The sequence below is a fragment of the Lepisma saccharinum genome, chromosome 28 (genome assembly GCF_977018435.1).
Source record: "Lepisma saccharinum chromosome 28, izLepSacc3.1, whole genome shotgun sequence".
NCBI lineage: Eukaryota > Metazoa > Arthropoda > Insecta > Zygentoma > Lepismatidae > Lepisma > Lepisma saccharinum.
Genome location: NC_139256.1, coordinates 20,460,215 through 20,532,303, shown reverse-complemented (window position 1 = coordinate 20,532,303; position 72,089 = coordinate 20,460,215). Strand labels below are relative to the sequence as shown.

At 40.4% G+C, this 72,089-nt stretch overlaps 1 protein-coding gene and 2 pseudogenes across 2 annotated transcripts; 2 read left to right on the top strand and 1 right to left on the bottom strand.

Moving 5' to 3' along the window:
* Positions 1-4,584: 4,584 nt before the first annotated feature.
* Positions 4,585-22,466, top strand: LOC145980599 (glucose dehydrogenase [FAD, quinone] pseudogene; annotated as a pseudogene). Its single transcript, XR_014440859.1, has 2 exons — positions 4,585-4,641; positions 20,454-22,466. The product of XR_014440859.1 is annotated as a glucose dehydrogenase [FAD, quinone] pseudogene (transcript).
* A 14,487-nt stretch (positions 22,467-36,953) lies between these two features.
* On the top strand, positions 36,954-38,801 carry LOC145980840 (glucose dehydrogenase [FAD, quinone] pseudogene; annotated as a pseudogene).
* Positions 38,802-63,700: 24,899 nt separating this feature from the next.
* On the bottom strand, positions 63,701-66,226 carry LOC145980839 (uncharacterized). Its single transcript, XM_083113926.1, has one exon. The coding sequence runs from the start codon at positions 66,224-66,226 to the stop codon at positions 63,701-63,703; it is 2,526 nt and encodes an 841-aa protein (XP_082970052.1).
* Between the last annotated feature and the right edge of the window lie 5,863 nt (positions 66,227-72,089).

Here is a 72,089-nt window from a genome sequence, read left to right as displayed (position 1 = left end):
TCTATATAGAGCTGGCTGCGTCGTAGGTAAATGGCCTATTCATCCGTTTTTTTTTGTTTTTTGGAGTCCAGGACAGATTTTGGCCTTTGTCCAGGGGTGCAATAATTTGAGCAGCAAAATTGCCCCATCTTTATGTGATCCTTTCGCTTGTTTCAACATGTGCATTTTCGCGTATGAGCAATTTGATCTAAATATACAAGTGTAGTGTTCCTAAATCGCCTCTTGAAACCAAGTAGCAATTGCTCGAATTGAAACCACAATGTAAACATGTATACTAAAAAAAATGTGCTGTTTACTAAAGAGTAACCTGTCCTTAGAGTCTGGCCGCTAACGGTAGCCTATGTGAAATTTGGAAAGCGTTTCACATTTTTGCGACACAGAAATATGCTTTCGAAAAGAAATAGCGAATGTTTGAATTTCTTAACAAAAAATTTGGTTGGTTGGTTGATTTCGTGTTTTAAGTCCACTTTATGCACAGTAAGGCTAATCGGGACTGGACCTACAGTTTAAAGTGGGATCTGAGCACTATGTGCCTCCACCGGGTATCGAACCGGGGGCCGCTTGATTTCAAGGCGGCCCCGGGGAGGCCCTCTCTAAACAATAGACAATTGCTTTTCCTGAAGAAGCAAATGCGTTAAAATTCAACAGAGCTCCAAATATGAAAGACATAGGGGAAACAGTGATACTCCAAAGAGGGGGGACTCCTACACACCCCTTTGACAAAAAAAAAAACTAAAAGAAGAGAACGTCCAACGCAGGGAAAGATGACAAAATTATGGGACTTACTACTACTAAAAAAATAAGCAAATATTCTGAGATTACGGCAGAAGGGGGGGGGGGGAAAGATTCAATTTTGATTCAATTCATTTTTAAATAAAGTATTATGTGGAGGGAAGTCATTACAAAATACCTCGAAAAACGGAAAAAATGCGCAAATTCTAACAGACACAAGACTGTTGTGCAAATCTTTGATACTTGTAAAGTGCATTTAGATATGAAATTAATTATAGGTAATGGAGTGCACTTCTCTAACTGGTACTATGAAAACATAGAACACCACCATCGCAGACATTGGTAGAGAAGGCATGGCGCTGAGATTTCAAATGCGGTCCTGTATGGCACGCAATGAGCCAAAGACGCAGAATGCAACTTCTACTTTAGCATGCGTACAGAGGATGTAAGATTACCCATTTGGTTACTATGCCACCAATCTGATTGATTGATTGATTGATTTAGTTTATTTTACTTCGCGTTTTGTGCTAATTTGCGAAAATGGGGATGAGTGATGAAATGATGAAATTGATGAATCGACATTCAAAACCAAGCCCGTGTGGGATTCGAACACGGGACCCTTGGCGTCGCAGCACAATGTGCTAACCACTAGGCCACAGGGTCCGGCTGTACATAAACGATTCTGAACGCCCGGCTATAACCATGGTGAATGGGTATTTAGATGCTGTTCTCAACAGAATACGTATTCACTACAAACGGCAATGAAACAATTGTTATAACACTTGTAACGACTTCTCAAGAATATAACGTTCCAATTTGCTAATGACATGTTATGTCACTTCATGGTATGTCGGCTACTCATGGCATGACACACTTTTTATGGTTGAGAGGAATTCGATTTCAGGCATTACTCCAAAGCTTTTTCTCATCAACAATTGTCACGGTGGGTAGAAAAGACAGCGTAGCCATAGAAACGCGGTGCAGTATTGACTCTTTACTCAATATTAAACATCTGTAAACAATATAACTACGTTTACAGTAATTAAGAAACAATAGAACCGTATTTATTTCTACAAAATTGCTTTTAGGGATCAGTGGAACGACTCACAATCATCAAAATAGTTTGCGGAAATTTCAGCAAAATGTGCAGGTTCGATCAGGATTTGAATCCTGGTCCTGGCCGCTGAAATTTCTACATGGTACGTACATCTCCTGAATGAGCCAAATTGTAAGGTAATCACAGTGAACGCTATTAATATATTTAAGACTTCTCTTCTCATACTTAATATGTAATTAAATTATTGCCTTTTGTACACAAACATTTATCAAATGTTTGTTTTTGGTATGACTACTTTAGGAACTATAAAACTATAATTAAAATAACTAACTAACTCTCTAGCCTTTTTAAACCCGAAGGTTTAAAGCTGCAGCAACACAAGCCTTCCATCTGTCATTTTCCTGGGCAAGATCAATCCAATCTTTTCCATCCTTGCCGATTTTCTTTAGGTCCATCTCACCGTTATCCCTCCATCTTCGTCTTGGCCTTCCTACAGATCTTTTACCATCAGGTTTCCGAACAAGAACCCTGTAAACTCATCTCTCCTCTCCCAGTTTTTCCACATGGCCTGCCCAACTTAGTCTTCTTGATGTAAGCATATGAGCTATTAACATATTTACGGCTTCCTTTCTTACACTTATACTTAAAAAGTAACCTAAGCATATTTATTGTATTTTCAGATAAACATATGGTTATTATATACAAATGTGTCACACGTAATGCTTTGTTTTTGGTATACCAGCTTAGGAACTACAAAATCGTCATTAAAATGGATTAATTATTTGTTCTGCAGATCATATTCATCGCTTTCCTGGCGTATGCAGCCTGTGAAGACGAGATTGAGCCAGTGGAAGCAGAAGGTCGCATTCTCCCCGGTTTCGGCTCGTTTCTCGACCGGTTGGTACGCTTTGGACCAGGTCTGCTCGGATATGGAAACAGATTCCAGCACCCCAGCACCCTGCACCATCGTCCGGAGATATTCCCACCCGGTTTCCACCACCACGAACCCGGTTTCTTCAACGGATACGCACCAGGCTATCAGCACGGGCATCACCACGAGTTCGAACACTTGCACCGTCCTGGCTTTAACCAACATAACGATTTTCATCACCACCACCAGTACCACGACAGGTACCATTCTGGGTACCCGTTCTACGGCAATGATCATGTCACATTCCCTCTGTGAATATGTCCCTTGCACTGTGTATAAAGGCTGAACTTTGAAACAATCTGTACATAAAAGTATGTGCATTTCCGCATAATACACTGCAAAATTAGCATTGAAAGAACACAGACATGGTTCAAAAAGTTCGACATTTTTGCACGCAAAAATAACACAGACAAGTGGTTTGTAATGAACACCGTTTACACATCACCGAAGTTAAACGCTGGCCCAATGGAATTACTGTCCCAATATATTGTAATGATATTTATTTTATACAAATAATTGATATTGTTGAATCCTTGTAACACAATTTTCTTCTGTTATAAAACAGACATATCACAGCTGGAAAAATTATAAACCAAATCAGTACTAACAATATTTAAGTTAAGTGTAGCAATTTATAATGAACATGTTTCAAAATGTTACTAAACAGTGATTCAGTAATCATGACATAATGTGATACTTTATGATTGTGTGAAATATATTATGATTTTTGTACAAACAGCATCTGACCAGTTTATATCTATACACTTCCCAACAGTGATAATAAAAAAATATATATTTTTTTTCTGTTGTAAAATCGGTTGAACATGGCGATGGATAATTTGGCTGGTAATATTTAAACATCCCACTGTACAGAGTTAATAGTAGCATGACCAGGAAAAGGGGGGGGGGGGTTGTAGCTTGTAAATGCTACTGTTTCCAAATTGTTATTATTTCAACTTTCATTTTGTTGTCAACATGATTCATTGTGTATATAAAACCATCTAGTTATAACATTGCTTGAAAACAATGAAATTATCAAAACGAGTTTATAAATAACAAAATAAAACCAAACGTATCTCGATCAACGAAAATTGTATTCTTATGAAAAGCTTGTGAAATGTAGACCACGTCGTGCAACTATGTGTACATGTGCGAACACAAATTGGTTTTCTGAAATTGCATTTGAGCACAATCTAGATCAAATGCGTATATATCTCAGGCGTCGAAACAAATCACTTTAGATAATCAGAATGAAAGAAAATGGAAAACATCGGCGTTACAAAATTATTCTTAATTGACAAATTTCTCTTTCCTTGGCCGCAAAGTCGCATAATTATTGACCAATAGATATTGCAGCACTATATTCATAATATTACGTCACAACGGCAACTTCTAGAAAACAGATTTCACATGAAACAGTGTCACTGCGGGGCGTTCACGTAAAAACAAATCATTTTTCTTATATTCTACAAATCTTACGACCACACGGTAAAGAAATTATTTCTTATTTTCTTTGTTGGTTCTCAAGAGATCAAGTTCGCATATCTACCGACCTTTCTATACAACCTTTGGTACTTGGAGACTGGTGGAACAGCAATGGGTTGCGGTTTTATGGTGGCCACAGCTAGACGCACAAGAAAGTAGGGTTGCGGAACTCGAGAGGGGGGAAGAAGGGTAACGTTTCGTTCAAGAGAGGGGAAAAAAGTGTGATTAAAGTACCGCGAAGTGACAGCGTATCGGGTTTCTTTCTTTTCGCACGCCTTCGTAATGAAAATCGCATTGCTACCAAAGCGGAATTCCCCCTCCGCCTGCTTCGATAAAATTCGACACGCTCTCTATTCGCTCCAAATGCAGTGAGGGATAGTTCTTTTTCGCCTCTGCTGCGGTGCGGGCACGCCGTTGTCCTCGAGGAATTTTCTGGGTGAGTAGCAGGGGAGGTTACCGCTAAAAAGTTCAAAATTGTGGGGGCTTCAGTTTGTAACGAGCAAGGATTCTTGTTTCAGGCTTTTAACACTAACTGCCAGACCGAATTTTGCATTTTCTTGTGGGAGCCGAAGCTATTTTGATGTTATAATCATTATAAACATGGCCTGTATGGTTTCAAAATGCGACTCCAACGCCACCTGAGAGAAAACTCAGAAACCAAGACTACACGGCCTTTCTGAGAAGCCAGGGAACACACACACATTTGTCTTCAATGGTGCTGTGTATAAGAACTACGCACGCCGCCTGCAAGATGTGTATATGTTTGATACACAGGAGACATCCTATGTACCAGTTTGATGCACATTGCATTTCAAGTGTTAACTTGCTTTTCTGTGGATACGAGGAATACTGACTGCGCTTTCAGTAACCTTAAAACAAAATGTATTGTGATGAGATCGCTTTTGATGTAAAGTCCTATTCGTCATATTTTGTCACTTCTTTCATTTTGGTAATATTCTTGAGACTTTTCACCAAGGTGAACATAGGCCTATATATATATCTCGCAGGATTTATTTTTATTTACAGTGCCACAGAAATACCACACTACATCACCAGGGAAAGATGCGGGAAATTAATGCACTTTACACCAATTCATTCAGTATATAAGACATTTTTTATAAAATTGTTTTAAAATTATTCGGTTGTTTCCATTGGAAATCCTCATTGCATATTTTAATTGAATGTCCATGTGGTATCATTTGGTGCCTTTTTTTTTAAAGCAAGATTGAATTTTGTTTAATTTCCTTTTCATTTCACTTTTTAGCCTGAAACTAACAAATGTAATGGTCATTTTTTGCATTTTTTACGTAATTTTTTCAATTTTTTATGGCATTCTATAGGTCATATATCTATATTATTTAGGTTATGAACTTCCGCTCCCTATACATTATACTCTTTGCACAGTTTGCATATTCAGTAGGGGAGTCTACAGGGCTTGAAATCTCCCAACAGTGGCGGCGATTGGGTTCAAATTCTAAGGGGGCAAGGACAGTTTGTTTACTTTCTCTTGGTAGATAAAGTTTAGCATAGCGCGGGGGTAAAATTAGTGAAAATTGGGATGGCAACTGCCCCTCTAATTGCCGCCACTGCCCCAAAATTACTTGATTTGATTGATTTTGTTATTTAGTGTCATATTTCTTTCACTTTTGCCGCGACGATGAAATTGATGAACACCCATTCAGGGATTCGAATCCGGGACCCCTGCCTTTTCAGGAGACATCCAAAAGTCCACCTCACTTCCACATAGTACACTCAGGTAACTGTAGTCTTGTTGGCCAGCCAGGCTCTGGGGTCTCGACCTAGGGCCATTAGAATCCTCTGTAGGATTGTGTGTTATCCTGTGTTTTGTCCATGTATGTGCTGAGTGGCCCCTTACAGCCTCAGCTTTTAACGTGGGTAAGGAGTTGAATTTAGTTACGGTAAGTGGCTGAACGGGTGCCAACAACCCAAGTGTTGACGCACCCAAAAATTTTATTTCGCTCAATCAATCAAAACTTGTGAACTGTAAACCACATACATTTAGTTGTGAAAAAATATAAACATTCTAATTTTTTTCATTTTAAAGCTAACAAAACATAATGCCTAACTATTGGTGCACCAAAACAACGAATCTTCCCCCGTTGACTGTCTTTATTTATTCTACGCCGCTTCCCTGTTTCTTCAGGCTAATCGGGACGATGATGATAAATGATGAAAGGACGCTCACAAATAAAAATCACATCCAGGTCACGACTCAAGAGTCCGGAACCTTTTGGTGGTGCTTCAATTGAAAATATAAGTACAGTGGGATCCATGAGTATTGCCGTGCAAATTGTCCATCACCATGTTCGTGCACTTTATTTGACCCAATAAGAGCTTCAAGAATTAAAATAAATCAAAAACAAGCTGTTGACAACTTCTGCACCAGCATACATACAAATCCATCGCTTAAAAACACACATGTAAGAGAAAAATTAATGAAAATACTCATGGACAATTTGCACGATAATACTCATGGATCCCTCTGTACAAAGAATAAGAATGAGTAGGTTTTAGTAATAGCGATGAAGTTCACCGTGAGTAAGCATTGTAAATTCAGGCAAAATGGAAAATTCAGAATAAGAAAGCTTCATTAAGCAAGATGACAATCCACTGTCACATTGTAAGAAAGTTTCCATTCAGCTTTCTCACATAAAAACTAAACTGATTCTTTGATATTCCTCGTACAATCACCCACTTCTGTACTGCTCTTGAACTCCAAAACTAAAGAATGTATTTAAATTGTTTATATCATAATTAACCAAATATGATACTCATCGCAGCATGTTACGGATATCTCGTGTGACCAGTCTCCATGAAAATGAAAGAGAAATCTGAGTATAAGTTTCGAGCAGCAAGGAAGTACAATTTTCTTGTGTCCACACCTGTAGAGGCGATGGATTTGGGGTGAGTACTAGAAATGTACTTTGTGAAGCTTCCATTGATTGTGCAAAAGTTGTTGTTGGTGACAAACAGAGACCTCCGTTCAAAATTCAAGATGACACCAGACCACAGGGTGTCTACAATTTTGTAAAAACAAAATTTCTCGACTTTTCCAGACCAAGACCCAAAATTATCCAGACCAGAAAACAATTACAATTCATGTATGTAAACACGATCAGTGGCGGCGATTGGGTTCCAAAACCGAGGGGGGGGGGGGGGGAAGGACAGTATATTGCCCTTTGTAGATAAAGTTTAGCATAGTGCGTAGGCAAAAGTGGTGAAATTGGGGGACAACTGCCCCCTCGCCCCCCCTATTCGCCGCCACCCCACTTAACGAGATTTTACAACAATCACTAAACATGTTAAGAGCAGTCGCGGTGATTGTCCAGCCCCATTTTTTCTGCTGCTTTTGTCCCCAAACTATGCTAAATTTTATCTACAAAGGGAAATAAACTGTCCTTGCCCCCCCCCCTTTGGTACCTTGCCCTCCCCTCGGTTTAGGAACACAATCGCCACCACTGGCTAAAAGTAATAACGAGAAGAGAAACTAACAAGGTAGGTTATCTAAGTGTCCCCCTCCAATTTCCATGAAACGTGGCAGGTGTATAGAGGGGCCCAAAGGAAGAAATACGTACGTGTTTTTTTGTTTCGACTAAAAAACGGTTTTAGGGGCAACCACCCCACGGTCAAATGTCAAGATGAGGAGAAATTGAAGTGGGGATCTGACCCCGAAACCACATAAATATGGCATAGGAAGAAACAGGGGGCATAGGGTCCCTCTATACGCCTGCCAAATTTCATAGAAATCGGAGGGGAAGACAGGGGTCAGATCCCCACGTCAATTTGTCCTCATCTTGACATTTGAGGCGGGTTTTGCCCCCTAAAACAGTTTTTTTAGCCGAAGCAAAAAAAACACGTATGTCTTCCTTTGGGCCCCTCTATACACCTGCCAAGTTTCATGAAAATCAGAGGGGGCACAGGAGTCAAATGCCCACTTCAATTTGTCCTCATTTTGACATTTGAGGGGGTTTTTGCCCCCTAAAACAGTTTTTTTAGCTGAAACAAAAAACACGTTTTTCTTCCTTTGGGCCCCTCTATACACCTGCCAAGCTTCATGGAAATCGCAGGGGGAAACAGGGGTCAGATCCCCACATCAATTTGTCCTCATCTTAACATTTGAGGGGGGGTTGCCCCCTAGAACAGTTTTTTTAGTCGAAACAAAAAAAACACTTATTTCCCACTTTGGACCCCTTTATACACCTGCCAAGTTTTATGGAAATCGGATGGGGATACAGGGGTCAGATCCTCACTTCAATTTGTCCTCATCTTGACATTTGAGAGGGGTTTTGCCCATTAAAGCAGTTTTTTAGCTGAAACAAAATAACACATATTTCTTCCTTTGGGCCCCTCTATACACCTGCCAAGTTTCATGCAAATCGGAGGGGGACACTTAGATAACCTCCCTTGTAAGCAGAAATTGACCGTTGGATTGGGACATTAAGGGTGATCTCTTACGAAGTACTTACCACGTATTGACTAATAGCACAGAAATAACTCATCATAACAATTATATCATAAACAATACATTATTACAGTAAAACCAGCGGCGGTGATTGGGTTCCAAAACCAAGGGGGGCAAGGTCACAAATTTGGCTGGGAGGGGGCAAGGACTAAAGAATGTATTTTAATTGTTTCCCTTGGTAGATAAGGTTTAGCATAGTGCGGTCGTTCCGATCTGTTTATCATTCGAAAATCTTCTCTCATCCCTTGGTAACACATACTGTCAGCTAAAATCTGAATGCAAAGTACGTGCTCGGAAACGAGTCTGAATGATACCGAATGCATTGTAGAGCATGTTCTGCTGGTTTAATTCCCATAAGTAGAGATCACGGAATACTTTCAGTTCTAAACAGTGGCGGCGATTGGGTTGCAAAACTGGGGGGCAAGAACAGTTTAATTTCATTTGATACAGTTTAGCATAGTTGTGGAGCAAAAGTGGCAAAAGGTTGGGGCCAACTGCCCTCGCCCCTCCTAATCGCCGCCAATGAATCCTAATATCAAACAAACATAATCCAAAACTTACATCAAGAAAGTGATAAGAGGAAATAGCAATTATTTTCTATTTGAAAATAGTTAAAAACATAGCTACTTTTCATCGGGTGTGTAACATTTAACTGAAGTATAGTTTGTTCACAACAAATTAAATTTCTTGCTTGACCTATTTCTCTTTGGTAGTCCAAAAACAATATGCACTACTTCACAAAAATGCAGATTTTTCCAGAGAGACAGTAAATTTCCGAAATTTCAATGACTTTCCAGTCAATTCCCTGACTTCTCCAGGATTTCCACCTTATCCAGACTGGTAGACATTCTGCTTCGAGATTTAGAACCGTGAACAAGGCAGACGTCTGTAAAATCAAGACTAGATCAAGGCATATTTTCCAAGCGTCTCCTCTTGTTCGAAACCAGTAAATTAGAACGTACAGTCAACGGCAAAAGAAACAGTAGGCGAATTAATTGTCCATCACAATTTTCATTCGATTTGTTTTCTACACCTTGGTGATAAAAAAGTGAAATAATCACGTCAAATATTTGGACCTAAAAGGGATGAGGAGACAGGTGAGTGGAGAAGGTTACATAATTTAGAACTACATAATCTGTATTCATGTCCAGATATTATTAGAATAATTAAATCAAGAAGACTTAGGTGGGCAGGCCATGTGGCACGAATGGGAAAAGAAAGAGGCGTTCACAGGATTCTTGTTGGGAAACCTGATGGTAAGATACCTATAGGAAGGCCAAGACGAAGATGGAGGGACAACATTGAGATGGACCTAAAGGAAATCGGTAGAGATGGAAAAGAGTATACAAGGTTAGTCAAAAGTATCGGGACAGGCCAGTAATAACGAGACCCGTGGACAGAGGAATATCACATGTTGCAAGTGGGTATTGGTGCGGAAACTGCATTGAATGGGGGTGTGGATATCATGGCAGCCATCTTGGATTCCGCCATATTGGATATCATACAATATTTTCAAATGGAAAGGGGTATGTATGACACATCAATTTAGGCTAGAATCGTCCCACAAATGACAATCCGAACTCATTTTGGACCTATTGCCATTCATGGAAGAGATAGGGTGTGCTACGTTTGACGGCAAAAAATGAGATTTGTCTGAAAGAATTGTTTACTGTATTCTTGTGGGTAACTGTACACTGCAACTAAACAGAGAGCATGAACAGTAAAACATGACATTGACTTACATAATACCTCAAAGCAAGTGCTCACACTGCTTCCCGTCGACTGTGTGACACTACTATGTCAACCGATCGTAAAAACTGCGAAGTGCACGTTGTAGCACATCCCGAGAAAGTCCTCTTGTTTCATCAACAATGCGATTCTGTAGATCATTCAGGGAGTGTAGTTTGGTGAGATACATTTTGTCCTTCATGTGCCCCCATAGAAAGTAAACAATTCTTTCAGACAAATCTCATTTCTTGCAGTCTAACGTAGTACACCTTATCTCTTCCACGAATGGCGATAGGTCCAAAATGAGTTCGGATTGCCATCGGATTCTAACCTAAATTGATGTGTCATACATACCCCTTTCCATTTGAAAATATTGTATGATATCCAATATGGCGGAATCCAAAATGGCTGCCATGATATCCATACCCCCATTCAATGCAGTTTTCGCACCAATACCCACTTGCAACATGTGATTTTCCTCCGTCCACGGGTCTCTTTATCACTGGCCTGTCCCGATACTTTTGAATAACCCTGTATAGATCTTGCTCAAGATAGGGACAGATGGAAGGCCTGTGTTGCTGCAGCCATGAACTTTCGGGTTTAAGAAGGCTAGAGAGTTAGTTAGTTAGTTAGTTACAGTATGTTGAATAAAAACTACTGAAAATAGATATGAGCAATTTGCCCTTGACTGTACGATACATGAAAATTTATCTTAAATCTAAAGTGATTTGCTGTGCAGCTTATTAACGCATACCAAGAAGGCTTGTTAGAGGTCGCATTTGTTGTTTAACGGAATTCTGTTAAGTTGATAAGTGATATGTTTTGAAGACCGAAAGTAGGACGAGACCGCAAATTGACTGGGCACCTTCAATTTCCGATTCGCGATATTCTCACAGAAAATTCCAGGTCATTTGATAAGTACAAGGTGCCGCAATAACGTTTCCGGATTGATTTCCTTATTCAGGTCACGTCGATAACAAAAAGCTGGGTAGGATACTGGCCTGTGGACTATCCTCTGCCTGAGCGCAAACTTTTACGCACATGCGTGTAACAGTCTGGCTGTAGCATTTTTTAGAAGCGGACCGTGCTCCGTCGGAATCATGATAAGTTCGAAAGTGGAACAACGTGTTAATGTCACAAAACTTGGGAAATCCGCCACGGAAACTTACAATTAGTTGAAAGAAATTTGTGGGGATCAGTGTTTATTTCACAGACGAGTTTTCGAGTACTTTTGGAAGTTTAAAGAGGGTAGAGAAGACGTCGGGGACGATCCACGATCAGGCCGCCCTTGCTCTTCGAAAACTCAAGTCAGTATCGAGAAGGTCGTTGATTGGATGCCTGAAGGTCAGACTGTCAATCAGTTGTATCATAAGTAGGGACATTGAATTTTCGCGATGCGCGAAATATCAGTTCGAAAACTTCGCTCCCTGTCAAGCTGCATTCCTTTCTTCCCCCGAATGTCTACGCAACTTCCAGTTTCATTGAACTTGCTAGCTGTAGCAGCGATAAGATTAGTCTGTTCTTGCACATCAAGGGAAACAATGGTGTCATTTGTGTTCAGTCATGAATGAATTTTGTTTATCATCATGTGATTTTCAACATGTGTTTGTGTATGTGCAGTAGTGATTATTTTATTTGTTGGACATCAAGGATATCCTTTAAATACATACAATGAATAAGTCACTTGAGATATGCAATTTAGAAATGAAGTGATTTTTTGTTGATGTTTTCTTTTTGGTTGGACAGCTAAGTACTTGTGTATGTGTACAGTATATAAAAATGAAGAAGTTTATGAATTTATAGCTCTTTTGTATGTTGTTTCCTCTCATAATGAAAAAGTGTGTGCAATTTTTTTTCCACCGCTGGTATATACCGCTGATCTATCATTTTATTTACCGCTCTCCTTAGTTTTTATTTACCATAAATTTGTCTCCCTAATCATAAGAATGTTTTGGGGATCCTTTGTGGACGGATGAGAAGGAGACAAGACATGTGGAAGAAAGGCTCATGGATTGTTCATCAGGACAACGTGCCAATTCACAACGCGATATCTGTCAAACGTTTTTGGTGAAACGCAACATTCTAGTGTTGGAATATCCACCGTACTCGCCGGACCTAGCCTCGTGCGACCTTTTCTCTTCCCAAAAGTCAAGTCTGCACCAAAAGGAACCCGGTTCGAGTCTGTGGACGCGGTAAAAGCCAAAGCGACGCGACTCTTGAACAGCATATCAGAAAATGACCTGCAATACTGCTTCTAACAGTGGAAGATCTTCGTGGAACGGGGTAGGGATCGGGGAGGGGACTACATTGAAGGGTACAATATTTCGATTGTCTGATTTTTTCAATAAAGAGTCACAGGTCACAGCATGAGTCCGGAAACTTTATTGCCACACCTCGTATGTTGTTTAAGCCCCTCCGTATTCGTCATGAACACACTCACTCTTTCTACCTCCCTCTATCTCTTTCTCCCCTCTCCTATCTTTCACTCTCTCTCTCTCGCCCCACTATTTCTCTTTGTTTTTCTCGGTTTTCAGATTTGCGTTGTGACTTACTATACTAAATTTGAACGTTCTCAATTTGCTGTTTATTACTCTGAAAGAAAATTCACCAGGACGCTCTTTTTATTACTGAAAAAAAGGGCATGTCTGCGAAAAAGTGGACGTAAGCTAAACCTTTTTTCTCATTCTCTTTATTTCCTAACTATATTCCTTTCTTTCACTTTCTGTGCTCTCTCTCTCTCTCGATCTTCCTATCTTCCCCATTTATTTCGTACTCTACTATGTTTTCTGTACCTTCTCTCTTTATTTCCTATCTTCTTTTGTCATTCTCTTTATTTCTTAACTTTATTTTTCTCCATCTTCCTCTTCTCTTTCATTCCTTTCGCTCTTCCTATTTTCCCTTTCTATTTCTTTCTCTCCTTCCTTCTCTGTATCCTCTCCTTTTATTTCCTATCTTGTTTTGTCATTCTCTCCATTTTCGTTCATTCTATTTATTTCCTAACTTTATTTCTTTCCCTCTTTCTCTTGCTCTTCCTATCTTCCTGTTCTATTTCTTTATCTCCTTCCTTCTCTGTATCCTCTCTCTTTATTTCCTATCTTTCAACTTTCTCTCTCTCTCTTTTTCAATGTCTTTCTTGAACAGATAATTATGTATAGAAACGAGATCTACATTTTAAAATGGGTTTCTAACCACTGACATGTGGCCCCGCCAGTTATCAAACATGTCACGCCATTTATCAGAACGCGACACCTTTTGGCCACAACACCATTAGGGAGCCCCGACCGACTCATATTCTCGAGGACTAAGGACAAGAGGAAGTCTTTCCTGGTGGGAAAACAGCCCCGATTACGCAGGCAAATGAGAAACCGCCCGAGCGAAGAGTGCAGACAAGCCATCTCTTGCAAGGTGTCGCGTTTGGTTTCACGGGACGTCCACCGTTTCTCCAGGAAGTGATGACAAAGGACATTCCTCTGCTTCAGGCAATTATTCGCTTCAGTTGTTTATGCCTCCCTACAAACTCCATGCTATTTTCCTTTAAGCGGTTATGTCCCTTAGCCTGCTATTTTAAGGTGCATATTTCAAACGCCTCCACCGTCATTTACATATTACTATATACGTAACTTGCCGTCCCACGAATTCCAGTCATTTTTCCGAAGATATAGCATGCCAGTACAAGTATCGATTTTCCAACGTAATATTAGCTTCCAATACTTAAAAATCATTGAATTGTTGTTTTAAGTCAACTTTATGCACAGGAAGGCTAATCGGGACTGGACCTACAGTTCAAAGTGGGTTCCGAACCACTATGTGCCTTCACCCGTTATCGAACCCGGGACATCTTGATTACAAGGAGGCCACTACGCCATCGGGGAGATCCAGTGAAAAATAGTTCATGAATAATAATGACATTAGTGTGATAGTTCATATATTTCTTAGGAAGTGAGGGGGGTATATTTGCATGGTTTGGAACAGAAACGTAGATCCAGGGAAATAAAATCAAAGCTCCTTCAATTTGAACGCTGAACTTTTACTAAATTAAACAATCTCTGCTCTCAGCACATATTACAAATATATCGTCTCACCGACAGTACACGTTTTACGTTCATGAGCTTTTCCTTCAAATCTAGCTAGACCAAATCTCTTTCCAAATATCTTCTTGGTCATTTTCCGTCACCGAATTCTGTCTGCCGAACCATTGTAAATGTATATTATATATCACTATGTACAATTGCTAATGCCAGCATAAAAAGGAAGCGCCTACTGCAGAAAATTCACTTCTTACTGCCTTTTCCGCGGATTACCCAGTCAGTGCAATAAAATACTAAATCGAATAGACATTTTTGAAAATCAGGCACTTTTTCTATGTGTCATTTTCTCTTGGCAGTACGCCGACCCCCGTGGCGGAGTCCCGGGTTCGAATCCCTGCCTGGGCATGGATGTTTGTGAGTGTCCATTCATCAATTTCATCATATCATCACTCATCCCCATCTTCGCAAATTAGCCAAAAGTGGCACAAAAAGCGAAGTAAAATGAAGCAAATCAATCTCTTGTTAGTACAATCATAGACAGTTATGGGTTGTAATAAAGTCATTGACTTTCAATGCAAGGGTTGCAGTCCAGAAATGTCCATGACTGTACATTGCAATGTCGAAGCGATGCATTTGAAACATCGTTAAACCCGAAAGGTGACGATCCTGGCTGTGAACCAAGGTGATATAGCAGCCTTGTCAGTAATGCAGTTTGATTTTATTTCTGTTATTTAGCGTCGCTTTTCTTCCACTTCTTCCCAATGATGAGGATGAGTGATGATATGATGAAATTGACAAATGGACACTCACAAAGAACAATTATGTCGAAGTCGGGATTCGAATCAGAATCCCCTGGCGTCTTAGCGTGCGATTCATTCCCGTTTCGCCCAGTACCTAAGAACTTGTTTTATTGGCCCAAGTGATAACCCGCGCCAGAACGGAAGTACCGTTTCGCCCGTTACCCTTTCGCCCAGAGTGAAATGTGAAAGTAAAAATTCCCAATCGCGTAGAGCCACGTGTCCTTAACCAACGAGGGGTATGCGAGAATGCCTAACTTCAATGGCGTTAAACACAGCCTTTATAATGTGCGAGGAAGACATCAACCTGCAATACCTAAAACAGTAGGAGAAATGCCTAACCTAACCTAACCTTACTGGCTAATACTATTGTTGATATTGTGTTTGTACTGTGTATTGTTATGTACATGTATCTGTATTTATCTTATTAATGCATTAAACAATACGACAAGGCTCCCCTTTGGAAGCCACACCTGATTATTTGGCTTCTTGCTTTCACATTTCCGTTCACATTCAAACCACCTTTTAAAAATTCCCTCTAGGCGAAACGGTGCTTCCGTTCTGTCGCGAGTTATCACTTGGGTCAATAAAACAAGTTTTTCGGTACCGGGCGAAACGGGAATGGGCGAAACGGGAAGACACTCCGCCACAGAGGTCGGTTCGGAGGTAAGACACTCGAGTGCCGCTTTGAATCGCCTAAACATAATTGCAAGCAAGTAAATGCCACTGTTATCGCTTTAGATGCGTAACGATGGTTGCAGGAAAGAAATGGTATAATGGACTATAAAAAAATAATTGCATGGTGCAGTAAGTGCAGCCGAATGTTGCTAAGGAAGTTCTCACTAAAACGGAACGACGTCATTCATTCTCAGTTGCATGAGAATGCAAATATTTTCGATGAAAAATGCACCTGCGTTCTCAGCAGCTTTATTATCTTGATATTGCACTGATTGCATATAACTCTTGCTTTCAAATTATCATCGCACTCTGGAAATATTCCCATCGCCAATTTATTTTCTCCGATGAAAGCTGTTTCTTCACAGGGAATTCTATATGTGTGATCATAATCAGGCAAAAAAATGTGGTGCTGTTTGCATTTCGGTTATTTGCCTTTTTCTACATATCTAGGTCAGTGGCGCTGCCAGAAAATTTTGTTGTCATGGATTCACCGGTGCATGTAATACTTCCACTTGGTTTTGATTCTGTGATCGTAACTGTATAACGGAAAATCACGCCTTACAGATTAACAAATCTGATTAAAATAATTATAGATTAAATTATTCCAATTAAGACACGTATTCAGTATAATTCTATACTTAGTATAATTTGAACTAAGGCAAGGTGCAAGTGGATAATGTTTAATGTTGCATTTGGCCACAACAAATCGTCTCTGAAACAGTATTTGTATAGGTTCTTATGGACATTAACGAAAAAAAAGAAACTTTTGATCTAGTGGACCGATTGAGCAGAAATTCAAGACCATGGTAAAACACATTCTAAAAGTCAAGATTCCGAAGTTTAATAAAAATCGAGTGAAGGATAAAGCCGTAATTGAGGATCAAAAATCACAGAAGATAACAAAAGGGCGCTTGAGAAGATAGCATTCACGCTGAGCTGTCCTACTTTCCATGCTGATGGACAATGAACGGGTCAATCACCTAATCTCGTCAAGGGTGCATTTCATCAATACAGGGGTAGATGGTGGATAACAAGTTTTTCTGGAGGGAAAGTAGAAAAGGACTTAAGCATAGAGGCTAGACATGGAAGTCTTCGCGCGAAGCTGAAAGAAAACACAGTACTAGTGGAATATTTGTTCGGATCGCATCCGTGCTAGCTGATTTCGCAAAAGAGTCTTTGTTAGTTTTCGAAACGTTGAACAGCCACATCATGGGTGAGTAGAACGCTACAGAGCCGCAAGGGGCTTTTCCCCTTCCGATCGCGCCTACGTCTGCGACAAAATTCCATCTGTCGTCGCGAGAATTTGATTACCGCCGTGATAAATTATAGCCCGATAATTTCATAACATCGTTGAAACGCCGCCCGAACTATATTTAAAGATAACCGCCGCATTCGTAGCCCTGTGAACTCTGATTTCAATGTGTGAGAGATCGTGAACTGTTGATATGCTGAACCATTGTTGATGTGCCAATCCACTGTTGAGATGCCGAACCATTGTTGAGATGCTGAACCATTGTTGATGTGCCAATCCACTGTTGAGATGCCGAACCATTGTTGAGATGCTGAACCATTGTTGAAGTGCCAATCCACTGTTGAGATGCCGAACCATTGTTGAGATGCTGAACCATTGATGAGATGTCGATCCATTGTTGAGCGAACTTAAGATCCTGGCTTCAACGAAGATTACTCCAGAGAAAGGAAGAGAGGAATACGGGTTGACAATCGTAAGTTAAGTACTGGAAGTGAAAGTGATTCCGTTAATCGAGTGTCCATCTGAGATGTCATCCCAGGTAGCTATGACCCAAGTCCAGCCGTAAGGTAAGAAAGCATTTTATGAACGTCGGAGATCATTCCAGAATATCGGCGCGTTATTCTAAATATTGGATTACACAAGATTCCGTAGCCAAATTGACATAAACATTATCTACTTCGCATATTAACAAGTAATAATCATTTGAGTATAATTATTAGTCTAAAAACCACATTGCGTTGAGTAAAAAAAAATTGCTAACAACCGTCTTTAACTGAAAGCCAGACAATGATATTATTCCAGAAAAAATGAAAGTATTTGTAGTAGAATTAGTATTGTGTAATCTGCCGATGAATGTGTGAGTGAGTGTGTGGTTTGTGCGTAAGAGGGCAGCCTGTATAATATAAATTGATTTATTTAATTATATAGATTTCACACCCATTTTGTCGTGTTACGTAATTTACAGAATAGAATAATATAACGGTATAAACAAAGTTACCTCGCTTTAAAGGTCCAACTGCGTAAACACGATCCCTGAGACCATATTTATTATGATATTATTATATTCCTTATGGCTTAAATTACAGTTATACTTGACATTATTGAATTAATTAATTAGTGTACATTTTACTTTAATTGATTACCACCGAACCCGTCGCGCATCTTTACAACTGAAGATCATTCTCTCCCTCTCTTTCAATTTCTTCTCTTTCCTTCTCTCTCGCTAACTAGTTTTCTCTATGTCACCTCTTTCCTCCTTGCTTAGTTATCACCTATTCCCTTTTCTTCTGTCTTTATTCTCTCTCTTTATCTTTCACTGTCTTTAGCTCTCTATCTCGTCTTATCTCTTACTCGTTTGCTCTCTTCTTATGGCTTTCTCTCAATACCATTAACGTCTAATATTCTTATTTACTTACTCGGATTCTCTACCCAAAGGTGTCGAGGTTTTTCCGAGAGTTCTCCATTGGTTACGATCCATTGCTATCTTCCTTGCTTCATCCCATTTAATGCCTCTTCTGTTCAAGGTCTGCTCAATGTTCTTGTTCCATGTTTGCCGTGGTCTTCCTTGGGGCCTCTTCTTTCCTATTCCTCTTGATCTTGCCTCTTATATTTCTTTCGGTATTCTTCCATCCTTCATTCTATTAACATGGCCAAACCATCTCAGTTGTGCCTCGATGCCATTTTGTTCAACTGGTTTAGAATTTAGTGTTATCCTGATCGTTTGATTCCTAATACTGTATCTTCTTGTTTTTTCCCAAAATGTCTAATTTTCTCCAATCTCAATCTATCTACCTCTTTCTCGTTCTGTAGTTCTCATTCTTTGTCTCTGTAGCTCTCTCTCTCTCTCTCTCTCTCTCGTTATTTCTTCATATCACTTTCCCTCTATGTCTCTAATTATCTCTATTCTCTCTAGGTCTATAGTTATCTCTCTCTCTCTATATATATATATATATATATATATATATATATATATATATATATCCCGCTCGCTCACTCTGTTCCAAACAAGCGTGGTATTGAAATGTACGTTACAGTGCTCAAGATTTCTTATCTAGTGAATTTGGGTGTACACAAAGATGAAGAGTTAATATTTCACGGAGGGTTTGAGTCAACCAAATGTCGACGCCTCTCTTTTAGATAAATCGCGACGATGAAGGTGAGCGACTACATATGACGGAACATATCCAAGGTTCGTACTGAGAACCCCTAACCTCGTACTACTGGTGGTGATGACTAAAAATGTAATTAAAGCATCTCCCATAAGCTCAAGCCGATAACCACAATTTCAGAGAATTGTAAAAGTGATCCAAGATTATTCTTAAATCATGCTGAGGATTACGCAACAATTTATTTGTCATGATCAAGTGTACCACTGGAGAGAAAAACAAACGAGAGGCAATTTTAGTATCCATGACAACTAAAACAGACCCCTTTTGGCCCACCCAAACAAACGTTTCTGTTGATGCCACTGGTTCCATCCTGTAAGCTACCAAACTGGTTACTAGAGGAAATATATTCCCCGTTGTTTGACATTAAAGGGTTCTTCTTGTACAACTTCAAAATACTTTTTTTTGGGTGTGTCATGTATTCACACACAAAAACACAATTTAATCAATACATGATAGAAACCACCCCCACAGGTATGAATATGTATTGCTTATGTTTTATTGAAGTTGGCGTGAAGATTTGTTTGCTTGTTTCTTGAGATATAAAAAAAACATCGTCCTTCTGTCGTATTCTACGAGGAGCAACTTCATTCAGATTATCTACTAAACGAATAGACAAATAGGAATGGAAAACTTAAAAATATATATATTAAAAAGATTGGCCGAGGGTGGATATTTGGCCTAGCACTCTGTCCATCTTTTGGGATATTGAGGAGGGGGAGAACGAAAGTGTCTTCCTCACCTCCCCAACAAAAGTAAGTGGTAATGAAAGCTTCAAGGTAAATTTTCAGCTTTCGCTTGTTTTACTACCTATTGGATATTTACATGTTTCAAGTGTTGGTAGGTACAGTCAACGGCAATGAAAAATGGGACAGCTATAACCTGAAATACTGTCTTTCCTGCATGAGTTATGTGGTTTGCCTAACTCTACGGTACAGTAGAACTTACAATTGAAAAGTTGCTATTGAAGTTTACTCACTGCCGCAGAGTTAGGCAACACCCGCATTTCAGTATTTAGGTGTCCCAATTTTATTGCCGGTGAGTGTACAATCTTGTATTTGTAATTGAATTCACAAAGGTGGATGAGTAATATTGTTGCGCTTGTTGATTCTTTCAGAAATCCAGAGTCCACGGATGCCATTGCAACAATGGGCTGGGATTTCCACAACGTCTTCGCGAACCAGGACTGCAACCCGAATTCCCACGAGGGCTCATGCTGCGCGTCACCCGCTCTTCTGTTCCTGACCATCATCCACAGCCTCAATTCGAACTTCCACCAGCTGTCGGTCTCCAACACCAGGTTCATTGACGACGAATACGACTTCATAGTCATCGGCGCCGGGAGCGCTGGCTGCGTCGTCACCAACCGCCTCACGGAGATCGAGCACTGGAAAGTACTCCTGCTGGAAGCCGGAGGGGAGGAGCCGCAGATTGCGGAGATTCCGACCAACATGAGGTTTCTCCAGAACACAGAGGTCGACTGGCAGTACACGACGGAGTTCCAGCACAACGCGTGCTTGTCGCGGTTCAACAAGACCTGCCCCTGGCCTCGGGGGAAGGTCCTCGGTGGTAGCAGCACCATCAACGCCATGATGTACGTCAGGGGGAACAGGAAGGACTACGACACGTGGGCCTCTATGGGGAACCACGGGTGGAGCTACGAGGAGGTTCTGCCGTACTTTCTCAAGTCGGAGAACAACAAGGACCACGACATGATGCACTCGCGCTACCACTCCAAAGGTGGGGAGCAGTCGGTCCAACGCTTTCCCTACGCCGACTACAATGTCCAAGCTCTGCTGAGGGCCTTCGAAGAGATCGGCATCCCGCATAGGGACGTCAACGGGGAACACCAGACGGGGGTCATGAGGGGGCAGGCGACTTCGTGGAAGGGAGAACGGTACAGCACTAACCGGGCCTTCCTGAGACCGATCAGGGACCGGTTCAACTTCCACGTGTCCGATTATTCGCACGTTACGAGGATACTCATCGACGGGCACTCGAAGAAGGCGTACGGGGTGGAGTTCGACAGAAAGGGAAGGAAGCACAAGGTTCGAGCCCGGAAAGAGGTGATCCTGTCCGCCGGAACAGTGAACTCGCCACAGATCCTGATGCTTTCCGGTGTAGGTCCTCCGGAACACTTGTCCCACTTTGGTATCCCAATCATCAAGAATCTTCGAGTTGGCGACAACTTGCAAGATCATGTCTCCACAGGTGGCGTCGTGTATGCAGTCAACCACACAGCCACGTACCCGGTGTCCGCGAAGAAACGTGCCTGCGACGCGTACAAGTATCACGTTCACCGAAAGGGACCATTGTCTGCAACGGGTCCTGCTCAGGTCATCGCCTTCGCACAGTCCAAGTACTCGGCACCCTTTGAAGATTTCCCGGATATCGAGTTCATGTTCGATCCCAACGTCCAGCAAAACTTCTTTGACACCTCTCCCAAAGCTAAACCGACCGAACCGTTCTCCTATTACGACCGAATCATTGCACGTCCCATGGTCCTGCATCCCCGAAGCCGAGGAGCCATCCGACTAAGATCAAAGAACCCTTTCGACGACCCCCTCATCTTCGCAAACTACCTCGACAGTCCTCACGATGCCGACGTGCTACTGGAAGGCATCAATATAGCGCTCAGGCTACCCGAAACGGAGGCATTCAAGAAAATCGGAGCACAGCTTGTGACTGAACCCCTTCCAGGGTGCGATTACTACCATTTCGGGACGTATCCATACTGGGAATGCATAATTCGGCACTACACGCAGACATTCTACCACCCCGTAGGGACATGCAAGATGGGACCACACCATGACAACACTGCAGTAGTGGACCCTCGTCTCAGAGTGTACGGTATTCAAGGTTTGAGAGTCATAGATGCATCCATCATGCCGCTTGTTGTAGGGGGTAACACAAACGCTCCTACGATAATGATAGCGGAAAAGGGGTCGGATATGATCAAGGAAGACTGGTTGGAAAACAATAATTACTGATGTGATTGTGAAACCCAGATAGCACAAAAGCTTCTGGCAAGCTTGAGGCAGCTTGTTTGTAGCTTGTCAAAGCCAGTTGGATACGACAAGCTAAGCATTTTACAAGCTTGTTTCAAGCCTGCAGCTTTCTGTGACAAGCTTGGTGCAAGCTAGTCTTGTCAAGTTTTCAGCGATTTTGACACGACAAGCTTGGTACAAGCTAGTCTTGTCAAGATTACTGCAAGTTTGACACGCGATAACTAGTTGGCTTGATTCAAGCCTGATACAAGCGTACAGCGTGCCATGTTATGCTTGCAGAAAGCTTACTGTGCTATCTGGGAAGTGTGTTGTTACTGTCTGCCAGCAAGCAACATGCTATTAGTTCATATCTGCGTATAATAGTGTTGCCACTGAAAATGTACATAGACAGATCTTTCTTCTAATGCAAAAAAGTGCCATACAATGTATATTAAGCGTTAACTGAATGCTAACATTTATAATTTAATCTTGGTTTTGAATTTATAGTAAACTTATAGATCTTGGAATCAAAGTAAATGATTTCAAACAGTATCAAATAACTTCATACTATCAAAGATAGTGGACAAGTTGTCTTACCTAAGCCTAAAGGTCTACTACTAACGGTGAATAAACTTGGAACTAAAAAGGTAATTTACATTCAGATGCATTCGTAGCATATCCCTAATTTATTTTGTTAACTAAGTTGTATTTTCATGTTATTATACTGTATATGTCCAATGAGAAAATATGCGTTCAAATGTGAATCAAAAAACGTTTTCACACATATTTTTTTAAAATTTTATCCAGTATACAATAAGTGCTACTACTGCCAGTGAATATTTCTCGTATTTAACTCTACCTCACTATTCACTTAATACTTGACTCGCACGATGAGCTATCATTTACCAAGGTTGGTTATAATCTTAAGATTATTTTACAACATATGTAAAAATCAGCATGGAATATCGTTCCGGGATATTCAAAACCACAAATAGATTACGTTAAGTAAGGCCTCCAAGCTACGTCATATAAAAATTCTAAATAAGAATAAAAGTATAAACTACTGTTTGATAACTTCTTGTTTCAAGTGAACTTAATGTTCTATGCACAATTATTACAACTACGGAGGTTGGGTCAATTGTATGTTTTGTTTCGATCATGTAATTGTGGTACTGAGTGAACTCATCCATGTAGCCTGATGTGGAAATCTGTGCGGAAGAGTTACATTCTATGAAAATTGTCAGACAATTGAGAACACTAGTTTGAAAATAAGAACGCGTAAACTATTTTTCCGTGGACATACAACATACAGATATTATTTTGCTATAACAGCCTGCAGAGATTAAATATTTACGTGGATGAAACGCAAAGTGGAAAACGGATTTCCTATTGTATCTATGTCTTGGATAAAGCATATTGTAGTAGTAATAGTAAATGAATGTGTCATATACACATAAATTGGAGATATTTCATTCGGAGAGAGTGTTGGCAAAAGTATGTTGAATTAATGCACCATGAATTTATAGTGCAGAGGTATAGTAAACGTTCTGGTAATGATTTTACACTAACAGAGACCATACAGAATAAGTTCAGGTGACGTTTAATCTACAGATGTAATAACTGTTAAAATTGAAGTGATATATTAATAATGAAAGCAAATATCTAGTATTTCTTTAAAAAAAATCCTAACGAACTATAAGGTGTCTCACATAAAATTGAACCCCAAGTGAACATCAATAGCTATTCAAATACAGCAAATAAATACTTACAAAATTGACATAGAACAAATTATCACAGGGAAACAACATTTTTGTTGTAATAAAAGCAGCACTTGTTCTAACCTAATTTGAGTGCGCTGATTTCAAATCTGAGGTTAGTTTTTCTCTGTAAGCTACAGTTTTTACGCAATTCAACTTTTTAATTTTCACCTTAACGTTCCTTTCTCAAACTTCAATTCTTCATTTCAAAGTTGGATGCCACCTTGGATACTATCATGGCGAAGATATCCTTCATGTATCCTCAAAAACGTGTAGGTACGTGTATCACCACATGCATTACAGTTTGAAAATGAGGCAAGATAAAATCACTTTTTGGAGTATTAAACATGTATTCAATACAGTAAAACATGTGTATGAATTTAAGGCTTTCTTTTATAATAACACGTATGTCTACATATAGACGGAAGGAAATGTAAGAAATTTGATATGGATGGCATGCAAAGTCAAATAGGTTCTATTCAGGCAAGAATTTGTGCCTGTAGCTCTTGCTACGTGGGCTTGCACAGGGCAATCTCGCTGGCAGCAGTAGTCTGCCATCATATTCTTGTCCTATCACATTTGATATGTTCTATAATGCCATTATGTTCTCACAAATCCACTGAGTGACCAACTGGAACTGATCCATAAACATTCCCCTTGTACAAAAGAACACAAATAAGACTGTACTTAGAGCTATCAAGACATAATCACCATTCTGTGGACTATATGAGGTAACACCTAATTGGACAAGAAGATCTGGGATATCATGGCAGTAAACAAAGTGCTTGTCTTCTGAAAAGAAGTGCACAAAAAAAAAACTGGTCCCACTTTCGGAAACATGACACTTTCGTTGATCAGTGCAGAATAGTATTTTCTTGGAGCCTTAAAGCTAATATCTCAGCTGCTTTCACATTTCTAAGTATAGAAGCCATGATGTGATGTGAAAAACAGAAAAAGAGGTGTTTCAGGTTCTCCCCGATGACATAGTGGTAACGTCATCGTCTTGTAATCAAGGGGTACCGGGTTTGATACCCGGTGGATGCACATAGTGGTTCGGATCCCACTTTAAACTGTATGTCCAATCCCAATTCGCCTTACTGTGCATGAGTACACTTAAAAAAACATTCATTCAATCAATCAGAGCGTGTTTTAATGCATGGTTAGGGTAGTTCTAAGCATCGTTGTCCACCTATCCCCAGCGTAAATACCAAGTGGTGTCCTTTTCCGCAAAATAAAAACTTTCAAATTGCATGATAACTATAGCAATAACGGGTTTCATATTTGAAATCAGCGTTGAAAAATTACATAGAAACAGTTGAAAAATCTAATGCAACAGAAAATGAGAAACAAATTGTTCCCCTGTGTTATTTTTACTTAGAGTTAAGCTTTTCAGGGCTTTACACACGTCCATGTTTGCAGCAAGTGGTGAAAGTAACCGCAAGCAGAAGTTATGTAGGGGCTTACGCGACGCTATATGATCAGCATCACAGACTACAGTTCATTACGAGAAGTACTACGAAGCACATTGCTTATGGAATCTTTGAACTCTTCTACGGTTTTATGTTTATTTATATACACTCATTGCCGCGGTGGCTCAGTCGGTAACGCGTCTGACTACCATGCTAAAGGTCCCGGGTTCGATCCCCGGCCGGTTCAAATCCGGGAACTTTTCTAACGGTGAAAGCGGCCCCGGCGCCCACCCAGCGTCGAATAACATGGGTACCTGGGGGAAACCCTGGGGGGTAAAGGCGGTCAGGGGCGTGATGCTGATCACATCACCCCCACTCACGACCGGATCAAGAAAGTGTGGGGCGTTACCCCCACACCCCCTATACGCCTTCATGGCGTGGTGCTATGCACAGGGGTACACTTTACCTTTACCTTTTTTACACTCATTGCCTTTAATGATCTACGAAGATAAAAAAATCAGATGGTGACAAAATCAGGTGACCGGGCTTGCCACAATCCTCTGGTGAGAATTCTCTCACCAAAAGCACATTGAACACGTGTTGCTCCATCTCTCTTGACGAGTTGTTTGTAGATCAAACTCGTCAAATGAAAGAATAACTTACTCCCAAAAGTCACCTCAAAATTTCGTCAACATCTCCCTTAAATGTTTCACAAAGACCCAATTTATGTCATCTTTTGCTCTATATTTACCCCTACACAGCCAGATGGAAACTTCTGGATATATGCCTACAATAAGTTACGTATAAGAACGCGAAGACTTTTATGTTAGACGCCCTCTATAATGTATTTTAATTCAATAAAGGTTACTTATGAATTAAAACTATTTTAATTTGTTGTACTCAGTTTTCGTCCTTATGTAAAAGTATTATTAGCCTATATTTGAGCACGGGAGCACCTTCAGTGTGTGGTTTATCGGAGCTGTCTCTTCAACTCGTCCAGTCAATGCCGGGTTCCTTAAGGCTTCAGCCGAAACCCATTTTACTCAGGCCCCATACGCAGACGACACTGCATTCTTAGCTTCTTAGAGGAACTGAAAAGCTGTGCTTGCCTAGCTCAAAGGCTGGAGTGGAAGATGGCGAATCAATGTTGACGAGGAGCAAAGTGCAGCAATGATCTCCTATAATCATCATAGGCCTCACAGTGACCGCTAAATGTCTCGGAGGTCATTTGGACTACCGTTTGTGTTTCAAGTGGCACATCGCCAACGCGATACATAATACTCCTCGGCAGGTGACTTATCAAATCTTCGGTGACTTACCGCATGGATGAAATTGCAAGTTTACTCCAATATGATATGCACACCAATCCAGTGTTGAGTTGCTGGGCCACGTACTTCAGGGACAAACTACAGATCGTCCACAACTGGGCTCTTAAGAGTCATACGGGAACACGAACACACAGCGCACATCATACAACTAAAAGAAGACTTGGATTTCCCATATGAATGAATGAGTTCGGTCAGGGGTTCCCAAACGTTTTCGTTTCACGGCGGCCTTACCGTTTCCAGATCTTTCCGCGGCGCCAAAGTCAGAATAGTTTGGTTAGGCTGTTTGCCTTAACTTAAAAAATGAACACTTATTTCAAATCCAGAAATATCTTACATGTTAAAAGTACTAAATAAGCACATATCTGGAAGAATCGTGTCATTGACTAACACGTAAGTGTCATTTTAGTGAAAATATTTCGCGGCGGCGCTGTAAACTAGCCACGGCGCGGCGGTGCACACTTTGGAAACCGCTGAGTTAGGTTATTTTACGTTGCTGTTCTGCCACATTTTGCTAATCTCCAGGATGAAGATGAGTGATGTTATGATGAAATTCATGAAGGGACAGTAACAAAGAAAACACAGCCTGGTGCCAACATGCACAATGACCGGAATGGAGAATGTGCAGAGAGCCTTGCATCCACATTCCTTAGGTTCTAGCACGAGAGGGACACATATGTATGGTGAATAAAATATCAGAATTTGGGCACCAAAAAGGGGACACCTTTCAAAAACAAAGATGGCATATAAAATTGTATTTTTGTATTAAAAATATAACCCTAAATTTAATTTCAATTTAAAAGTTATTACACAAAATAAATATTTCCTCTCTACAGCACATTTACGTTGTTATCATGGTGTTAATTTATCCCTGTGTAAATGAGTCTATTTTTGCTTCTTAAATATTCACAGAGAGTGTTGGGTAGGTAAATTAACTCGTGTTTAAGAGTTTATTTAGCATTTTGCAGTCAATTTTGCATCACTTCGTGACTAAACATAGGAAAACGTACCTCACACCTTTCCAAAACATGAAACATTAACATAACAGCATGTAACCTCACATATCATGTTTCTGCCAAAAACGAAATATGCATGTCTTCAAGCATGATACAACACAAGCTTCAAGTAACAATTATATTTTACCCAAGGTTGCAGTAAGTAAGGCGTTAGCCTGTTTAAATAAATATGTGTACCACTGACAAGGGAAAACTAATTTTCAGAAAAAATGGCTCAAACAATGCATTTCACTTACCAGAAATATATTTGCCCTTAGTAGTCCACTTGATTTGAAGCCAAAAGTACATTTTAGTTAGCACTTACCTGTAAAAAATACAATAAAAAGGTGTAAGAAAAATACATTTAATTTATTGTTAATATATAAAGTGCATGAACGCATAAAATATTATTCGAGTTTAGACATTCTTATCATAAGAAATTGTCAAACTCTTCAACTTCAACATTGATACAGAATTTGCTCGGATATTCAAGGACTCTACTATTTGATGTGTATACGTGTTTGAAAGTCACTATTTTCTTAATTGAAAGGAATGCGCCTACAGGAGATATTGGACACAGCAAGTCCCCCCCCCCCCCACCACCACCACCACCAATTTTCGCCACTTTTGACTCCGCACTATGATCTACCTAGGGAAAGTAAACTGTCCTTGCCCCCCGGCCCCCACACTAGTTTTGGAACCCAATCGCCCCATTGGGCACAACCAAAGGTAAATTCTTTCGCGTGGTGAGCACCATGAACACAGACCAAAGGAGAACACACAACCCCACAGAGGATTATTTTGGTTGCCGGTCCAAGCGCCAGAGACTCGTTAGACCGTAATGCAGTTTCCTGTTTTCTTCTTGAACGAAAGGTTGACACTTGAATGCCAAAGAGATCACCTAGAATAAATCAGAGCGTAAAGCAGGTAACGTTCTTCATTAAGTGGTAAGCGTGAAGTGAGGTTGACAACTATAGCCCTGTGAAAAATTTCGACCTCTGTGTGTTAGCAAAGAATTAATTTCTGTAAATGCCAATAGGACAAAAGGTGGTTATTGATTTAGCCCAATAAATAAGTTAACATGTCTAACAGGAGAGGTGGCCACTTGTAACGAAATTAATGCATTTGTTATTAATTGTTGACTGTTACTCCTGTTTGTACCAGGTGGTTATAATTAAAGTGACGGTGTTCAGAGTGGTACAGCACGGGCTGTAATGAGAGTAGCAGTCTGAAACTTCGTAGATACGCTAAGGAAGCAATGCGCTCCGGAATTATGCAAAAAAAAAAAAAAAAAAAAAAAAAAAATAGTTCCAATTCTCGCCACCAGGGTAAAAAATGGCGCTGTAAGTAGTCAAAACGTGGAACTCTGGCGTCAAAGTCGGTGACATTGCCTAACCATTGTGTGAGCTCCCTGGTTGTGGTTGGTGACGCTTGTTGCTTTTTCCTTTAGTAATGTTCATGTAATTCGAATAGTGAAATTGTAGCGATATTTTATTACAAAGAGTATTGTTTTCTGCGATTTATAGTGTTTTCCTGTAACTATACCAAGTTTTGACTGCTTACAGCGCCATATTTACCCTGGTGGCGAGAATTGGAACTATTTTTTTTTTTTTTTTTTGCATAATTCGCGAGCGCATTGCTTCATTAGCATATCTACGAAGTTTCAGACTGCTACTCTCATTACAGCCCGTGCTGTACCACTCTGAACACCGTCACTTTAATTATAACCACCTGGTATAATTTAATATCATAATTACTGTAATATTCTCAGTGAGATTTTTTGAGTTATATTATATCCTTAATAGACACGTAATTAATAGTTTGTTAATAAACTCTCTCATTTATTATCCAGAGCTTTTTCATAAGTTCTGATTTAATATCACAAACCTTAGGAAGGTCCAGTTATGCAGGTTAATAGCCATCGTTTCTATGTGTTCCGGAAGGCAGATTGTTGTACAGTGTCTCTCAAAAGTTTTAGGACAACGACATTTTAAAGTAGGCAACCCACGTGTAGAGTTAGGCTAATTTTCAGGGTTGCCATATGCACAATAGATATTTATGAAATACAAGAAAGGAATAAAACCAAGTATTATTGTATAAAACTCTAGAAAAGTATCAGGATTACATTTGTAGCAAATAAGAAATACTTTCTGTAAGAGAGAAAATCGATTTTCTAGTATTTCATTGCTGTGATGAGTCCACACAAAGGAAAAGAGGACAAAGGAAACGAAAAGGGACAACAAATGAGAGGAGAAAAGAGAGAGCGAAAGGGGAAGAGGAAAAATAGACGAGGGAACAAAAGATAGGACAGATGTGAATAGGAGAAGTAATGAGGAGAAAGGGAAAACATGCGAGGAGAGATGAGGAAAATGGAGCAAAGAGGAGAAGAGAAGAGGGAAAGAGATGAGAGGAGAGGACAAGAAGAGGTTTGAGAGAAGAAGAGGAGACGAGAAGAGGGGTGTTGAGAGTAGAGTAAAACATAGAACATGAGAAGAACGAAAAGAAGAGGAGAAGAGTGCAGTGGAGTCGGAAATCTAAGACAGGAGAGGAGGTAAGAGGAGTGGAGAAGAATGGGATGGAGACAAGAGGCGAGAACAGGAGGGAAGGCGATATGACATATAAGCAGAGGAGAAGAAGGGGAGAGAAGAAGGAGAAGGAGAGGAGCGAAAGAGACGAGAGGAGAGATGAGGTATTTGTAGAAAATATTGTCTCAGCGTCAAGAATTGATGCATTGATCAAAACATCGACATGAAACATTCAATAATATTTTAAAATGAATTGGAGAATGTATTAGATCGGTGCGAAATACATTTTGGCTGAGTTCAGAGCGAGATAAATCTGCCACGTAAGATCTTTGATTCTACTTGCGATTATACCACTAAAAACATGAATGTAATTTTCATATTTAAAAGAATTATTTATTTTTTCTCCACTTCGCGGTTCGATGGAATGGAGGTTTTGTTATTTAACATTTCTCCTCCCCCCGTCGTTAATTCTAAACAGAATCATTCCGTTTCACATTGTGCGGACAATGAAAACATTGGGATATATCTAAAACTTACGAAAATCTTCTGCCACCGGAGGGGTTTGAACCTACGACCATCAGGTTGAAAATCTACAACGGTAACCACTACCCTACAAACTTCTTTCTTAAGAATAGCTAGGAGGAGCTGACCACAATAATAAATAAGAAGAAATAACTCGCATTTTCACAACAGCTACCAATATTCTCGTTTTTCTTCATCACTTCGATTTTTTTTCTCGAAGATAGCTGCTAATACAAGAAAAGCAACTCAAAATTAAAGAAAAAGTTCAACTACATGAATATCCAACGACGTTTACAATATTGGAGTGACTGAATATATAAAAATTCTTGTTTGAACGGAAGGTAAAGGCGTGGTGTAGTATTTAGAGTTCTCGACTGGGCATCTAGCGGTCCCAGGTTCGAGTCGCATTAGGACGGGTTCTTTTTTTTCTTTAATTCTCCTTTTATGAAACAAAAGAGCATTGTAACACTATTTGTACGTAATGGCAGTGTAGGGTGGCTACATTGTTCTGTATCTGGAATTTACTATAAAAAAATTAAACAAATAAATGAATTTACACATGTTCAATAGATATTATTACAGTAAAGATCGTGAATTATGATACTCTAACGATAATTGTGTACGACTTCAAAGACATTGACAAATATTAATGAAATAACTATTTATGTTTGTGCTAATTAAGGAGATACTAATTTTACCCCTTTACACACTCCACTTAAATGCAAGGATACCTCCGCAAATATCGAATGAAAAGTTTTCACCATGTGCAATTCTCCATTAAATGTTTGCGCCGATTCGTACTACCTTCGTTTTCTTTGTTACAAACAAGTATTCTCTGCACACTACATTTTACACTGGTCAGCTCCTCCTAGCTATTCTTAAGAAAGAAGTTCGTAAGGTAGTGGTTACCGTTGTAGATTGTCAACCTGATGGTAGTAGGTTCAAACCCCTCCGGTGGCAGAAGATTTTCGTAAGTTTTAGATATATCCCATTATGTTCATTGTCCACGCAGTGTGAAACGGAATGATTCTGTTTGACATTAACGTCGGGGGGAGGAGAAATGTTCAATAACAAAACCTCCATTCCATCGAACCGCGAAGTGGAGAAAAAATAAATAATTCTTTTAAATATGAAAATTACATTCATGTTTTTAGTGGTATAATCGCAAGTAGAATCAAAGATCTTACGTGGCAGATTTATCTCGCTCTGAACTCAGCCAAAATGTATTTCGCACCGATCTAATACATTCTCCAATTCATTTTAAAATATTATTGAATGTTTCATGTCGATGTTTTGATCAATGCATCAATTCTTGACGCTGAGACAATATTTTCTACAAATACCTCATCTCTCCTCTCGTCTCTTTCGCTCCTCTCCTTCTCCTTCTTCTCTCCCCTTCTTCTCCTCTGCTTATATGTCATATCGCCTTCCCTCCTGTTCTCGCCTCTTGTCTCCATCCCATTCTTCTCCACTCCTCTTACCTCCTCTCCTGTCTTAGATTTCCGACTTCACTGCACTCTTCTCCTCTTCTTTTTTTTCTTCTCATGTTCTCTGTTTTACTCTACTCTCAACACCCCTCTTCTCGTCTCCTCTTCTTCTCTAAAACCTCCTCTTCTCCTCTCCTCTCATCCCTTTCCCTCCTCTCTTCTCCTCTTTGCTCAATTTTCCTCTTCTCTCCTCGCATTTTTTCCTTTCTCCTCATTACTTCTCCTATTTACATCTGTCCTATATTTTGTTCCATCGTCTACTTTTCCTCTTCCCCTTTCGTTCTCTCTTTTCTCCTCTCATTTGTTGTCCCTTTCCGTTTCCTCTCTCCTCTTTCCTTTCTGTGGACTCATCACAGCAATGAAATACTAGAAAATCGATTTTTCTCTCTTTCAGAAAGTATTTCTTATTTGCTACAAATGTAATCCTGATACTTTTCTAGAGTTTTATACAATAATACTTGGTCTTATTCCTTTCTTGTATTTCATAAATATCTATTGTGCATATGGCAACCCTGAAATTGAGCCTAACTCTACACGCAACCCACCAGCGCCTTACGTAATTTGGGTTGCCTACTTTAAAATGTCGTTGTCCTAAAACTTCTGAGAGACATTGTACAGCCCAATTGAAATCTTGTAATGTAATCCGAGCCTGAGATAAGAACAAAGGGGTATACAACTCACTTCTGTTTTAAAATTGGTCTCTGACAGTATTTTAAATAAAAAACGAAATCAAAAGTCCCTTCGTGGCTTTTGTACCATAAATAGGCTACATTGTTTTGCTGGAAATTTCGTGTCCACGAAAATGCAATGTGATATCATAGGTTCTGAAAACTTCTTTAAAGTGTGTCCGTAGTTCTCGGTTAGACTCAAGGTAGACTAACACAGAATATTAGAACTTATAGCTTCTACGAAGTGAAATCAACATGACGCAAAATGTCCACGACTTTGATGATCATTAACTCCTTGCTTGACTGCCTTTTCTCTCAATGGAAGCTTTAACAGGCAGGAAGTATTATCAAAAATAACTGCATTTCCTTGAAAACATGTCACCATATAGACAAATGTCATTATTATTACCCTGATAGTAGCTTATTTTCAAAAGTCCGGATATTATCTTATCCAGGAAATGGCTAACGAAAGTGCGTAAAATAAAATGACAGTCACTTGAAAGTTTATAAAACAATTAGCATGCAAGTACAAGGCAAGGTTTAAAGCGACTACGTTTATACGGACGATTTTGTGTGCAAGTTTCTCCAAGTAAGTAACTAAAATAGATGTTCCCGTATTTGTGTATTTAACATCTGTTATTATATGTCCTGTTTAAACTTGATGATGAAATCATTTGTCTACTTTGAAAGTCACTAGTGATATACGTAGGTTTCGTGTATTTAGATGGTTTTGAATAGTGTTTTGGTAGCGTGAATAAAACTTAATATAATTCCAATCATGGGAGAATCATTTTAATCCATAAGATGTACAGTCATGGACATTTCTGGGTTGTAACATCCCAAATACGTCTACCTCTGTCTCTCTCCCTCGACATCAATCTGAGAAACACATAGCACGCAGCTGCCAACTACTGATAACTGACGACGCATTGCACCCTACATATAAATCCTTTCTCGCGTTTATTGGTCAAGTCTCCTCAAGTCTAATTATTAAAACAGTTGGGTGTACAACTGAATGCATGCTAATACTGTATGATAGGATATTATCATAAGAGTGCAAAAGTGCATTCTATTCGAAGCGCATGTGTAGTGAAAGTTACAGTTTAAGAAGAGCCTTGAATTTTGTTTCGATTCACCTTTCGATTCTGTGTTTGGAGTAAATATCAGTTTCATTTTCGCATCAGATGTATGACATGTACATAAGTAAAGCCATGAATATTATACAATTAACTGTAAAGAAAACCAATTGGCCACTCCAATTCATGGTTAAGTGGAACATCTTGACTTCGCCATGTAAACAAAGTCGTAAATAAAAAAAAATATTAAAATTTATGTAAAGTATCAGCAAGGACATCCGTGAACAGTCAGAGCGAGGGGTATTGAGGAGTCATTATTCATTTTGGTATAGCTCTATTTTAAGAAAACGTCAGATATATCAAGATATGGTAAAATGTAGCAACCGCTACTAAAGGAGCGTCAACCCCCCCCCCCCCCCGTCGCGTTTTCGTGTGTTTACATCACAAGGCTTGGAAGTATTGTATTGTATAGTTGGTACATCGCATGTTAAATCGCTAGCTGCATTAGAACTGAAATAATGAGGGCAGTGGGTGTGGACAAATTAATGCATTTATTCCTAATTATTACAACACACAAAATGCAAAAGTAATATTAATTTATATAGTTTTTCTTGTTTATTGGGAGCGAACTGGTCGACAGGGGGGAGGGGTTATTTGCCCCTCCCTATCCCCTTCCGGCGCCGTCACTGAATTAGCGTAAACAATAATTAAGAGTTTATTGTATGAAGAATTTAGATTTCCCTGAACGTGGAGCTGATTTTCGGTCTAACCCCTCCCCCACACCATTGAATTCGAAAGCTACTGTTCGATTTCTGATAATTTGTCAGATTATGACCCCCAAGAACACCCCATTGGGCACACCCTCAGTATAACCAACTTTGTCTGTGGTATAACTGGAAGCATTGGAAGAAGAAAATTTAAATGAGTTCATATTCAATGCCTATTTCTATGTTCTTTTTTAAATTTTGGGTTGCCTTTTAAGTGCCTTATTAATCATTTTTAGTGCCTTTTTGCCTTCGTATTTGAGATGGTTTTTTTAGTATCTATAAATCCGCACCCTACTGATAAGGTTATATTTCGGTGAGTCGTGTACAACTCAAGATCCAGTCCCTATTAGGCCCTGAAGTAAGCTTATGACAATACTACAAAGCTGAAACACTCTTTAAAAACAATGCTTTTCTTACAATAAAATATTTTAGTTTGGCGTACAAAAGGAATATCTTTTTTCTCTTTGCTTCGTTTTTATCGTACTATGGAAAAGAACACAATGGAGGGTTATTCAAAAAGAATGGTACAAAAGTAAAGTTAATTTATTTTTAAATGAAAAGATATACAAAAGGAATTCTGGTGGGAAAAAAGAAAGGAAGGTTGTAAATTTACCTGGGCAATTACAAATGTTGGATATGGGCACCCTGGGTGACACGGCAGATGTCAAAACGATAATCCATTTGTTGCCAGACGCGTTCCAACATATCCTCGATTATCAACTCCACTGCATGAGAGATCCGCTGCTTCACATTATCCAGATCTTGTGGCAATGGAGGAACGTACACAGCGTCTTTCATAAATCCCCATAAAAAGAAGTCGCATGGAGTAAGATCGTGGAGGTCAGGTCAGGAATGCCAAATCTTGATTCCCGGTACGGCCAATCCAACGACCTGGTCTGGTGGCATTGAGGTACGCACGAACAAGGTTGTGGAAGTGGGGAGGAGAACCATCCTGTTGAAAGATGGAATTCGGAATATCTTCCTCCAGTTGTGGCATGAGCCATTCCGATAACATGTCCAGGTAGGTGTGGCCAGTAACAGTGGCTTCGGCAAAAAAAAAAAAAGATCCACACACTTTCCGTTTGCTTAATGCACAAAACACCTTCAATTTTGGTGAGTCTCTTTCCTGCTGCACTATTGTATGAGGGTGTTCTGTACCCCAGATCCTAACGTTATGCCGATTCACTCCCGCTAACATGAAATGTCGCTTCATCACTAAACACTAACCTGTCAGCGAATCCATCCTCTTCTTCGAACAGATTCTGCATTTCAATGCAGAAGATCTGGCGTTTTGGCATATCTGCGTTTTTCGGCGCCTGCATGAGTTCAATTTGTATGATTTAAAGCATAGACACTTTCTTAGAATATGCCATACAGTGGATTGTGGCACATTAAGTTATTTACTTGATTGTTTGTCGATTTTCTGGGATTCGTTTGAAAAGCAGCACGAATTCTATCCACTGTCTCCCTCAACGTTCCTGGTCGACCGGGAATTTTTCTGCTGCACGGACATGCAGTTGATTCAAACTTCTGCACACAGCGTGTAATGCAGTGTCTATGTGGTGGTGTTTCTTGAATTTCGCACGAAAGTGTCTCTGAACTGTAACAACTGCCCCTGTTCGTGCAAATTCCATTACGCAATATGCTTGCTCTACCTTAGTTTTTGCCATTTCACCTATCAACAAGTAGCGCCTCTAGCAGATTTTACGTCAACTACAACCACAGGCTATAAATTTACAACCTTCCTTTCTTCTTACCCACCAGAATTGCTTTTGTATCTCTTCTCACTTAAAAATAAATTAATCTTACCTTTGTACCATTCTTTTTTTTATTAACGCTGTACTTTAGAAATTTTTGATTACTTCTTGTATGTATTAATATGGACTTGAGCGCCATTTGCTTCCTTTTTTTTAGCTACTACGAACTAATTTAGCTTAATCACCTTCTGGTTGCCTTTGTATATGGATAAAAGTGGACTTAACAATATTTTGCTTGCTTTTCTTGCAGGTACTATATTCGACTTGATCACTTGGTTACTTTTGTACAGCTACTAAGATGACTTATACAGTTTTGCTTACTCTTTCGCAGGTAGCTATTAAATGGATCTGAGCACAAGAGTCTACAATGGATTCACACAGTGTGACCCAAATTCCAATCTACAATTCTGCTATGCTTCTACGCTGCTAATCTTCATGAGAATAATAAAAAATCTAAAAGCCAAGTCACAAGAAACTTCCGTTAAGAACACCAAGTCAACAGATGAAGAATACGACTTCATAGTGGTCGGTGCTGGGTCCGCAGGTTGCGTGGTTGCCAACAGGCTGACTGAAGTATCGGGCTGGAAGGTGCTGCTGCTGGAAGCTGGAGGGGAGGAGCCTCCATTGACCGCAATTCCAGCGGCTATGAAGTACCTGCTTAATGGAGAACTGGACTGGCAATACAGGACCGAGTTCCAGGCCAATGCGTGTTTGTCCAGAGGTAACAGGACATGTATGGTGCCTCGGGGAAAAGTAATGGGTGGCACCAGCGCCGTCAACAACATGGTGTACACAAGAGGAAACAAGAGGGACTACGACACGTGGTCGGAATTAGGTAACGATGGGTGGAGTTATCGGGAAGTTCTGCCGTACTTTCTCAAGTCTGAAGACAACCAAGATCCAGACATTGCAGCGTCGCCTTACCACTCGACAGGAGGATACCAGCCAGTACAACAATTTCCATACGCAGATGACAATGTTCGTGCCATAATGAAAGCAGTGCAAGAAGAACTGGGGATTCCCAGGGTTGATGTGAATGGGGAAGAACAGATTGGTGTCATGAGATCCCAAACCACATCCTCACACGGCGAACGATACAGCACCAACAGAGCTTTCATTAGACCAATCAGAGAACGTGACAATCTCCATGTATCTAAGAACTCTCTCGTAACTAGAGTGCTCATCGACGATACGACCAAGAAGGCTTACGGTGTGGAATATACTAAAGATGGTAAGACGTACATAACAAGGGCACGGAAGGAAGTCATATTATCAGCAGGCACCATCAACACTCCGCAAATCCTCATGCTTTCTGGTGTTGGCCCTAAGGAACATCTTCAAGGCCTCGGGATACCAGTCGTCCAGGACCTCAGAGTGGGGGACAACTTGCAAGACCACGTGACAACAGGTGGCGTTGTGTTTTCTCTCACCGACACTGCATCGTATCCTGTGTCACCACAAAAGCGCGAGGGCGACTTGGAAGAATACCACGAACACAGGAGAGGACCCTTATCAGCTACGGGACCTGGAAGTGTGCTTGCCTTTCTGCAGTCATCCAGTTCGGAACCATCAGACTTTCCAGACATAGAACTCAGGTTCGATCCCAACTTGCAGAGTAACGTTGCCGACACGTTCGTGGGGGCCAAACCAAAGGAACCACTATGCTACTACGATCACATCATCGTCAGGCCAATAGTTCTTCACCCCCGCAGCCGAGGAAGAATCCGACTTCGCTACATCGATCCGTCCGATCATCCGCTGATCTTTGCCAACTACCTGGACGATAAGTATGATGTGGATACCTTACTAAAAGGAATTGAAGTTGCTACAAATCTCTCTCACTCAAAGTCCTTTCGGCAAATCAGAGCCCGGTTGGTAACCGAAACGCTTCCTGGGTGCGAAGGTCATGTGTTCGGATCACAGGAATACTGGTTGTGTATCATAAAGCACTACACCTACTCCTTCTTTCATGCAGTGGGAACTTGCAAAATGGGACCTTCTGGAGACAACACAGCTGTTGTGGATCCAAAACTGCGAGTTGAAGGAATCAAGGGACTGAGAGTTATCGACGCTTCCATAATCCCTTTTGCAATCAGCGGTCACACCAATGGGCCGACAATCATGATTGCCGAAATGGGATCGGATATGATTAGGGATCGGAAGTTGAAGAAAAATCCTTTCTTTTCCTAGTGTCCGAAGACGAGGACTACATAATATATCTTCATTTTGGGTCATTGTAGGCCAGAAAAAGGTGGGTTTTATTTGTCCTTTTTTGCCTTTTCGGCGTTTTTGGGCTTATTGGTCCTTTTTTAGCCTTTTTTTAGGTCTTAACGGCTTCTTTTTTACAACTTCAACTTCTTTCGACTACGTTTTTACTGCCCATTCTCAATTCGAATCATCATCAGTTCATCACCTCTTAACATCCTTTCTGTTGTAAAGAAATAAAAGAAAAAAGAAAGAAAGAAATATATTTGAACCATCCCTGAAACGAGAGAAAAACATTTTTGGACTGAAATGAGATGCATTTCATTCATATAGTTTTTTTCGCACTGTGTGTTCCATACCACCAGAATTTTGTATTTTTTTCATTAAATATGTAATTAAAACTGAAGTTATTAAATAATTTGGATCACATCTATACGTCCTTTTTTCCGTTTTTAGGTCCTTTCTTTATATTTTTAGGCCTTTTTATAGGTCTTTTTTTGGAAATTTATAGGTCCTCAACTTCCGAGACCTAGATATGATAAAACAGGACTGGCCGAAAAGTCAGTCCAGTAATTTTCTCAACACCATTTCAAAGCCCTTCCAGACTCTTTTCTGCAGACTGCGAAATATCTTTAGAAGTAAAAATATGAATTGCATTTCACAGCAAACCTAAAGTAGCTCAGCCCCAACTTTATTGCCATATAAATATCATTTATTTGAACAATTCGTTGAGCATTGTATTTGCATTTTCAACTGTGTCCTGCAGTATTTAACGGTAATCATTTCTATTATATGGTTAACCAAAGCTGAGAAAAGTTAAGTCTTAACAGATTTTAGAAGCAAATGCATCAAGAAAATATGGAAAACGCATTCCATGCCAAATCAACACAGATATGTGCAACTTTTAACCTGACCATCTCCGATTTTCATGAAATTTGGGGAGTTGAAACTATGCATAGAACTTAGTAACTATGAAAATTTTTAGTCTCGTGCGTCTTGTAATTGTTAAATTATTCAAGGTCAAAGTTTGCAGAAATTGCCTTTTTTGAGCCCGCTTAGCTATACTAAATGTGCTGTAACTCCGTCACTATTTTGCCTAGGAAGCTCAAATAAAGCTTATTGTACAGGGAATTGAATAAGCTTTCCAGTCATATATAACAAGAATACCTTCGGATAAAAATATAATTTTGTCACGTGATCTTGACTTTTGACCTTGAATATCTTAAAACATGTCATCACCAAAAGTCGTGAAAACAAATATATTTGGTCCCTCATACCATACTCTAAAACATACCAAAAAATCATTCTGGGACTGCAATGGGATCAGAAGATACAAAGTAATATGTGTAACTATGTGACTGATAAAAGCCCCATTACATGAACTATGAAGAGTCAAATGTCCCTTAACACCCCCTACAAAATGTGAAGGAGTTATCCTGGGTATAATTGGTCATGAAAGAAATAGGTTAGGCACAGGGAGATCCCTAGTCGTGTGTGTCAAGCGCAGGTCCGGCATATTGTTGACCGCCATATTGAATTCATGCAAAAGTTTCAAAGGAAAGGGGGTGATGTGTTTATCAAATGACGCTAGAATTTCACAAGAAATGAAGTGACGAAGGTTTATCCAACATATATTTAACCAGCAAAAATTTATTACTGCATGCTTGTAACCATTTTCTCCTTTTCGAGGTGTTAAAAACAAAGCATTGGAATGCTCCTAACGTGTTAGGAACTCATCGAGATAACGCTGACATCTTGGGAGAGAAAGAAGTATACGCACCATTGCATATGATTTTAATCAGCTACATTCACCAAATAGTTGAATAGTGAAGAATATTGGGAAAAGTATCTCAAATAATTACGTGACACTTCCTTTGGAATGAAAAAATCTTCAGTGACGAGCTAATTTTTATGTTCACGGTGAAGTTAATAAAAATAATATGCAATACCTGTAATTTGCTCAGTCGAGTGGTTGTTGCTGGTAAGCTAATTATGTGGTATAATGTATGGCGAGCGGAAATGGTTGGTCCATATTCAACAACGGAACCTTAAATGGTGAGGGCTTCTTGGATTTGTTAAGTGAACAGGTTTTTTCACCCTTGCTTACGGGATATGGCACTTTTCGAGAGTTTTGAAACAGGACAGAGTGTGACCACACTATGTGGACATTTTTGCAATTTCTTCGTGGTAATTTTCTAGGTAGATTGATGGGCACACGGGGATCTATTAAAAGGCCTGCACATTCCCCAGATCTAACATCTTAGGAGGACTTTTACCTTCAGAAACATTTGAAGAGAATGGTGCATGCACTAAAAGTCCCTGATATTTACCATCTAAGAGAAGGCATAGTTGCTGCTTGCGATTTTGCACATGCTACATTGCCAAATGTTCTATGCGAGTGTGAGAGACATCAACGAGTGTACTCACAGGAACATTGACAACATTATAATGTGCATATATCGTAAGTAAAAGATATGTGTATAACTTTTTGCTGGCGTAATACGTTGTAAAATCCTTCGTCACTTCATTTCTCGTGAAATTCTAGCCTCATTTGATATATCACATCACCCCCTTTCCTTTGAAATTTTTGCGTTGAATTCAATATGGCGGTCAACAATATGCCGGACCTGCGCTTGACACACACGGCTAGGGATCTCCCTGTGCCTAACCTATTTCTTTCATGACCAATTATACCCAGGATAACTCCTTCACATTTTGTAGGGGGTGTTAAGGGACATTTGACTCTTCATAGTTCATGTAATGAGGCTTTTATCAGTCACATAGTTACACATATTATTTTGTATCTTCTGATCCCATTGCAGTCCCAGAATGATTTTTTGACATGTTTTGAGATATTCAAGGTCAAAAGTCAAGGTCACGTGACAAAATTATATTTTTATCCAAAGGTATTCTTGTTATATATGACTGGAAAGCTTATTCAATTCCCTGTACAATAAGCTTTATTTGAGATTCCTAGGCAAAATAGGGGCGGAGTTACAGTAGATTTAGTATAGCTAAACGGGCTCAAAAAGGGCAATTTATGCTAACTTTGACCTTGAATAATTTAACAATTACAAGACGCACGAGACTAAAAATTTTCATAGTTACCAAGTTCCATGCATAGTTTCAACTCGCCAAATTTCATGAAAATCGGAGATGGTCAGGTCATAGGCTGTGTTGATTTCGCATGGAATGACTCGAAAGCTATATCGCAAAACATTGCATCGGCGTTCGAGCTCTCCAGTCTGAATATATTGTCTTAATTGACACCATCATTGTCTATGATGGTGCAGTACATCAGAAGCATAAAATAACGTAACGTACTGCAAAAAATGTTTAGTTTCATTCCTCTTCCAGTTCATGAATTCACCCTATGTACCGATCAACTATAAGAGAGACGGAAATGACATAAAAATACAAAATACACAGATGAATAAAATGAATACATGTGTTATCATTCAGGGAAAATAATGAAGTTTTATGTATCTGTATGCATGTATACGAGTGCGTAAAATACAGAAATTCATGTTGAAGAAAGTCTTCACATTTTACATGTTTCTGCTGGAAGTAAATAACATGAAATCTCTAATAATACATGTTGTTTATGTGTATATTAAAAAAATGATAAGGCAGTATCAAAACTATTATCTACTGGTCGACTTCCAGAACCAATATTGTTAATAAAAAAATACCAGAGCTATACCAGAGAATACCGATATTTTTTCTGAGATAGCAGTAAAACAATGTACACTAAATGATTTTTATTTACATTATTTCACCACGTTTTGCTAGTACAGGTATAGTACTCTTTCATAAGCATTGTACGTTATGATATACTACAAATAGAGTTAACCTAACTGTACAGTGTGAAATATTAAAGCATATATACGGTCAGTGACATGTTAAAGGAAGGAGCTATCGGTAATTAGCTTTTCCCACAAATAAAATATTTCGAAACCATATTCCCAATATGTTGAGCAGTGGTACAGGAACAAGGAAGTACGGGGTAGATTGTGTTCCCTATGGATATGTGAAACACAATAACCCTTAACCACTGAATCCAAATTATATCCGGTATGCTCCCTAAAATTAATCCAGTTGCAATTTCTGAAACCACGCCATAATATGAATACAGGATGAGCAATTCGTAAGTACTATATTAAGAAGTGACAAGAATAGTACAATCCGAAATTTTAAGGTAATGAAACAGTCAATGGCATATAATAGAAAAGGCTAACTGGAATTAGCGACTCCTTGAAGAGAGTTCGAAAAACATCACAATATGTTGAACTGTGGGTGGCGTGTTATTTGTTATATTGTTGCTACGTCAGCACAATACATTTCATTGACGAGTATTTGTCTTTGGGTAGGTGTTGTGGTTCGGTAGACAAAGAATAGTGATGATGATGATGTATTTGATTTCTTCTACCCTTATTTAGTACACAAAAATTACTTGAAACTGTTCAGCAATTCAAGTTAAACTTAAACTGAGTGCATTAATAACTGTCGATAAAGAATTAAGAAGTTATTCATAAATTCCCAATACGTATTGAACACAATAAGATCAAATTTATCAAAATACTTTTGTTCTAATACGAGAAAATAATCATGTAACCAGTTTACATAAAATAAAATCTAACTTAACGATTTTGATATTAATTAATGAAAATTAAGTTAAATCTGTGGACCTCAAGGGAAACACAAAGAGACAAAGTTTCGTTAACGCTTCCGTATCGAACCCCCGAAAAAATGTAATACGTCATTGGTTATACTCAATTAAACAACAAATAAAATATGATCTCCCATTATAAAAAGAATAATTGTGAGCTCACTGATCAGCCTTTGATGTTAGGCCTACGCTAAAGTTGATGAATGCTAGAACTGTTCTCCCCAACTCACCCCACCAACTCTATGTAATGTAAACTCCTACCAACAAGATAGACGTCGTTGTTGAAACAAGTAAGCAAGATTTTTCATTTGTTCACATATAGTTCAGGATTGAGCAAACCCGCTCAACGGGAGTGGTTGTACAGTCACGGACACTTCTGAATTGTGAGGATGCATTTGGCTTTCAACCCAAAATTGTCCGTAACTGTATACTAGGTTAGTCAAACAGTGAAACAGTGTTTCTATGACACTAGATTAAAAATTCCATCGACAATTTTTAGCATGAAATAATCTCAAATCTAGATGTAATTTTAGTGTCGTAAAGGAACTGTTGAAACGTTACTTTCATTGAAAAAAGTAACTCTCTTACAGTTACATTTAGTTGATTTTAAAAGTAACTAGTTAGTTAGTTACAGTTCTTCAAAAACGTAACTGTTACTTGTAACTAGTTACTTCCAAACACTGGAGTAAAGAAGTGAAATAAATTAAAAAAGAACAGGAGTAGTAAATGTAGAAAACATGCTACAATTGTAAATACCTTTTAGTAGCATAATTTTGTTCTCTCTAAATCCTTTTCATCAAACTTATGTAAAATTATATTTCTTTCATAGATTAGATTGGATTAGATAATTAAATTGTATTCTTACAATAATAAAAATGAATAAAAACAAGAACAATAACCAGTGGCGGCGATTGGAGGAGGCGAGAGGGGCGCCCCACTTTTTTCCACTTTCGCTCCCACACTATGCTAAACTTTATCTACAAAAGGGAAATAAGCTATCTTTGCCCCCAGTTGAATCACTGTCAATTATTGTAACCTAAGTATACTACTCAGAACTGTGAAGTATGGGTACAGTGGGATCCATGAGTAGTACCGTGCAAATTAATTGTCCATCACTTTGTTCGTGCACTTTATTTGACGCAATAAGAGCTTCAAGAATTAAAAGAAAACTCAAAACAACTTCTGCACCAGCATACATAAAATCCATCGCTTAAAAACATATAGGATGTAAGAGAAAAAATAATGAAAATGGTCGTGGACAATTTGCCGAGCAATACTTGTGGATCCCACTGTACGTCAGATCAGCCACTCAAATGTAATCGAATCACTATATATGGGAAGAAGAATTCAAGAAGAATTCGAACAAAACTTTGATATCATAACAAAATTCATCACCCGTATGCAAGAAATTCTATCAATACACACAATTCACTTTTTGCATCATGAAATATAACAGAATGTTCTTCCTCTTTCTATTTCTTCATCCACTTCTCTATCTGTATTTCTTTCTCTTTCATTATTTCCAACTGTTTCCTTACATGTTTCTTCCTACCATTCCCTTCTCTTTCTCTGTATCTCTTTCTCTCGTTCTGTCTCCTTCCTTCCATGTTTCCTTATAGTTCTCTATCTCTAGCTTTTCATGTTTCTTTATTTATATCTTCCTTCATCCTTTGCTCTCTATGTTTCTGTCCCTTTCTTTCTCACTCTCTTTCCAAAATTCTTACTTCACCTGTTTCTGGATCACTTTCTATTATTTATGTATGTCATTCTTTATATCTCTATATTTTCTAACCATCAGTGTATCTGTGTGCATGTTCTGAGAATTTATATTGTAAGGTATTCGGATGGACAGAAATGTGGGCAAAAGTAGATTTGGCCTTAGTAGTCCACTTGATTTGAAGTCAAAAGTACATTTCAGTCAGCACTTACCTGTAAAAAATACAATAGAAAGGTGTAAGAAAAATACATTTAATTTGTTGTTAATATATAAAGTGCATGTACGCATAAAATATTATTCGAGTTTAGACATTCTTATCATAAGAAATTGTCAAACTCTTCAACTTCAACATTGATACAGAATTTGCTCGGATATTAAAGGACTCTAATATTTGATGTGTATACGTGTTTCAAAGTCACTATTTTCTTAATTGAAAGGAATGCGCCTACAGGAGACATTGGACACAGCCAGTTCCCCCCCCCCCCCCCACCACCACCACCAATTTTCGCCACTTTTGACTCCGCACTATGATCTACCTAGGGAAAGTAAACTGTCCTTGCCCCCCCGCCCCCCGCACCAGTTTTGGAACCCAATCGCCCCACTGGGCACAACCAAAGGTAAATTCTTTCGCGTGGTGAGCACCATGAACACAGACCACAGGAGAACACACAACCCCACAGAGGATTATTTTGGTTGCCGCTCCAGGCGCTAGAGACTCGTTAGACCGTAATGCAGTTTCCTGTTTTCTTCTTGAACGAAAGGTTGACAGTTGAATGCCAAAGAGATCACCTAGGATAAATCAGAGAGTAAAGCAGATAACGATACCCAACTCCCCATTACTTTCAATTGATAAACCCCACCTCCCCATTACATTCAAATAATAATCCCCACCTCCCCATTACTTTCAATTGTTTTTCCCACCTCCCCATTACTTTCAATTGTCTATCCCACCTATTACTTTCAATTGGTAATCCCCCTACCTCACTATTACTTCAAATAACTAATCCCTACCTCCATGTTATATGTAATTACAATTGCTCACAGCACCATTATTTGAACTTACTAAATTTCGTGTTTCATTATTTTCAACTTTAACACCCTATTATTTATTATTTGAATTTACTAAATTCAAATGAAATTCGGTTAATTTATATGTATAGAGCTCTTAAAATATTAAAAATTTAAATAATGGAACAAAACATTTGTGGTGGTTGTGCAAAATGCAGCAAACGTATGACGAAGATTAATATGTACACATTCATAATTAACAAAATTCACAAATTAACAATTCAATAAGTTTCATTCGAAGGCAGAACTTGCACACACATCATCAAACGAAAAGGGAGCAGAGCAGAACAAGAATATTGCCCTTCGCACCCTCTGAAGTCTTGAAACCTGTTTCCAAATTCATCACGTAGCATTTTTACTGTGGACAAATATTCCTGCCGTTCCTGGTATTCCTGAGAAGTTGGGAAGGGCAAATTATAATTTTATTAAAAAGTTTTAATATAACGGAAGACTGTAACTTTGAAAAATGGCCTCCACTTCTTTAAAATATCAGCCCTTGTGTCACGGGGAGGAATCATTCAAGTAGTTTTACTGTCATATCGAGATGAGAATCGCATCCACGAATGAAGGGAGCTAACCGAGCTAGCTCACAGACGTCCTTAATTTCACGTATTGTGAGCGAAAAGGCAACAACACGAACAATTTTCGCTTTCAATTGTTCGTTGACTAAGTCATCAATCCTCTCCTCAACTGTATTTCTGATTTTTTAATATTTTTTATTAGCGTTGCTTTTCTGCCACGTTTGGCTAATGGCGACGATGAGGATGAGTAATGATATGATGAAATTGATGAAAGGACACATACAAAGAACACCCATGCTCAGGCTAGGATTCGAAGCTGCAACCTCTGGTGTCGCAACGGGCTGTGCTAACTACTCTGACACAGAGGTTGGCAAATTTATTTCGTGATAAAGAAATACTTCTGAATGAATTAACTTTATCAGGGTAAGAAATTTATACGCTTTTCACTATTCACTTCACAACAAAAGGAGGCATTTCACTTAAAAAATCTACATTCCTTTTCTTACTCCCACGAAGTTTGAGCAGCGATATGGTTCTCTGAAACTTTTACAGAAACTGGCATTTCTTCCAGGTAAATACTTGAAAATCAAGAAACAGACTCGTAGGCGACAGAAAGTACGCACGCTGCTTTCCCCCAGCTCGCAAGAAATGTTTGTACTTCAGAAGAAACTTGTCCATCAGCTTGCTTAGTTGACACAACACCTACTCTATAATGGAATGTACGAGGGTCACTATTTATATTTTGAGCCTTGGCAACACTGATTGAAGTATAACTGTGTAGGGAAAATTGGTCAATGTGTTGAAGTTTGGATGAGACTGGTATTGTATCACGAGAAAAGAGAAAACGGGATAACTACAAATGTATAGATAATTTCAAGCATGAAGTGTTAAGTGGGGCCAAGGCGGGTAGCATTAAAGGATGCTGGGGCCCACATGCGGCCCGCGAGTTTGACTGGCTGAAATCTCAGGAGAAAAGTTGTTACGCTTCTCCTAGGAGACTCGAACCTGCGCGCATCCCGTAGCTGGAGCCCAAAGCATGACGCCTTAGACCGCACGGTCATGATGCAGAACAGCATCATCTAAGGGCGAAAAAGTGGGGAACACCTGAAGATGAGTTTTTGTTTCCTAATTTTGATTTGGCAAAGTGGAGCTCTCTCACTGCCCCAAGCGCCGTCAACCCTATGCCGGTCGTTTGAGAATCTTGAGTTTGAGTTTCTGTAAGTCTACTTTATGTAAAGATAGGCTAATCGGGACTGGACCTACATTTATAGTGGGATTGAACTATTGGGCGTGCACCAGGTACCAAACTCGGGACCTTTTGACATTACGAGGGTCGTCTTTACCATTACGCAAAAGGGGAGGCAAAATATATTCGAAACTAAGAAGACATTTTGAACGAACATGTAGAATGTAGGAGGCAGGGTTCGAGCTGAAGAGGAAGAAGACAGGGAATTCTCCCTCCCCTTTCCTAACCTGTACATCTCTAATGTAATTCTCAACCAAGCCAAGAATCTTTTCCTTCTACATTTTATATCACTTTTGTTATTGTTAATGAAGAATTAGAATTAATAATTTGTCTTTAAATCTCAAGTTCGCAAGTCAGCCAAAATTATGTTTTTATACTAAATTTTACATTAATTGAAGATTTGCAAAGAAATAGTAGACGTATTCATGATCGTTCCACTCCAAAAACAAACGTTTTGTAAGAGTCACATCAAGTTTATGCTTGGAAGTAGTGAAGTTCTAAGAAACACACACACACATATATGTAAGCAACAACAATAGTATTGTAATTTGGAGAGGGTGTGATTTGTGAGCGGAACAAGCATGGGAATTTAACGAAGTTCCTTTGCGAATCATCAATTATGTATGCATGTGTGTGTGTGTGTGTGTGTACACATATTTTCTATCTGCACCGTTGACTCACAAAGTACTACATGTGAGGTAAAACTATCGAAATGTAAAAAGAGGAAGCGCTACCACCCTCCCCGCCTTTTCTACATTTTATTCAAATCGAACACGAGCCACGTATCTAGATATATATTTCGGAGGGGCGTCCTAGCGTAATGTCTCAAAATAAAAATATTAATAATGTTAAATTAAAGTAAGTATAATTATATTAAATTAATTAATATATTGTTATTACATGAATAGGTAAGAAGGCGGTATAACAACAGTGATACAGTATAACATCACGTATTCATTATCTAGCTTACGTGTAGTTAAGGTCGGCAAAATTTGTAAATAAATAGAAACTGCCCTGGCAAGGAAATTAATGTCAAATAGATAAAAAATATAATATTTATTGAGTATAAAAAAATGATGTTAGATCCAGTTAACGAAAGTAAAATTCCTGGTAATATTTTGCATGTTAGCCCTATTATAAGTAGTAATAATTCTTGCATAAATCTTCTTTGGTACTGTCATTCAAAGTCGTATTGCTTTCCAATATTTTTGCGGAAATAAACAAATTTCGATTAAACAACAAATCTATTTTCATTACTTAATTGAAGTTATTTTATGATCTCATTATTTTCATTATTTAATTTTTGTACTTGGTAAGTCCAGGTTGGGACTCCTGGACCCCTCTGAATACGTTCTTCGCGGTAGGGGCCAAGATAAAGTTACTGTCTCACTGGTTCCAATTCACGGTAAATATGCTCTGCTTCTCTACACTCAAACATACACAAACTCATGGCCTTCCTCCTTTCTTGGTTTCTTGCCTGGGAAAGAGGCAATAATTCAAGCTGTGACAGCTACGGGACCTTCTGACGAGGAGACGGAACCCAGCTGTGCAGAGGATTCAAACACCCGCGCGAACTAGCCCTAACCGTTACCCTGGGGCAATTTTCGAACAGAGACATCTAGTGGCCAAGTGGCGAACTATGATGGATGAAATTCGGCTGAAGCGGCCGTATCTTTCGCCGTCGATAATACATGACATTTTTAAACAATCATTTTGGGCTGTGCAAGTGACTTTTGAGAGAAAAGCCCTCCCCAAGGTACCTTTATAAGGTATGCCATTCCCGAGGTTCCGAGATTTATTCCCATGATGCTGTGCGCGCTATGACGTCATTAAGCGGACAGAATGGAACTTACTTCGTTATCGTATACGGAAGCTTGAGATAAATGGGTCTATTATTTACTTATACACACTTTTTCTTGAATGCCGGTAGAATGAGAACAAATCATCCTGTTTGTGCTCTTGCCACGTGCAATAATAATAGAAGAAAATCGCCTGGAATAAAGTCATCATCGCTTCCCAAAAAGTTGCTGTAGCAGGATTGATTCAATTTGTTCCTCCAAATTTCGGACTTACTCAGTGGTGTAACCACAGGGGAGGGCAGGGGCATTGTCCCCCAACCTTCGACGGAAGTCAATTCTAGGGGGGGGGGAACATTGATGGCCAAAGGCACCTGCAGGGGGCACAGAGGAGAAATTGCCCCCTTCTATTTCAAATTTTATACAAATAAAAATACATTTCGTAAAATTTTCTTGCTCGCTTCGCTTGCAGTGCCAGCTTTTCTGAGTCTCGTCAAGTTCAGAGACGTAGCTAGGGGGCGTCGGGAGTCGGCCATGGGCGCCAAATAATCTAATTTTAAAAAAAATGTGAAAGAGAGAATGCCTTAGCGCCATGTGATATTATTTGTCCCTTATTAAATCAATATTGTTTTAAATTGCAAAAATTGGATCAAAAAATTTTCTTTCTCGCTTCGCTCGTAATATAATTGTTTTTTGTAATGTGATGTATGTAAATAATATGTTTTGTATATAATATATGTAATGAAAAAACTTTGAATACGTACATAATTTAGTGTTAGAATCTTGCATATGTATTTTCTTATTTTATGTCGCTCCATGTTGCATATGTGTAAAACATATGAAAGTTATACATGTTATATGTACAAACAAATATCTTCGGCATGCATTTATCATTCATTTTCTGCCATTCAAAAATACAGTTTGTGTGCTTGTTTTCAATTATTAGCTAATGTAAAATTCCTGGTGTTGAAAAAATATTTCAAATCGTTTGTTCCAAATAAATGCTTTAGCACAGACATCTACCTCCCTTTTGCGTAATTTATGAGGATAATAACGTATTTGATACTACTACTACTACTACCGCTAGTAATAATAATGCCATTATTAATGTCATTATTATTACTATTATTATTATTGGTACGTTTATCCTGGTACTTTCTCCCTCCAGATAAAAATTCGTGGTTGCGCCTGTCACGGTATCTAGTGACATGTGAAACGCTGTTCGATAAATTATTTTCGTTTATTGATTCATTTTATGTTCAAATATAAAAGTGTGAGGTATTTTATTTTGTGGATAAACTTGTATCCGAGCCAAACGTCGGGAGTTGGAGCCGGGTCTTTCCTGAGTGACAGCCGCCGCTTAGAACATGACATATTTGCACCAACGCGGAGATAAGGAAAGATTGTTTTCGCCGCTACCGAGCTTGAGTCGCGGCAGGCGTTCGAACCCGTGTTCACGGATGACCAGAGAAACCAGCTGGAGCTCAAGCTTGCAAGGATCGACGACGCGCACTTGACCGCGTTTCAAGACAATGGAGGGAGGTCATTTTCCACCCCTCAGAAAGAGAAGCGAAGCCACCTTAGCGTCATTCCCAACGGACGAATTTGAATCTCTCTTAAATACGCGGTGCTACCATCCCAGACGCAGTTTTTACCCGGATTTCACAGAGAGAGCATCTCCGCGCTACACTCTCGCGTGGTTATTGTTTTGTGTCCGTGAACTTTGTTTCCTTACGTACCGTGAGTGAATCGCAGATAGAGCGTTACCAGTGTGCGCCTTAGTTTGGTGAAGATTACGCGGTGATTTGTTTTTGCCAAGCGTGGACTACATAAGGATGGAGGGCTAGAGAAGATAGAGAAGGGGGGACGTTGCTTCCCCTGACGCCCGCAACGATGCATCGCCATCTTCCGATGAAGCCAGTCAGCCAACGCCAAAGACGACACCAAAACCAAACACTGCCCAAAGCCCGAAGGACGCTTTCAGACCGACGTCCCACCCAAAGCCCGAAGGACGCTTTCAGACCGACGTCCCAACCAAAGCCCGAAGGACGTTTCCAGAGAGAGAGATGATTGCAGAACGACGCCGATCGAAGCCAGGGGGAGAGATTGAGGGACGACTCCAGAACGACGCTTCCAGAACGACGCCGAAATCGAAGCCCGTCACCAGAGAGATTCCGAACCGGCGCGTGACCACGTACATCCGACGCTAGTGGCAAGAGGAACGCCCGAAGTTCTAAGGAGGTGCAAGTACAACAGATCGTCGCAATTATTCTTCGTCGCGATCGACCTCGGAGGACAATTTCGCCACAAAGGAACCGTGTGCAAGTCCCGCGTCCAGGAGAGATGTATGACCACGCCATGTAGCAGAGTCTGGTACAGTATACTTCAGAGGGTCTCATGTACATGTAAACGTGCGTCGTCAGTATCAACACCGTACAGTTAACGCCGAAGTCTCACTTATTCGCAAAGTTACTCAGGAAAAACCTAAACCTAACCCCGCGTCTGATAATTTTTGGTATTATTGTAGAAAAGGGTTATTTCATGTTCAGATATTCTAATTTAATTGTCTGCATTCAGCGTTACAAGCTCCATTTCATTTCTTTAATGTTTAGTGTAAATTGTCAAAAGGTGTGCTCCAATTTTTGTGTAACCAACCGCCCCGTCGCGCCATTTAATTTGTCAATACTTGACTGATGAGTCCTTTTTTTTAATTGTGGAAAGCGTAGTTGTTTTTATCGCAAGGTCGTGTGCGTGAAATAGTATTTATTTGTTGCATGGTGGTTTTTAAGGTAATTTTTGCTCGCGCCGACGATTGATTAGTGTATTCCGGCAGCTGGAGCCAATTAAGTTTTTGCATCACTATGTAATTGAGTAGTTGTTCTCATTGGACGAGAGAGGCTTGTGTGTAAGACCCCCGTCCGAGAAACTTGTAATATGCCGTGCTTACGACTCGATGCACACGTTCATTCGAACGAAAGATTTAACCACGCCGACCCATTGTCTTTGTTAACCGCTTTCCGAGGGCTGGCACTTAAGTTAATTTAAAAGAGCACAGGAGCTGGCAGACAAATGCCCTAAATTCACATAAAGGTTTAAAAATTAAAAGGAATGATATGTTAATGAGATCCATGATTTGTATCCATACTTCACATGTAAAAATACCTCATGTGTGTGAAAGAGAGATAGCGTGAATGTTGTGAGAGTGAGGAGGTTTTGTAAACAGTGGTTGATTGCAATATTTTTTTGTTGTTACAATACATATTCACTTTTTTACCGTTCGTCAGTGTTGTTATTTGACGTTTTTCAGGTACCGGATATTATGCTATTAGTGTTTTATGATTGTTCGAATCTACATCTCAAAGGTAAACCAAACAGTGTAACATTTCAAGGTATTAATCTCCGCCTCGCAATAGTATGACAATAAACGACCGTCTCAGTACCGAACTTGATAACTGGACCGTGAGTCACGACCGGTTTCCCGTACACATAACGACGTTTGGCCCCGTGCGGGGGTATGATTGACACGTCATTTCGGGGGCCGTGAGTGCACTCGTTACATTTGGCGCCGCGAACATGGGACGGCAACTTTTGTCATGTCTTTCCAGGAAAGCCAGGTTGCCAGAGCGGTAGAAATTTCATTGTTGTATACGTCATGCATAAAATTCTTGTGTTAGGTTCCTGATGGTGTGTGATTTTCGTTTTGTAATTTCGAGGGTTATTTTCATGTAAGTAGGTAGAAAGGGGCGGAGCTGGATCTAGCTGTTCTTTTTTAACAACATAAAAATGGCGAGGTTGGCAACACTGCAACACTATGTTTTTTCCCACTTTCGAGAAGAGGCTAACTTAACCTATGGTATTTCCCTGTAAGGCACCAACTTTTGGGCCCTCAGCGTAATCTGCTACGACAAAAAAAATTCCCTCGCCCCAAGTATGAGTCCACCTCGCCCCAAGTATGAGGCCACCTCGCCCCAAGTATGAGCTCACCTCACTCTCGAGAAGGGCCTAACTTAACCTAATTTTTCTATGAATATGCTTAGAAAATGCTATAATATAGGTAAAAAATGCATGAAATTGGCTTATTTTGGACTCGCGCCCCAAGTATGAGTCCACCTCGCCCCAAGTATGAGTCCACCTCGCCCCAAGTATGAGGCCACCTCGCCCCAAGTATGAGCTCACCTCACTCTCGAGAAGGGCCTAACTTAACCTAATTTTTCTATGAATATGCTTAGAAAATGCTATAATATAGGTAAAAAATGCATGAAATTGGCTTATTTTGGACTCGCGCCCCAAGTATGAGTCCACCTCGCCCCAAGTATGAGGCGAGAAAAAATTTCTTCACTCCCAAGTACGGGGTGCTTTTTTTTTTGCTCTCCTCTTAAAAATACAAGTTACTCTCTTGAAGGACCTAACTTAACTTATACCTGTGGCCCTACAAGTACGAGGGCTCTTTGCCCTCCTGCCCCTACCCCATATTTACAAATTACTCTCGGGGAGAACCTAACTTAACCTATATTTCACCCCCCTCTCCCCTGTGCAGTGTAGCCTAGTATAGCAATATTTGCTCATAATCTATTGCATTGGGAGGAGGCGTATATAGGCTCTTGCACCTCTGAAAAGATTCACGAGAACCAAAAAGTAATTTTATATATGCCTGGTATATAAAATAACCATGCCTATGAACCTGTTTGGCTTTAGGAAGCAGGCTATGGAGGCATTCGCCCAAAGTGCACCGTTGCCACCTGCGGGCTTGGACCTGTTGCCCTCTTTATTATCTAAACTCAACGGTTTGTTGATTATACACTTGAATAGCATACTGACCCAGTACGACGAGGATGTGGGTAAGATTTTCTACATATTCAACAACAACTTGAATTATTACCAGTTCCCCATCTCTGGCAAACTGCAGTTTGACATGAATCCCGAGAATAAAGGAGAGGCCAAAATTTCCTCTGGCAAGAACATCTATCGCATCAAGCACGATAGGATGAACAGTACTACCACGTACGATGTATCTGCTGGCGATCGCCTGTACATAGAGCTCTTGGACGACTACGACAAACTCATCCCTTTTTTCATAGAAATGAAAATTAGCTATCCTATAATAAATAACAATAATGCCTAACGATATTTTTGGCCACACGAAACGCGACGACCATGGCGATGAGCTTCTCATGCTCGACGTCAGGGTCAAGAAGCTGCGAAGCGACCTGCAGGCCCTGCAGTCCACGCTCAACTCTAGCCTTCAGACCGAGATAGCCAGCTTGCAGTCTCAGTGCCTGGACCCTGTACTCAAGATTGATGCAGAGCTAAAATCGCTGCTGCAAAAATACACTGACCTCGCATCGATAGACAATCTCGACAAGCTGGCACTGAGTGTGGGTAATCTGCAGAACGAACTCCTAAAGTTGCAGCAAACGCAGACCTCCGACGTTGAACAGTTGAAACAACGCTTGCAGGACCAAACAAGCAACATCCAGACCGAACTGCAAACTATCATCCAGAGCATTAAAACTCAAGACGACTACGATCGCGTGAACGCTAGTATTGCTAAATTGCGCGAACAGTTTCAATTGTTCGAAATTCCTACGTTGGAAAGCATCAAGGCTGAGCTTCAAACAGATGCTTTGCATGTGGCCATCAACGAAGTAAAAACTAAACTCCAAACATTGGAAGATTTTATCGACAATCTACCGTCGTCCAGCGAACTAAACGCCATTGCCCGTAGCGTAGCCAACATCAAACTCCAACTTGAGACCTACGAGGATTTTGGGAAGTTGCAAGGCACCATAACCCATATTGAGGATGCTCTTGCCGTCATTAGAAATGATCTGGCGAACGTTCACGATGAGCTGGAAACCAAACTGCCGGGCATCAGGGATACACTGGCCAACGTCCAACAGCAAATTGCCAAACTGGAAAATCTGAATGCAGAATCCGAGTTGTCTCATTTCCATCACTTGATCGACGACATACAGACTAAGTTGGAAACCCTGCAGCAATCTACCCCCACCCAGGATGACATAACGCAACTGCAAGAAGGCATACGTGCTGCTGCCGATGCCTCCGAGTTGGACGCGGTGAAAAAAGCTTTGGAATCGCTCCAAAACACGGTGGCCACCCTGCCTACCTCTCAGGAACTGAAAAGCGTGAAGAGAACTCTCAACCGAATACTCAAATCCGACGACATCAAAAACATCCAATCCGAAATTGAATCGATACGGGGGTCTGTCGCGACTTTACCTACCAACCAGAACATCACCGAGCTGCATGAATTGTTTGCGGAAATTAGAACGCAGGTCCACGACCTTGTAATACAGAGCTCCAAGTTGACGCTTGTAGAAAACCTGCAGCAGATTATTGCCAGCGTGAAAGAGCAAATTGGGAGTATCGAGGCAAGTCAGGAATCGACTATAGCTAATTTCAGCACCCAACTACATGACTTAAATGAAAAATTCAAGAGCCTTATTGTCGATGTAAAGATCAAACCAAACTATGACACTGTTGTTCATGCTATCGAGGAACACCTGGAATCGGTGAATGGCAGATTGGAGGATGTGGAGACTGAGGTTCGAACCAACGTAAACACTCTAAATGCCAGCATCGACAATCTCAAGTCTACGATTGTCATCGAACTGTACAGCATACCAAACAGAGAGTTCTCCTCCCCTTTCAATCCAGGTTACAAACTCTACATGTTGACTCCTGCAAAAGCCTATCATCAATTTTTTCTCGCTGGCACACTTCAGTTCGTCAAGGTTTCCTACTGGTCTTTGCCTCACGCAACCCACTACCCAATCATGACCGTGACGAACATTGGCGATGAGCCTAAAATAAGAGGAGTTGAGCTGGTCGATTTCACACACCCCGAAAGTCGCGAGACTGCCTATGCCGAAGATGCCACTCAAATTATCGACATAGAAATAGGTGACAAGCTGTATATAGAAAACCCAGCATTGTCTGCAGCCAGAAATCCCATCCAGGCTATATTCTTATTTTCGCGCCATGTCTAGGCAGGGTATCGTGAACGAGCTGCATAAACCTGCACGACGAAACTACAAACGACTGGCGGTGGTGACCAAAGGCGTGGATGACCTTTGGCAGGCTGACCTTGTGGAAATGAGTAGCGGCAACCTAAAAAATTTACATAAAATCAACAAAGGATACAAGTATCTTCTTACTGTTATAGATACATTTTCAAAATTTGCGTGGGCTTTGCCCCTCAAGGCTAAAACAGGTGTGTGCGTAATGGAAGCATTCAAAACTATTTTCAATGAAAGTGGCAGGCGACCTCGATTTCTTCAAACGGATAACGGAAAGGAATTTTACAACTCGATATTTCAACAGTTTGTTCAGAAGCAAAATATTCAACATTACTCGACTTTCAGTCACATCAAAGCCAGCATAGTGGAACGTTTTAACCGTACTCTCAAAACACGCATGTGGAAACGATTCACGCTTCAAGGTAACCACAAGTGGGTCAATGTGCTTCCGGAACTCGTAAACAACTATAATCACAGTTTGCATAGCACGATACGTATGAAGCCTGCCGATGTCAGCAAGTCTGATGAGGCACAATTGATCTCTACTGTTTATTGCCCCAAGTACCGGCCCACTAACAAAAAACCGAAATTCAAAATTGGAGACCAAGTAAGAATTAGTAAATTTAAGCGCATGTTTGAAAAAGGCTTTACCAAAAACTGGAGTACGGAACTTTTCACTGTTGCTCGATTGTTACCCGGTAACCGTCACACGTATATAATAAAAGATAATCGCGACGAAATTTTGAAAGGGCGATTCTACGAGGAGGAACTCTCTAAAACAAAATACCCCAATACGTATCTTATCGAAAAAGTATTACGTAGAAAAGGTGACAAACTGTTGGTGAAATGGTTGGGACTCGAGGAAAAAAGTTGGATCGACGCAAACGAGGTGATTGTGTAACGGGTGCTTGGGATGTGGTGAGGCGACTGCCAGATTTTCCCCCGGAGCGTCAGGCTAGGAAAAACGGCGAACTGTTGCCGGACAACATTCGCTGCCTTATTGTCGGACCTTCAGGGTGTGGGAAAACAACTTTACTTATTGATAATTTTCTTCTTGCCCCCGACTGGTTAGATTGGAAGAACAGGCACTTGTATGTTTTTTCCAAAAGTTTGGAGCAAGCAAAATATCAACAGCTGACAAAACTGTACGAAGGGCTGAGCATAGCTACTTTTGCCTCCGAAGTAATGCCACTAGACTGCTGCCATGAAAATTCGGTGGTGGTCTTCGACGATGTCATCCTGGAGAACCATAACGAAATTCGCAATTTTTTTACACAGGGGCGGCACAGAGGCATGGACTGCTTCTACCTTGCTCAGACTTTTTCTAAAATTCCCAAGCAGCTTCTCCGAGACAACGCTAATTTTATTTGCTTGTTTCGTCAAGACCACACCAATTTAAAACATGCTTACGATGATTATGTAGGCGGGGACATGAACTACAATCAGTTTTCCAAATTTTGCTCTTCATGCTGGAATCAAAATGATTTCGGATTCGCCACGATAGACATGACGAGGAAACCCAATGACGGAAAATACAGAAACAAAATAAACAACTTTCTAAACGTTGCGACGTTACAAGAAACGTCTTGACGTATTATAAATAACAAATGATGAAACGCAAACTCGCAGACGACAACCTGAAGCTGCGCGACTACCTGGCCAAACGCTTCAGGGGTTGGAAATCAGAGAATCGCGGAATTTACGAAGAGAAAAAGCGACAGGACCAACCTATTATTGATGCTATAAGTGGACTAGGTAAAGACATCAAAGATGTTACCGAGCAAAACAAAGATTTAATCAACGAGCTCGTGCCACTTGCTGCTCGAAATTATGCTGTGCCTACACCGATATCCAGTATTCACACTACCCCGTTCGAACTTGGAGCTGCACCTCTGAGACGTCAGGTTCTAGGCAGTACCTCTTCGGACAAGGTAGTTGAATTAGGTCCGTTGGCGAGAGATTACCTGAGCACCGGGAAATTTGAAAAGGACGAGGTGTTTGGATTGTACCCCTTTGTGGAACCTAACGAGGGTGTGGTTTGGAAAATTGGAAAGTCAAAAGTTACGTTCGAAGGTGACGACGTGAAAATTAATTTGGGTGAGAAGAACAGCTGGACTAGGTATCCTGGCACTGTGGGCCTGTGGGAACTTATCACCAAAAAGCAACCTAAAGATTACACAGACGAGGATTACCAAAGTTACACAGAAATTTTAATCATGACGGATGCCCTGTACCAAAACAACGATGCAACACAGAATCGCGTAAAATCAAGCAGTGGAGAAAAATACAGGAACCTCATCAAGCCAATATGGAACCAGCTCAAGACTGGCAGCGGTGTCAAACTCTACAATACCCTACCTAAAGAGTTTGTTTGGGTAGACGACGTAAGGAAGCTTGTAGATCGATTGCTGGTTATCGCAGGCGAAGAAAATGCAGGCAATCGCAACTTCCACAACGAGAAGGTGGGCATCATGGACATGATTAGCACCAAGCTTAGCAACTTTATTGTCAACGACAACAAAGGTATAGGTTACCTTATCAAAATCATCAACACCCTGCCTCCCAAATTCTGGAATGTGGCCGAGGGTCGAGGTCTCGTGAACGACATCATCAACAAGCTACCCTTCGAGATGCACCTACCAGGTTACCAATACTGCGGACCGGGTACCAAACTGGAACGGCGACTGGAGAGAGGAGACAAAGGGGTAAATCTGCTGGATGCTGCATGCAAGGATCACGATATTGCTTACAACACATATACGAATTTAGATGCGCGTCACGATGCTGATAGAAAATTGGAGCATGCCGCGTTCGGGAGACTCGTCAGCAGAGACGCCTCGCTGGGTGAACGGGTTGCAGCATTGGGCACGACCATTGCCATGAATACAAAACAAAAATTGGGGTGGGGGCTGTAATTAAATAACATACAGTAAAAAAATGTCTACAGACTTACCAACAGAAGTGTTATACAAAATATTTACATTTACTTTCGACGATAGTCACGAGGATGTTAAAAAGCTTATTGATTTAGTTAAAATAACACCACAATTTCGCTTGCCCTGTGAAATGCTACTTCTGGATCATCTGAGAAAAATAAGCGGTGTAAAATCTTCTTCTTCCCCCTATGCTTTTTTTTTTCGGGCTGCTGATGAAAAATTGGCTGATAAGATGGACGAACTTCACGAGTGGAGACAGGGGAGGAGACGATATACAGACGACTGGTATGCTTCAAATGCTGAAACCAGCAGGATCATCGATCACTTGATCGCATTAGGCAATGCCGAAATTTTTTTCTATAAATAACACACTGTAAAAAAATCTACGAGACCAAAAAAAATATTTCTTCGATATGAGTGAAAAAATTAGTGACGTCCAGGCATTAAAACAAATGCTAAATTTGTCAGTCGAATATATAAAAATTCAGGAATTGGAAGTGGACAAACCTTATGCAATAACTTCTGGTTCAATTGTTGCAACCCAGTTTGGTCCTAAAGTACGTCTGTTGCTCAACGGACAATACAGTCTATTTTTACCAGATCGATACGCTAGCATGTTATCCGACGAGAAGCTATCCATTTTAATCGAGAACACAACTCGAATCGTGTACAAGGGGACAAAAGAACTTCTTGGTAAGAAAACAAAGCACATAATCGAATTTGTTTAATAGCTACAAAGTATATATAAATAACATACCGTAAAAAAATTATACAAGGGAGAAACAAAAAAATCTCGGAACATATATAAAATAACATATCGTAAAAAAAAAAATACATCATGAAGCCCAAGGGCGTCGTGTACCAGATACCATATTCGAATCTGAAAACGCTGGGTGCCCTCGATGGGTTACTCACCAAGAAACAACTCAAGAAGAAACGTTCATGCTTGTCCAAAGGACACGGAATGAAATTGCTGCTCAGCACTCCACAATTGAAAAAGTTGCAGCATTCGCGGAAGCAGCAGAAGATTGGAGGTTTCATATTCAGCATTCCGGCCATCTTGGCAGCTTTGGGTGCAGTGGGCAGCTTGGCTGGAGGCAGTGCCGCTATCGCCAAAACCGTCATCGATGCAAAGAAGAACAAGGCCGAGCTGGAAGAACAGAAACGTCACAACCTGGCTATGGAGAAGAAGGGGAAAGGTGTGACCAAAAAGCGAAAAAACAACCTCGATGCTTTGAAGAAATATAAAAAAAAAAGAAGCCCTGTCCAACTTCGATATTGAATCTCTGATCGAACTGTTGGGAATAAGGAACTTTAGGGGTGTTTTCATGTCCGATTCTCTACCCTCTGCTGTGAAGAAAAAGGAGTATGGCGTGGTCAACCTGGACAGTTACAAAAATCCTGGTACACATTGGATATGCTACCTCAAAATTGACGATGACAATGCATTTGTTTTCGATTCGTTTGGTGGCACACCGCCTGCCAGGTTGGTGAAGTATCTCAGTGTTGCCAACCTCTACTACAATGACGAACGCATCCAGGGTTTCACCGATGTTAATTGCGGCCACCTATGCCTTTCCGTTCTCGCATACATGTCTAAAATAAATAACCCCTCAGTGGAGCATTTTCAGAAAGCATTGTGGTACCTAAAACACCATGGGAGTGTTCCATCTCACCAGCGAGACTTCGGTCTTGAAACTCGCGTTGCATGACGACATCATCTATCCTAAATCTATTGCTCTTCGTGCATTCTACAGCATGTACCTGATACCCAATGTCACGGAGCACAATAACAAAATTACTGTTGGAAATGAAAAAATAGTTATCACGCCAGGACAGTACAATCTGTCTACCTTGCAAGCCCAATTGCCAAGAAATATACTGCTATCTCAAAATTCTGTAACTCACAGAGTTGAAATTGTGTCTGCTACGGAAACAGTAGACCTAGGCACTGTTGGAGAGCTTCTGGGATTCGAGGACAACACAAAGCTCGAACCTGGCATCAAGCACATCGGTGCCAACATTCCTAAATTTCTAGCCATCGAGACTCTGAACATACATTGCAACGTGGCAGAAGGCATGATCACCAAATCCTCGGATGGCATCCCAGGCAGCCACAAGCAGACAGGTATCATCGCTACGTTCAAACCAAACTCTGAATTCATGGAACCGATTATATACACACCCTCACCACCGATATACTTCCCCATATCTCGTAATCGCATAGACAACATAGAATTGGCAGTGACAAACGAGAAGGGGGAGGTGGTGAATTTTGCCGGAGCTACTACCACCGCCGTCGTGGAGATTAACGTATAATAAATAACAATCATGGAGCAAATCGAAAGTTACGAGTTGCAGTCCTTCCCACCCAATCGTCGCACGTTCGCCAATTTGAACGAACCGAACAGGGAGATTGAATACGATGTGGACGTCGGGGATGGGTTCATTCACCCTCACAGAGCTGATTTGTATATCAAGTTTGATGTGGTGAAGAGAGACAGCGGGGAAGCATTTAACGCCAATGCAAATTTAAAACTTGTGGACAATTTTGTACCGCATCTGTTCTCGCAAGTGGAAGTTAGAAAGCATGGCACCGTCATCGATAGGGTTGACTACCCCGGGATTACTTCTACAGCTGTGGCAACACTGAAGCTCTCCAAGACCGATGCAGCATACTACCAGGCAGGGGGATTCGAAGCAGGTACAAAAATCAAAACTCAAAGCCACACAGTACTGTTTCCCATGCGCTTGCTTCCAGGCTTTTTCTCCGACTATACGGAGATTATGTGGAAGGGTGGTTTACGCGTCACTTTTCGCAGAAGCGCCAACGACAACGATGTGCTGATGCGTTACAGCACCTTGGGTGCAGACGGTACAGCACTTGCCAACACACTACCCGACGCTGCCAAGTGCGTCATCCAGTCCATGGAGCTGCGCATGCCTGTGGTAGAATACGAATCTAATTACGGTCTCAAGTACAAAGCCGACATCTTGAAGAACCCCCAAGTGCCCATCCAGTTTTACGGCTACCAGTGTGTGCAGAAACCTGCTTCTGGCAACCATTTTGAATTTGATGTTACTACGCAGTTCAACAGCATCCGGTACGATATGCCAGAGTTTGCAGTTGTGCTCTTCCAGACAGGGAAGGACAACAACCAAGAGAAAGATTCTAGCCAGTTTGACAATTGCAAAATTAAGAATATTTACCTCAAAAATGGTAGGAATGAAGTTTTCCCACGCGAGAACTACAACCTAAACATTACAAACAACGATTACCTGAAACTTTACGAGGCGTACACAGCTTACAAAAGAGTGACCTCCGGCAATGTGGACGTGTACTACAATCCCAACGAGTTCATAGCTCGCAGACCCATGTTCGTCATCAACACATCTAAGAGAAAGCAGGTGGTTGTCAACGATCGTACCAACATAAAGATCGTATGCGAGTTCCACGACGCCTTGCCTGCAGATACTTTGTGCAGCGCCATTCTTATTGCAGAGAAAACATTTGTGTATGATGTCAAGAATGAAAGAGTGACTGAACAGTTTTAGGTGCAAGAAAAAAATTATACTGACCGTAGGTCCAAATATTAGATTCCTATTAACCTCCAGGGTGTGTGAGAAATGGCTATTGATCTTCTAACAATACAGCTTCCACAATCCTCACAATAATCTGAAAATATTAATAAAATTAAACATCGTTGCATTTAGAAATAATCATACTTGAGCGCACAAAGGAACTTCCCCTTTGGCTCTGCGTATGCCCTCTTTTCGCCCCGTAGGACACGGCGAGGAATTAGTTCCGTTGAAAATTTGCAATTTTTTGTTACATGTGTTGATTTTTTTATTAAAATCATCAATAAAAACCTAATAATTTGATGTACTTTTTTAAGATTTGGTATGGTTCGCATAACATGCTGGAGAAGATGTATTAAGCTGATGATGACCCCATTCCATAGTGTGCTCGTTACATGGAAGCACACAAAGTTTGTTGTCCGCAGCATCAAGTGCCACCTTATCGATAGCATCCGTATGCACCTCATGGAGGTGGCTAACTATGCGATGTTCTTTTCTTGTGATCTGCTTCTTCTCAAACAAACATTTCTTGTATAGCTCTATGTCGAACTGTGAAACAACACTTCGTCCTACTCCTTTTGCCTTTTTTATCTCCTTGGACTCGTCCACAAATCTAATACAGTACATTTTTGCTCTGAGGGCCACAAACTCTGCAATGATTCTTCCTCTGGCCTCATCTTTCATTTTCCCCACTGTCATCTCGTTCTGGATGCCAGACAGCTTGTACTTCTCGAGGGAATCTTCTGAGTAGTTGGAGAAGTCAAAGTGCTCAGCTAATATTCTGTAATCTTCAAACAGATCCTCGGTCCTAATACAATAAACGAAGCTATCTGTGTCCATGTATGCTACTTGAATGCGATCTTGAAAATGAGGTTGCATAACTTCGTAATGGAAGCAATACATGGCAAGTTTGGACAGTTCTAGGACCGTGGCTCCAACAGCTATTGGCTTATCGAGTGTTACTTGCTTCTTCCCCCTCTCGATTAACATTAGGTCATCAGTAAATCTTGTAAAATTTTTATAGAAAGGATCGGCGATTAACTTCTCGCATTTCCGAGGATTAGATACCAGATCGCAGTTAATTCGATTTCGAACCTGCTCCATTGTTTTGCCAAAAATGCTGTTATTTAGCAACTTGTAGTGGTCTTTATCAGCAGCTGACGTGGCTCGTGCCCGGCTTTGTGTATTGTCACTGATGTAAGGCTCCAACCACTTCTTCTGTGTAAACTTCAAAGCCTTGTGGACTCGCTTCAAAATCAATCCTTGTTGCAAATAAAATTGCAATAATCGATAATGTAGCACATAGTTCTGTTTGTTGTGAAATGTTAACATGAGCTTCTTGTCATTTTTACCACCAGGAGGAACTTCCATCTGTGGTGCCATAGCAAAACCATGATGCTTGTCGTGAAGTTGGTGAGGATACTCGAGATCAACTTCAAGAAAACACCCACACGAATGATCAGCAGGCCATTTCAGAAATTCACGATTCGCAAGTTCGTCTTCCTCCATCCACATGTAATCTCCAATAGGCAAGAATTGAGACATGGCCCATCCATATAAATTGTTCATATCAATGTAGGATATGAATGTTGAAGGGGTGTTGGGGTTGTAGTTGGGCATGTACTTGTTATTGGCCTTGATGTATCTGAGTGGTGCTTGGACAATGCCTCCTCGAATGGCATCCTCGATAAAAAGGTGATGGTCTATATTACTGATGAGGCCAATCTTCACTTTTGTACTTTTTAGCATTGCTTCCCAGGACCAACCGGGGGTAGTGTAACTATATGCAGGATCCAACCCATGTGTACTTATGCATCTGCGTCTGTGGGACTCGAAGACATCAGCCAACAAGGTTGTGTCGAGTTTTAAATATACATCATGGTAATCTCGCATATTCCGGCATCCAAAAGCCTCGAAAACTTTTTTTGCATGCTGGTAGTCGTCTACTGAGCAGGTGCTATTTGTTAGGCGACTACAAAAAACTTCCCGTGGCGGAAGTTGTAGCTCGTTAAACTTTCCAAAATTATCCATATACTCGTATGGGTATATGGATTTTTGTTTCAGGAGGTTGAGATGCTTATTTTCAAACAAGCGTTTGGTTTCTACGAGCTCATTCTCGGTCAACTGTTCAGCTAATCCTGCTAAGCTCGATGGTAAAAACTGGTAGCTGTCCAGGAATCGAATCTCGACCAGATTTTTTCTTCCCTCTACTCTCACCCACTTGCTGAATGAAATGTATTTTTCCTTTGTTTGAGGGATGATATTAATGCGTTCGGAATCACAACCAAGTTCCTTTACAAACAAATGCGCATCGTAACCTTTTAAGTTATGTATCAAAACTGGTACAAAACTTAAAACCTTGATCTGCAAGTTGCATTTGTTACAAACACTGACGCTGACGACCTCCCCACTCCAATGATTATGATGGTAAACTTTCCAATTATTTTCAGTGAAAGCACACTCACAAATTTCGCAGATGGTAGCACGATTATGTTCTTCCTCTTGTTGTGGTGTGGGTGGTGGCATTGGTACTTTAAGGTCAAGAAGCTTGGTAAGTTGTTTTGTAAACTCTATAAGAGTTTCAATGAATACTTTAGGGGCACTCGCACCAAAATACAACTTAAACTTTGGCATGTTGGTCATACTATGGGGGTATGCATAAACTGGTAGCAGGGCAAAGCTACACGGAGTGTGGTGGCTGATATGAACAGACTTGGGACCTGCTTTAGTAGATGTTGGTAATTTAAGCAGGCTTTCAAAATCTGCATAGAGCACCACAGGATGCTTCAACAGTGCTTTCAGTTTCCAAAATTTCATTACATCTAAATGCTTTGGCATTTTTATTGTTGCAACTGCATGTTTGGCACATCGCACCATGTGCTTTTGCAGCTCAAGATCAGGCGACTGTCGTCTCCCATAAAATATTGCAAGACAACAATCGCATATTTGGATTTTGCCCTCATGCTTTGTAATTTGCCTTGCAACAAGTTTTGGTAAATCATTTATAAGGCAATAGTGGTACACATTTTTATTTTTAATTAATAAAAGGCGAATAACCTTCTGCCTGTCTACTATTTTGCTAACTCGAAGAGTATATATGTTATTTGGAGAATCATATGTAAAAACATTTACAGCAATCTTCGAGTTGCATTGCCTCTCAAAACAATCGATGCTATCCAAAGTAACAGGGTATTCAATGCCAGCCATCATTGGTTCAAATTTTTTGAGGTATTCCGGTTTGTTATAGTTGTATAATTTATTCCGGTTATTGTTTGGAAGATGGTGAGCAGCAATAATACACCATAAAAAACATTGATTATCATTATTTTTGATATTGATCACTGCTTTTTTGTTTTGTATCCATAAGGGTAGCTTGACGTAACTATTTCCACGAAGAGGCTTGTACTTGGCCACCTTGACTTCTAGGTGACAAGATGAGAACTCGGGCAATAAACAAAGTTTCCACCCTGAGCCCCTCCCTTCGAATGCTTCGTGTTTTGCCAGCAACACCTCATACAAATTTTCGATGACAGTATTTAAGTTTACATCATCGGCAGCATGCAATGGGATCGGATGGCCAGAATAGTGATGGAAAGTATGTATTTCGTTATGGGTTTTGTTATAGGTTTCGTAAATACCGCTGAATATTAAAGACAGTTTGATCGAGAAGCTCAACAAAAATTCTCGCACCTTATTGATGACATCCTTTTTGATTTCTCTCAAGAAGGTGTTTAAATCACAACCTTCATCAGCATCGTACGAAATATCAAAACCCCTCTCTAGAGTGATTCGTGTCTCACTCCTTGGCTTTTTGTTCGGACTATGTGGTTGGGGGGCTTCCAGTTTACGCTTTCTCCCCAGTTGCCACTGGCTTGATCCCCCCCCACATATTTTATGATGCCTTGCCATATGCGATTTTGTAATAGCCATATTACAGTTCTTGCACTCCATTGTAGCCTCTGTAGTGGTCCGCTTCTCCTTACTTGGGTTGCATCTTTTCCGATGGTAGGATATATTTGATTTTGAAATTATTTTTCCACATGTCGAGCACGCAATTTTGGGGGCCATTGTATCCTTGTTTATTTATATACAATTTTTCACATAGCAATCCTAAAAAAAAAGGGGGAGTAATCAAAAATTTCCATTTTATGTTTCTGTATAATTATATAATAAGGGTGGGTTTTATATAAATAGTAAATCTAGAAGATGCAAGAAGCATCTATCGGGTATTTTATATTTCAAACCAGGAAAAAATAATATCAAACAGAAAATATTAGGGGGAAAATTTGATAAAAATACATCAATTTTGATTGTTGCAAAAGAAAAAGCTTCACACATCGTATGAGTTCTCCAAAATAATAATAAAAATTTCTTCCAACATATACTCAGAAAAATTAGGTCTGTTTTTGCTACAGGCTTAATGCATTTTTGGCAGATGGTGTGTTGATGAGGGCCACTTTCACCTTCATGGCGTGGTGTTAAGCACAGGGGTAACCTTTACTCATATGTATATTTCAGTTCGGCAACATAACCAATAAATTACATTTAACTTTTTTCACCATTTCAAAATCTATATATAGCTCGCTTATATTTAGCACACTTATTGTTGCAAGTTGGCTATTTTGTTTATGTAGCACTCGGATTATAAATATATATAAAAAAACCACATCATCGTAATAACCATAGCCATGATTGATTTGGACATACAGTTTAAAATAAAATAATAAAAAAAAAAACTGCACTTTAATATGCACCGCGTACATATTTCCTAGCAACAACGACACACTGAAAAAAAAAAAAAAGTTAAGTTTGAGTTCGGGTTTTAAGTCCACTTTATGCACAGTAAGACTAATCGGGACTGGACCTACACTTTAAAATAAGATCCAAACCACTTATACCTCCACCGGGAATCGAACCCCCGGGACCCCTTAATTACAAGGTGATAACACTACTACTGCACCATGAAGAGGTCCTCAGAAGAAAAAAAAAAATAGTCCAGCAACCCTCATACGGAAAACAATAACAAAACTAGATTTTGTAAATTTGCAAGGAACATATTGTTCAAGCTAGTAACATTTACGTTTCCAGCATGTTCCAAATATAAAAACGAAAAAAAAAAAAAAAAAAGAGATGCGAAACATATCCACAATATACAAGAACTGCTAGGTTTATTTCAAGAAGTTTGTACCTCTCTCACAGAAGCTCCACTAAATTCATAAATCAAAGCCACATCATTCAGACTATATGAAACAGTATTACTCACCCACTAAAAAATCTTGCTAGTACTATTTCACTTTAAAAACTGATGCAAAACTGAACTCTACCACGTAGGACAATTAGTTATATTCCCAGCGCTAGGATAAAAAAGTATCGCATCGCTAAAACATACGTGAACCAATAGAAATTCACAACAATTCGCCACAGAAAATAGTCCCTCTCGCTTCTTAGCCATTTTATTTTGAACGCACATCACATCATTCCTACCATGCTGTCAAATGACGTCACTATCTCCCAACAGTTGGCAAAGTTGACACGCAACTGTTTAGAGAGCAGTAAACCGAACACCACAATTTTCGAACATACTGAATTACACAATACTTTGAAATTCCGAGCTTATTGTTCCCAAAACCGGAGGTACTGAAAAAATTCTGGTGTCATGCATTTGTTCGAACTACACGGCACTTTGCAATTTCCCGCAACAAGTTAAAAGCTGGAAAATTCAAAGAGCATCCTGCTTATTTGTGTCTCCCCTCACAACACAAGCGAATGGTAGTGTAACAATAGTAGCGCCGCTATCGAGGTAGAACTCCAGATTTTTCCAGGGTCACAGCATTCAAAGCTTTGTCACACTAGCTGGGAACTCACAATGCCAGTTTCCAACTATTTTTTTTTTTTTTTACTTTCTATAGAGAACTTTGGAACTTCCCAGGGTCGATACATATCCAACAATATTGCAACATTATGAAGAATGCATAATTTTCAGAATTTTCCTTCTTCACCCAGTAACAAACGTCGCACACTTGCTTTTTGGTACCAAAACTAATCCCTACACTACAATGCGCATATATACAGTTAATAACTCTTACATATATTTTTCGAATATCGACATTTACATAGAAATAAATATGTTGATAGCAACATTGGCAACTGTATAAGATTGGTTTATTACTACAAACAGAGGCACTCGCAAAATTACAAGAAGAGAGAGAGGGGGGTATCAACACTTCACCACCGTGCCATTGCTAGAGATGAATAATAAGCAAACCGTCGAGTTTAGCCAAAAAAGTTCATAGGCATGGTTATTTTATATACCAGGCATATATAAAATTACTTTTTGGTTCTCGTGAATCTTTTCAGAGGTGCAAGAGCCTATATACGCCTCCTCCCAATGCAATAGATTATGAGCAAATATTGCTATACTAGGCTACACTGCACAGGGGAGAGGGGGGTGAAATATAGGTTAAGTTAGGTTCTCCCCGAGAGTAATTTGTAAATATGGGGTAGGGGCAGGAGGGCAAAGAGCCCTCGTACTTGTAGGGCCACAGGTATAAGTTAAGTTAGGTCCTTCAAGAGAGTAACTTGTATTTTTAAGAGGAGAGCAAAAAAAAAAGCACCCCGTACTTGGGAGTGAAGAAATTTTTTCTCGCCTCATACTTGGGGCGAGGTGGACTCATACTTGGGGCGCGAGTCCAAAATAAGCCAATTTCATGCATTTTTTACCTATATTATAGCATTTTCTAAGCATATTCATAGAAAAATTAGGTTAAGTTAGGCCCTTCTCGAGAGTGAGGTGAGCTCATACTTGGGGCGAGGTGGCCTCATACTTGGGGCGAGGTGGACTCATACTTGGGGCGAGGTGGACTCATACTTGGGGCGCGAGTCCAAAATAAGCCAATTTCATGCATTTTTTACCTATATTATAGCATTTTCTAAGCATATTCATAGAAAAATTAGGTTAAGTTAGGCCCTTCTCGAGAGTGAGGTGAGCTCATACTTGGGGCGAGGTGGCCTCATACTTGGGGCGAGGTGGACTCATACTTGGGGCGAGGGAATTTTTTTTGTCGTAGCAGATTACGCTGAGGGCCCAAAAGTTGGTGCCTTACAGGGAAATACCATAGGTTAAGTTAGCCTCTTCTCGAAAGTGGGAAAAAACATAGTGTTGCAGTGTTGCCAACCTCGCCATTTTTATGTTGTTAAAAAAGAACAGCTAGATCCAGCTCCGCCCCTTTCTACCTACTCATGTATTTGTCGTAGGTTCACGTGTAAGGACACGTTATTGGGCGTAATTGGTAAAAAAAGGGCAGATATTTTTTTCGGCGAAAGCAGCAAGGGCAGCTGCATAGGGCATTTTTATGTACTTTTTGTGTATTTTTTTGGTTGTTGGCATAATTTATGGCATCAGGCTGAGTTGCGGGATAAGGGATTCCCGACGGACCTCCTTTTTCTTTTTATGTATCGATTTGTAATTCACATTTTGTGTGAGCTCACGTAAGTTTGCGTAACTGTTCCAAAGTGCGACAGAAAATCGAGCAGATATTTTAGCGAAAGGCCTTCATGAGATTAAGAAATCGTCGTATAGACTGTTTGAACAAGAGTGACGTCATGATGGTTTGCGAGGCTTGTGGAAAGGAATTTGCTGATTTCGAAATCGACAGCGAGGGGGCCAGACCGGTTTGTCTTCAGTGCAAGGGCCCGTTGGAAATGGAAAGGGAGGTACCAAGTGCCCAAGGGGGTACATCGTCACGTGCGGACAGCGACCACAGCAAGGAACAAGATGACGTAGGAAGTGGCAGTGGTGCCAACCAATTCCAGCTTATCCTCCAGATGCTCCAAGGGATGCGTACCGACTCCGAGAGGTTGCAAGCCAACATGCAAGAAATGCAAACCGAGATGCAAGCCAACATGCAAGAAATGCAAACCGAGATGCAAGCCAACATCCAGGGATTGGAAACCAGAGTCCAAACCAACATCCAGGGATTGCAGGCTGAGGTGCAAGGGATGCAGACCGACGTACGAGGGATGGAAGAACGCCTCCAAGGGACGGTTCGCGCCTCCGGAGAAGAAGTGACGCAACAACTCCTTCAGACGATCCAAGAATCCGAGGCTCGAATCGAATCCAGGATCGCCAGGACCGATGCTCGCATCAATGAACAGGAAGCCAAGGTGGCAACACTGGCGCAGAGCGTGCGTGAACAGGAAGGAGCTTTGCAACACATCGGCCAGCAGTGTGCACAGCTGGAGACGGCCTGCAATCGGAGCAACGATGCCCTCGAGCGACAAGTGCGGCGAGCAGCGAGCATAGCGGAAGGGAATTCCGACAAGATAAAGAAAATCGAGGATAAACTTCAACAATTGAACGTAGCTGACGTCCCGGGATCATCGCGAGAGGCGGCAGCCATGACGTCATCGCAGCCAGCTGCGGTCCCCTCGTCTTCAAGGCGCGCGAGTGACGCAAGACCGACTACGCTTGTCAACGGGGGAAGCGAAGTGGAACCTGGACTACATCTTCCATCGCCGCGATCGTTCGAAGCCCAAACTTCAAACCGGGAAGATATACGGTCTGAACCAGCACCAACGAGAAGAGCTCTGTTCCCGCCGGAATATAAGAAACATTTCAAGAAGTTCTCCGGGGCCGACGGGATTTTGCCGTCTGCCTTCATTGAGGAATTTGAAGCAACAGCCCGGGAGTTAGGACTTGCGG

Excerpts from the sequence above, each read along its gene's own strand:
- LOC145980839 (XM_083113926.1), bottom strand. The coding sequence starts at position 66,226 with ATGCCAAAGCATTTAGATGTAATGAAATTTTGGAAACTGAAAGCACTG.